Below are 72,089 nucleotides of genomic sequence, written 5' to 3'. Positions count from 1 at the left end.
TCGACCCCTGGATTTTTTAACATCGACGGTTGGACGACTACAAACGTAAGTTCGAAGAAATCGACCGTCGGCTTGTCCAGCTTCAGGCGGATGGTCAGAAGTCTTCAAACGACGTCCACTTTCAGACTACCCAATCTCTCTCCCGATTTATCCTCGACGAACCGATCTCTAGTCGGTTCAAGATACCTCATGTGGAGCCTTACGACGGCTCCACCGACCCAGTGGACCATCTGGAGAGCTACAAGACTCTCATGACAATTCAAGGGGTAACCGATACCCTCCTCTGCATCGGCTTCCCCGCCACACTTCGTAAAGCTATGAGGGCTTGGTACTCCAGCCTCCACTCAGGGGGTATCCACTCCTTTGCACAGCTCGAGCATTCTTTCGTGGTCCATTTCATCACCAGCCGGAAGCCGCCACGAACCTCGGACAGTCTTTTCTCCCTCAAGCAGGGAGAAAATGAGACACTCCGACACTTTGTGACCTGATTCAATGCGGCCACACTTGAGGTCTTGGACCTCAACGAAGACATGGTTATCTCGGCCATGAAAAGGAGATTAAGGGGGTCCCGATTCGCATATTCCTTGGACAAGACCCTCCCCCGGACGTACGCCGAATTACTGGGGCACGCGTACAAATACATGCACACAGACGAAGGAGCTTCCGATCGACGTCTGACCGAGGGCACGGGCCAGAAGGAGAAGCGAAAGAAAAATCGGGCTTCTACTAAACCCAGCAGGCCCCCCACTAATAGATAGATCTCGCCCCGACGGTGGAGTCCGAGATCGCCCCGACGGTGGAGTCCGAGACCGATGCATCACAGGTATGACTCCTACACCCCTCTCTCCACTCCTCGAATGCAGATCCTGATGGAGATCGAAAGAGCGGAATATTTGCGACGGCCTCCACCTCTGAAGGCAAAGGGCCTCGACCAGAGAAAATACTGCCGATTCCATCGGGGCCACGATCACAATACCGAGCAATGCATCCAACTCAAGGATGAAATAGAGGCCCTCATACGATGAGGATATCTTGAAAAGTATCGAAGGGACCTACCGGCTCAGCCCCTTCCCGACCGACAACCCCAACCGACTGAAGAGGCAGCGAATAATCAGCCTACTGCTAAAGTCATCAACATGATCTCCAGACGACTGGACCGAGGAACGACTGTTGAAGGGGAGTCGATGAAGAGGCCGTGCCAGGATGATGTAATCATCTTTACAGATGAAGATGCTCGGAGAATCCAAACTCCCCATGATGACGCTGTTGTTGTCTCGACAACAATAGCGAACTATGATGTAAAAAAGATTCTTATTGATAATGGAATCTCGACTAACATTTTATTTTACTCGACCTTCTTCTGAATGCGACTGTCGACCGACCGACTCAGGAGAGTCTCTACGCTCTTAGTGGGTTTCGTCGGGGAGGCCGTCGCAATGAAAGGAGAAATTACTCTTCCCATGACAGTTGGGGCCGAACCACGACAAAGCACCATCTACATGACCTTCACGATCGTTCAAGTACCTTCGATCTACAACACCATACTTGGAAGACCCGGACTAAACGTCCTCAGAGCGATAGTCTCGACATATCACTTGCTGGTCCGGTTCTCGACTAAAAATAGAGCTGGAAAATATATGAGGATCAACAGCTCGCTCGACGATCCTTCTAAATCTCTACTCAAAATAATAAATCGAAGGACTCCCTGTCCGTCGACAAGCTGGACCAACGGGAAGAGGAGGAACAGGGTGAACCGGCTGAACAGCTGATTTCCATCCCGATGACAAAGAATCCTAAACAGGTCATCTGGCTCGGGTCGCAGTTGTCCGACCCAGAGCGACAGCAGCTGATGGAGCTATTGAAAGCCAATGCTGACATATTCGCTTGGTCGGCTGTGGATATGTTCGGCATACCTTCGAAAATAATGACTCACCGACTCAACATTGCCCCTAGCATGAGACCGATGAGACAGAAGAAACGATCTTTCGCCCCCGAGAGACAGAAGGCCATCGACGAGGAAGTAGACAAGCTACTCGAGGTGGGCTTCATCAGAGAAACCACATATCTCGACTGGCTCGCCAATATCATCATAGTGAAGAAAGCCAACGAAAAGTGAAGGATCTGCATCGACTACACTGACCTGAATCGAGCCTGCCCGAAGGACAGCTTTTCGCTATCAAAGATCGACCAACTGATGGATGCGATGTCCAATCATCGACTGCTCAGCTTCTTGGATGCCTTCGCTGAATATAACTAGATCCGGATGGTGCTTGAGGATGAAGAGCATACGGCCTTCATGACCGCCAAGGGCCTTTATTGCTATAGAGTGATGCCCTTCGGTCTGAAGAATGCCAGAGCTACCTACCAACGCCTCGTCAATAAGGTCTTCAAAGCTCAAATCGGATGCAATATGGAGGTGTACATGGACGACATGTTGGTAAAGAGCGCTCAGGCTTCAGATCATATCCCAGACTTGGAAGAAACCTTCCGCACTCTTCGGTGACATTGGATGAAGCTAAATCCGATCAAGTGCGCGTTCGGGTAACTTCGGAGAAGTTCCTCGGGTTCCTCATTTCTCAACGCAGAATTGAGGCCAACTCCGAGAAGATAAAGGTGATTATCGACATGCCGCATCCGCACACCAAAAAGAAAATGCAGCAGCTCAATGGAAGGATCATTGCACTCAGCCGATTCATTTCTCGATCGGCTGAGAGATGCCTCCCGTTCTTCAAAACCTTGAGGCAGACAAAGGACTTCTCTTGGCCGAATGAGTGCCGGCAAGCCTTCAAAGATTTGAAGAAGTACCTGACTTCTCCACTCCTGCTTGTAAAGTCAGAGGTCGGAGAAATATTGTACCTTTACTTGGCTACCACCCCAGAGGTGGTTAGTTCGGTGCTTGTCCGAAAGAATGAGAGCCAAACTCACCAACCCATATATTATACCAGCAAAGTGCTCCACGAAGTTGAAACTCGGTACTCAAGGGCAGAGAAGATGATATTTGCCTTGGTTATATCCGCGCAACGACTCCGTCCGTATTTTCAAGCACACGCCATCGTGGTCCTCACCGACCAGCCCCTGAGGGCGATCCTGTATCGCCCCGACACATCAAGATGACTGACAAAATGGACGATGAAGCTGAGCGAGTTCGACATCTAGTACCGACCGCAATCTGCTTTGACAGCACAGATCCTGGCCGACTTCATCGCAGAATGCCCGACAACCGACCAAATGTCGGAAGATGGGAGCTCCAAAGAAGCTGTGACCTCTGAATATAACCTCAGGTCAACCTGGGTGTTACACATAGATGGAGCTTCCAATGCTTAAGGGAGCGGGGTCGGGTTCCTGCTCACCAACTCAGAGAGAGTAGTTATCGAGTACGCCCTCTGATTCAACTTTAAAGCCTCCAATAATCAAGCCGAGTATGAAGTGCTTCTCGCTGGCTTGAGAGTGGTGAAGGAGCTCGGATCGACAGCCTCAGAGTCTTCTTCGACTTCGAGCTGATTATAGGGCAAGTTAGAGGTGAATTTGAAGTGCGAGATCCGACCATGGCAAAATATTTTCAGAAGGCGAAGGATCTCGTGACACACCTCAAGTATTTCGAGATCTCCCACATTCTCAAAATGAAAAATGCTCGGGCCGATGCACTCTCCAGGCTCGCGATGTCCGCCCACGGTGCTTTGGGCCGGACACTCGTGGAGAGTCTCGAGCAACCAAGCATCGATAGGGCTGAGGAGGTGCTACAACTGACAACCGAGCCAAGCTGGATGGACCCGATCGTTCAGTATCTGACTGACGGAACCAGCCCCGAAGATCCCGCAGAAGCCAAGCGACTCCGTGGATGGCCTCCCAATATGTAATGATGGACGGACGACTTTACAAAAGATCGTTCTCCCTTCCCTTGCTAAGGTGCCTGGGACCGACGGACGTGAACTACACACTCAGAGAGGTGCATGAAGGGATCTGTGGAAGTCACCTGGGGGGCAAATCTTTGGCCTACAAAGTCCTACGACAAGGTTACTACTGGTCCACTATGAAGAAAGATGCAACTGATTTGGTACGGAGGTGTGAGCCGTGCTAAAAGTATGCCAACATACAATACCGGCCCGCCAACCAACTAACTTTCATTGTCGCCCCGTGGCTCTTCGTCCAATGGAGAATTGATATACTCGATCCTTTTCCTCCGACGTCTGGCCAAAGAAAGTTCATAGTCGTCGTGATCGACTACTTCACCAAGTTGGTGGAGGCCGAACCCCTGGTGCAAATCACTGAGCGTAAGATGGAAAACTTTATGCAGAAGTCTATCATCTTCATATTCGGACTGCCACACACTATCATCACCGACAATGGGCGACAGTTCGACAACCATGACTTCAGAGAGTTCTGTGCGAGATTTCATATTACGCACAAGCTGACCTCGGTCGGACATCCACAGTCCAACGGAAAAGTTGAAGTAACCAACCAGACCATTCTGCATGGGTTGAAGACTCGACTGAACGAAGCCAGAGGCCTTTGGGTCGAGGAGTTGCACTCAGTCTTGTGGGCGTATCGAACGACACCTCATGTCCCAATCGAGAATCTCCTTTCGGTTTGACCTATGGGATGGAGGCAATGATCCCACTCGAAATCGAACTGTCATCGACTAAAGTTGAGCAATACTGTGAACCGGGCAACTCCGAGTGTCAGAGAGCTGACTTGGACCTCCTACCCGAGCTCCGACGTGAGGCTCAACTCCGCATGGCTTGCTACCGACAAAGAGTATCCTGATACTATAATGCTAAAGTTAAGCCGAAGTCTTTCAGACCAGGAGACCTGATTTTAAGGAAGACAGAAGTCTCAAAGCCTCAGGATCAAGAAAAACTGTCCCGAACTGGGAAGGACCCTACAAGATAGCAGACACCTGTAGACTGGATGCCTATCGACTTGAGACCCTGGAAGGGACGGCCATCCTCCGGACTTGGAATGCCGACAACCTGAAATTGTATTATCAGTGAACTCTGTATGCCTTTGCTCGAAATACAACTCAATTTCAAAATCCCAAAGTCCACAAAATTTGGCTCTCTGTCGTGGATCGCCTTCACCAGAAGTACGAGCCTCGACGCCCTGACTTGGGCCCAACATCTCGTTTGGAACCTATGGCTTGATCGCCGAGTCTACGGCTCGATCGCCAAATCTACAGCTCGATCGTCGAACCTATGGCTCGATCACAGACGACACATCGGACTCTTATGAGAATCGTTCTGTCCACTCTAATGGAAGGCTAGCGCTGGTGATGAAACCTCTCTAAATCGAAGCCGCGCTCCTTCCACAGTCGACTCTCAATCAACGCGGTTGGCTAACTTGCTGACTTAGCTTCGGCTAAAAAAGACAAAATGCCAAGATGACCACAGTCGCACTCGCGACATACCGACTCGGTCATAATCGATCGAAGGATATTCGGCTTGCCACCGTCTATCATACATCATGACGTATACGCCCGACCTAGGGCTGGATGATGGATATTGACTTGTCATGTTATCCTAACCGAATACGTCGGACACCACTCGACTATCAGATCCGACTCGATCATGATCGATCGAAGGATATTCGACTTGTCATCGTCTATCATACATCGTGACGTATACGTCCGACCTAGGATTGGACGATGGATATTCGACTTGTCATCATTATCTTAACCGAATACGTCGAACACCACTCGACTATCAGATTCTACGAAATGATCGTGTCAACGAGCTACGTTTGGAGATTGGTCGACACTCGGTCCGACGTGCACGCTCGATCAAGGTTCGGGCAATGGACGCTTGACCTACAGTCGGGACGGCTCTTGACCATCGAATCCTGCGCTATCTGTATGACAGTCGGGACGCCGACCTGCGATCGGGGCTTGCTTTGCCCTTAGCATGGCGCATGCCACTGACTACCTTGATCGACTACGCTGGACCCTACCGAACGTCCTAACGAGGTATGTCGGGGCTATGACCTATGCTCTCGAAGATGGCTCGGTAAGACATACACTTTGAACCACATGCGAAAAAAAATTTGAAAAGTCTTTGATTTCATTTAGTTGAAATTAGACTTACAAAATTGGGCCGAAGTCCGATTACAAGTATCAAAGGCAAAACAAAAAAATAACAGAATACAAAAATAATAGAGCAGACACTCCGACTATTCATCGGAATCGACTTCCTGCATCGAGAATAATTCGGGAGCAATCGATGTACCCACTCGGGTCGGAGTGGGACCAGAGGTTGGAGCCACCTCACTTTTGGCAGCTCATTCCTTCGGCCCAGGTCGACGCTGCTCAGGTCGAGCTCCGGGTGTAGACTCTGAATCATATCTCGGGCATCCTCGTACCCCACTCAATAGGAGGCGAAGCCGCTCTCGAGAAGCTCCTCCCGGTACTCGTCCGAGCCGTGGATGTCCTCCACTGCCCGACTCAGTGCCTCTTTAGCCGACTCCACCTCGGATTTCGCTATGTCAGCGTCGGCTTGGGTGGAGGACAGATTCTCCTCGGCCTTAGCCAGATTCTTCAGGCTAACTCGAAGTTGTTCGCGCTCGGCCTCGAGCTCTCTGATGCAGCCATCCCGCTCACGCTGTAGCCAGTGAACAGAACGGGTCTTGCGCTGGACCTGCTCGCGGGCCGACTGAAGTTCGACTTTCGAGTGGCTAGGCCGTTGGTGAGTCAGAAAATCTTCTCCTCAAGCCTAGCCTCGCGGTCGACCGACAGCTTCAGCTAGTCCACCAGCATCACCTTTCCAGCTTCGACGGTTTTGGCCCTATCCTTCCAGGTCGTTCGGACGTCTTCGAACCTCTAATACTCGGTCTCCAACTCGGACATGTTGTAGATCAGCTGCGAGTAGAAGACCGGTCATCAAAAAAATAAGATGATAAAAATAATAATGGAAAGGAAAGAAAAAAGAAGAAAAACTTACTTAGATTATGGTCGGGTAGAAGGAAGAGAGCATCTCGATCACCGGCCGACTCCTCAAGAGCTCCCGATCGGTCGGGAGAATGGTTGCCTGACACAACCTCCTGGCCAAATTATGGTTGGCCAGGGCCGACGCTCCTTCGAGAACCCGAATGTCGGACGACGTGATGCAATCCACCGACCTTGTGTCGTCTGCCGGTGCCATCAGGGCCTTCCCTTGATCAATCGCCCAGGCCCGAAGGTCAGAGAAGGATGAAAAACTTGAACTCGACTGAGTTCCTCCCGAGCGTGCGACGGGAGCCGCCGCAGGTCGTTCGGGCTCACGTGTTTCGACCCAAACCTCTTCCACAGTCGGGGGCACAACACTTCTTCGGCTGCCCCTTTGCCGCCCCTTCCTCGGACTGCACCTCGGGTGGCACCGTCGGCACCGACAGGGAGATGACCGGTTCAAAGCCCGACACCCGTTCGGTGTCAGCCTATGCAGCCGCCCTCGCAACGGCGGTCGGGATGATGTTTGGGGCCTCTTGGAGGGCCGTAAAGGTCCGGCCCCGAGCGTCGGTCTCTTCCTCGCTGCATGCTGCCGAATGTCGGCATCTGTCAGTCTTACTCTCGACGGCATGCTTGTAATTTCAATAAAAAATTAGCACAAGTCCGAAGATGGATGAAAAAACCAAAGGACGATCGACAGACCGAACTGTACCTAAGTAGGGAATCGAACTCAGGCCGGCATCGTACAGAGCTTGCTCGGTGACGAGCTCTCTCTGCTTCGGCACTGACACATCCTTCAGTCGGTGAAAGTCCTCTCGGTCTCCAGCCTCCACCTAACTGTTTTTCGTTCGGTTGAGTTCGAGGGTCGCCCCACCGAGAAGGAAACCCCCAGGTAGCGAAGAAGAAGCAAAGAAAAATTGTTCTTCCACCCGTGAATCGACGATGGAAGATGGTAATGAACGAAAGGCCCTTCTGGAGATTGAAGAACCACCACCCTCGACTTTCGGGTGGGGTCGGAGGACAAAGAATGCCCGGAAGAGAGAGATGCGGGAAAAGATCGACAAGAGCCGACACAACAAAGCAAAGCTGATTATTAACTGGACTAAGTTTGGTGCCAGTTACGCCAAGCAAAGCCCCGAATAATTTAAGACATTTCGGACGAACTCCGAAATTGAGAAGTGAAGACCTGCTCGAAGGTCCTCGACATAAAAGACCACCTAGTCTGGAGGCAGGTTGTTAACCCGACCTCAGCCCTAGGGGCGAAAAGTCCGAATTGCTCTGGGATACCATATTGCTCCCTAAGCCGTTCGACGTTTGGCTCCGAAAGTGAAGAAGCCTCCACCTCCGGGGTCGACCGAAAATCATCGGTCGGATTCCTCGACTGACTTCCTTGATGAGAGTTCTAGCTATAATGCTAGCCCCAAGAAAAGAGAACAAAAAGAAAATGCCAAGGAAGTAAGGACGCAAGGAGACAAGAATGAAAAAACTTCGAGAAGAGCTTCCAAAAGAGGACGAAAATAACTACCTGAAACTGGAAGACAACTCGACAGGGCCTCAGTGCCAGAAACAGAGCAGTAAAAAGTGAAGTTTTGGATGTAAGTGGCCGCATATATATAAGGCCCTTCAACGGTCGAGATGAAAGCGCGCCGAATGAGAGTTTCCCGGATGTCGACATGTGGCGATGCCTGAGCCCTTCCTCGTCCGATGGTTTGACGTACCTACCCCAGATCGAGCCACGTCGCCTCCATCCGCATGAACGATTTCGGCCCAATAGCCCCCTAACGCGTGGCGAAAAAACTGCGTCTCGAAATTAATTAACCGACGGCAGTTTGCGTTCCCAATGAGACGGCAGTTTGCGTTCCCAATGAGACATCTGATATCGGATCGTCCATTGGTATGGTCGCCAGAGTCGGAACATGACGTGTGGAAAACCACTCCTTTCGCCCGAGGCCATCATCCACGTGTTAACGCGGGCCAACGCGACATCGGACCAGGAGTGGGGGCAACTGTTGGGATATACTGACTGACCCCTGTACGCCGACTTATCCTCGGAGTCGGCCGATCGTGCGGTTGAGGACTTCCGGGCCTCCGACCGGTACAAGGAGGAGATGCTCCGAGTCGGGCTTCGCCTCCTACCGGGTCGGGTTCGAGGACGGTCGGGATGCCGTCCATGCCTTGTACCCGGAGGTGGACGTCAGCCGAGTCGTCCCGCTACTCGCCGAAGAGGAGGGAACCGAAGAGGAGGCCGACCATCTGTCGGGAGCGTCATCCCAGCGGAGGAAGCCATCCCGGAGCAGGAGCCGACCGAAGGTCCCTTGCCGACTGAAGGACATCCTTCTTGTTGCTCCTAGATTGATTTTGATGATTACAAAGCAGATTGAAGGGATACAAATATTTTAAATTGAAAAAGGCTTTATGCTCTTCAAGGGCAAAATCGTAATTTTGCTAAAATCCTGATTTGATAATATCATTTGGTAGAACAAAAGATTTGTGATCCAATGGTGAAAATTTCATTGTGTTGGACTAATATTTTTGAAGTTATGAAGGTTTGAAGTGCATGAGTCGACTCATGAGTCAACTCATGGCACTATGAGCTGAATGGCACGAAAAAATTCCCATGGCACGCTGGATTTTTGGCTTGGCACGACCTGTGAGTCGACTCATGAGTCGACCCACAAGGCATGAGTCGACTCATGAGTCGACCCCTGCTGATTTGAGCCGAAAAATTCAGAAATCAGATCTTCTGGTCTGTTGCAACAGAAGTCGACTCATGAGTCGACTCCTTGAAGCATGAGTCGACTCATGAGTCGACCCCTGCGACGGAAATGTCAGCAACGGCTATTTTTTTGCCCGTTTTAATTGCCATTTATGCTTCCTAAAAATCCTCTAACGGCTCTTTATCTGCCTAAATTGTTTTCTCTTGCTTCTAATGCTACAAAATGCTTTAAATGATGAAAGAAATTGCAGATTAAATAGCGGATCAAACGTGAAATCAAATGAGAAGAGAAAAGAGAGGAAAAGAGAAGAACAGAAGAGAGGATCCGAAATTTGCAAGAAAAAGCCTGAGATCAACGAAATATCCATAAGAAAAAGAGAGAGGATCCACAATATTACCAGAGAGATTGTGAAGAGAGAAAAGAAGATCTTTCAAGGAGAGAATTCTTCACGCCTATCGTTTCAACCTTGATCTAGAGATCGTTCAAAGCTTTCAAGAGATCTTCAATCAACAATCAACCTCTTCTCAAGCATTCAACCGTTCATTCATCTTGAGAAAATCTGAAAAAGGGGTTCTTCATTTGAGTAAAGCTTTTATTGTTATATTTGCTCATTTAAGAGCTGTTATTGTATTCATCTGTGCTCTAAATATTCTTACTCTTTGTGAGTTTTTGCTCTTGTTTTTGGAGGATTTCCAAAACAAGGAAAGGTTGATCCGAACCTGAAATCGGAGTGTTTTGGGTTGCTTTACCCGGGAAACAAGTGTTCTAGCTTGGGATAGCTAGGGTCGGAGTTTCGACGTCCTGTATTCTAGCTTGGGATAGCTAGTGTCGGAGTTTCCGACGTTTTGTATTCGGGTTGAATACAAAGGATAGTGGATTAAAATTCCAAGTGGGATCTTGGGGAGTGGACGTAGGTGCAAGGTTAGCACCGAACCACTATAAATCCTTGTTTTGGTGTGTGCTTTATCGCTTTATCTTATTTCTTTATTATATCCTTGCAATACTGCTTTAGTTAATTAATAATTGATTTAAAGCCATTGTTTTGTTCTTCATAAGTTATCTGTTGGGCTTAAAATTTTAGAAACCCAATTCACCCCCCCTCTTGGGTTGCATAGCTGGGCAACACTTCTGCCGTTGACCCAGCGCCGCTCACGGTCGAGACGCCGATCCTTCCCGATCCTCCGTCGGTCGAAGAGATTACCAGGACGAATGATCGGTCCAGCCGACCGTCTTCCTTTTGTTTCTTCTTGAAAATACATGTAATCGGGCTTCGGCCCGACTTTGTAATTTCTTTTGATCAATGAATGAAATTGTCTTTCTTTGCTTCTTGTTTGTAATGTTTCTTATCGCTGTAATGTCGAACCCTAGTACCAACTTAGAGAAGTCGCCAACTCGGGTAGTCGGTAGGACTCCGACAATTGCATAGCCCTGAAAAGCGGATGGGTCCCGACTTTAGGTCGGCTTCGGGTAAGTGGAGTTGCCAGTCGGGTCCATCTGTTGAGTCGGGAGCCGGCCGAACCTGCCAAGGTTCGGCAGCCGGACCTCCGTAGATGCACTTAGTCGATCATCGTCCGGCGCAGTGTCGGGGGCACGATAGTAAGTCGGGTCCCATGCTCTTGCGTCGGGTTTCATGTCCTTTGACAGACGGTGGCAAGCCGAGTGTCGTTCAGCCGGCCGTAGGTCGGTCGGCGAGTAGTGGGTGCGACTAAGGTCGCGTCATGTGATAGACGGTGGTAAGCGAATATCCTCGACCGGCCGTAGCCTGGTCGGAAAGTCGCGGCAATAGCCGCGTGGGCTTTTAGCCTTTCTTCGATCGGGGCCCGATCGGCCAGTCGGCCGATGGATTCTGCCCGAAAATTCGACCGTAGAAGGAGTATGAACTCCCGTCATCGTAGATGCATCGGTCCGTGTAAGGGGCCGATGTGTCGTCGGTGCCAGGTCCGCGTCGATGCGTCGGGGCTGAGCGCCGATCAGTAGTCGAAGAGTTAGAACTCCGATTTTTCAAACTGAACTTGTATTCCGACGATTGAATTACAGAATTCACTGGTAATACAGCTTCAAGTTGTCGGCGTTCCAAGTCCGGGGAATGGCTTCCCCTCAAGGGTCTCCAGCCGGTAGGCCCTCGGCCCGAAGGTGTCAGCAACCTTGTAGGGTCCTTCCCAGTTGGGAGCCAACTTCCCTTGGTCCAAGGGCTTCGACACTTCGCCTTCCTCAAGACTAGGTCGCCAGGCCTGAAGAGCTTTGGTCTGACCTTAGCGTTGTAGTACCGGGCGACCCTCTGTCGATATGAGGCCATTCGGATTTGAGCCTGATTCGCAGTTCGGGGAGAAGGTCTAGGTCGGCCCTCTGGCTTTCGAAGTTGTCCGGCTCGTGGTACTGCTCGACCCTTGAAGACGGCAGGCCAATCTCGAGCGGGATCATAGCCTCTGTCCCGTAGGCCAAACTGAACGGCGACTCTCCGGTCGGGACACGGGGGGTCGTTCGTAAGCCCATAGGACGGAGCCCAGCTCGTCGACCCAGAGATCTTTGGCTTCGTTCAGTCGGGTCTTGAGTCCATAGAGCAGGGTTCGGTTCGTCACCTCAACCTCACCGTTGGACTGTGGGTGCCCGACTGAAGTTAGTCGACGACGGATGTGGAACCTGGCGCAGAAGTCCTTGAAGTCTTGGTTGTCGAATTGCCGTCCGTTGTCGGTGATGATGGTGCGCGGCAATCCGAACCTGAAGATGATGGACTTTTGGATGAAGTCCTCCATCTTCCGCTCGGTGATCTGCGCCAAGGGCTCGGCCTCGACCCACTTCGTGAAGTAGTCGATGGCGACAACGATGAACTTCCTCTGGCCTGACGCCGGTGGGAAGGGGCCGAGAATATCGACTCTCCACTGAGCGAAGGGCCATGGAGCGACAATGGGAGTGATTTGGCTGGCCGGTTGGTGCTGAATATTGGCATACTTCTGGCATGGCTCGCACCTTCGGACCAACTCTGCCGCATCCTTCCTCATGGTCGGCCAGTAGTAGCCCTGTCGTAAGACCTTGAAGGCTAAGGACTTGCCCCCCAAGTGATTCCACAAATTCCTTCGTGAACCTCTCGGAGGGCGTAGTCAGCGTCGGTCGGTCCCAAGCACCTGAGCAGAGGGAGGGAGAACGATCTCTTGTAGAGTCGGCCGTCCATGATCACATATTGCGATGCCGACCATCGGAGTCGCTTGGCCTCCGCGGGATCTTCGGGGCTGGTCCCGTCGGACAGGTACCGGACGATCGGGTCCATCCAACTTGGTTCAGACGTTAGCTGCTGTACTTCTTCGACCCGATCGATGCTCGGCTGTTGGAGGTTTTCGACAAACGTCCGACCCAAAGAATCATAGGCCGACGTTGCCAATCTGGAGAGAGCATCGGCGCGGGCGTTCTCCGTCCTGGGGATGTGGGAGATCTCGAAATGCTCGAGGCGGGCCACGAGATCCTTTACCTTCTGAAGATACTTGATCATGGTCGGATCTCACGCCTCGAAGTCGCCCTTGACCTGCCCCACGATCAGCTGAGAGTCGGAGAATGCCCGGAGGCTGTCGACGCCCAGTTCCTTCGCCATCCTCAAGCCCGCGAGGAGTGCCTCGTATTCGGCTTGATTGTTGGAGGCCTTGAAGTCGAACCGGAGGGCGTATTCGGTGACTACCCCATCCGAATTCGTGAGCAGGAGCCCGGCCCCGCTTCCCTGAGCGTTGGAGGCTCCGTCGATGTGAAGTACCCAGGTGGAGATCGGGTCTGGCTCAGAGACCGAATCTCGTCCCGGGCCTTCAGCTCCCGACCTTCGGTCGGTCGTCGGGCACTCAGCGATGAAGTCGGCCAAGACCTGAGCCTTCAAGGCAGGCCTCGTCGGTACTGAATGTTGAACTCGCTAAGCTTCATCGCCCACTTAGCGAGTCGTCCGGATGTGTCGGGTCGGCGCAGTACGGCCCTCAGGGGCTGGTTGGTGAGTACCACGATGGCGTGGGCCTGGAAGTATGGTCGGAGCCGTTGCGCGGAGACGGTCAGGGTGAAAACCATCTTTTCCGTCTCCGAGTATCTGGCTTCGGCGCCGTGGAGCACTTTGCTGGTGTAGTAGATGGGCTGATGGGTTCGGCACTCATTTTCCCGAACGAGCACCGAACTGATCGCCTCAGAAGATGTGGCCAAGTAGAGATACAAGGTCTCCCCGACCTGCGGCTTTACGAGCAGCGGCGGGGAAGCCAGGTACCTTTTCAGGTCTTCAAAGGCCTGTTCGCACTCATCCGACCAAGAGAAACCGTTCGCCTGGCGCAGGGTCTTGAAGAACGGGAGGCACCTTTCAGCTGATCGGGAAATGAATCGGCTAAGAGCGACGATTCTTCCGTTCAGCTGTTGGACCTCCTTCTTGGTGTTCGGATGACGCATGTCGAGGATCGCCTTTATCTTCTCAGAGTTGGCCTCGATCCCTCTCTGAGAAACGAGGAATCCGAGGAACTTTTCCGAGGTCACACCGAAGGCGCATTTGGTCGGGTTGAGCTTCATTCGGTGTCGTTGAAGGGTGCGGAAGGTCTCCTCGAGATCCTGAACATGGTCCGGGATCTGCGTGCTCTTTACCAGCATGTCGTCCACGTACACCTCCATGTTACGCCCGATCTGGTCTTTGAAGACCTTATTGACGAGTCGCTGGTAGGTGGCGCCGGCATTCTTCAATCCAAAGGGCATCACCCGATAACAGTAGAGGCCCTTGGGGGTCACGAACGCGGTGTGCTCCTCGTCTTCAGGCGTCATCCGGATCTGATTGTACCCGACGAAGGCGTCCATGAAGCTGAGCAGTCGAAATCCGGACGTCGCGTCCACCAGCTGGTCGATCTTCGGGAGTGGAAAGCTATCCTTCGGGCATGCTCGGTTGAGGTCGGTATAGTCGATGCAGATCCTCCATTTTTCGTTGGCTTTCTTGACCATGACGACATTGGCGAGCCAATCGAGATACGTGGATTCCCGAATGAAGCCTGCTTCGAGCAGCTTGTCCACTTCTTCGTCAATGGCCTTCTGCCTTTCTGGGGTGAAGGACCTTTTCTTCTGCCTCACCGGCTTCATTGTCGGGTCGATGTTGAGTCGGTGAGTAATTGTTTCTGGAGGGATGCCCGACATATCTGCTGCCGACCATGCGAATATGTCGGCGTTGGCCGTCAGCAGCTCCGCCAGTCGGTGGCGTTCGGTGTCGGGCAATTGAGACCCGATCCAAACTTTTCTGTCGGGATTTTCTCCTATCGGGATCGCCTCGAGCTGCTCGGCCGACGAACCCCGCTCTTCCTCCTCCCGTTGATCCAGTTTGTCGATTGTCAGGGGATCCTTTGTCTCGTCGCTTTGGACGGAGATTTGGAAGCATCGTCGGGCGAGCTGTTGATCTCCGCGCATCTCCCCGACTCCATTTTTGGTCGGGAATCGAACAAAGAGATGGTACGTCGAGACGATCGCCCTGAGGGCGTTCAATCCGGGTCGCCCGAGTATGGCGTTGTAGGCCGAAGGAACTTGGACGACCGCGAAAATGAGGGAGACTGTGCTTTGCCGTGGTTCGGTACCGACCGTCACGGGCAGGGTGATTTCTCCTTCTATCGTGACGGTGTCTCCGGCAAAGCCGATCAAGGGCGTGGAGACCCTACTAAGTCGATCAGTCGGTAGTCGCATTCGGGAGAAGGTCGAGTAAAACAAAACATTTGTCGAACTTCCATTATCAACAAAAATTTGTTTTACATCATAATTGGCTATTGTCGCCGACACAACAACAGCGTCGTCGTGGGGAGCCTGGATGCCCCGAACGTCGTCTTCTGAGAAGGTAATCACGTCGTCCGGGCGCGGCTTTTTCGTCGGCTCCCCCCCTGTAGACGTCCCCGATCCCAGTCGCTTGGAGATCATGTTGATGACTCCAGCCGTCGGCTGGTTAGTCGGTGCCTCTTCAGTCGGCTGGGGGCGTCGATCGGCAGCCGGTCGGGTCGGCGGACCCTTTCGAAATTTGCCGAGATACCCCCGGCGGATGAGATTTTCGATCTCATCCTTCAACTGGATGCATCGCTCGGTGTCGTGGCCGTGGCTCCGATGGAACCGGCAGTACTTCCGATGGTCGAGGCCCTTTGCCTTCAGAGGCGGAGGCCGTCGCAGGTATTCTTCCCCTTCGATCTCCATCAAGATCTGCGCACGGGGAGCGGAGAGAGGAGTGTAGGAGTCATACCTGGGACGCACCGGCCTCGGAGTCTGTCGGCGGGATGATTTTTGGATCTGTCGGGGTGGAGAAAGCCGACTATTGGCCGGGGGCCTGCTTGGTTCGGCGGGCTCCCGACCTTTTCTTCGCTTCTCCTTCGGACCCCTGGGCTCGACCAAGCGTCGGTCGGACGCTCCTTCGTCCGCGCGCATATACTTGTAGGCGCGCTCCAGTAGCTCGGCGTATGTTCGGGGGAGGGTCTTGTCCAGAGAATAAGTAAATCGGGACGACCTCAGGCCCCGCTTCATGGCTGAAACCGCCATGTCTTCGTTGAGGTCCCGGACCTCGAGCGTGGCTGCGTTGAATCGCACCACGAAGTGTCGGAGCGTCTCGTTTTCCCCCTGCTTGAGGGAGAAAAGGCTATCCGACGTTCGCGGCGGCTTTCGGCTGGTGCTGAAATGGGCCACGAACGAGTGCTCGAGCTGCGCGAAGGAATGGATACTGCTCGATCGAAGACCGGAGTACCAAGCCCTGACAGCCTTGCGAAGTGTGGCGGGGAAGCCGATGCAAAAAAGAGCGTCGGTTGCCCCTTGAATCGTCATGAGAGCTTTATAGCTCTCGAGGTGGTCGACTGGGTCGGTGGAGCCGTCATATGGCTCCACGTTCGGCATTTTGAACCGACTGGGAATCGGCTCATCGAGGACCAGTCGAGAGAGAGGCTGGGCGGTCTGGAAGTCGACGTCGTTCGAAGACTTCTGGCCGTCCATCTGCAGTTGGGCGAGTCGGCGGTCGATCTCCTCGAACCGTCGCTCGTAGTCGTCCGCTCGTCGATGCTGGGAGACCCCAGGGGTGGAGCCTCCGGAGGATTCTGAAAGAGAGGCCGACGGTGTGCGCGGCCGCTTTTCCTTCCTCGCCCGTTCCAACGGGGAAGGAGAGGGCCGCTGGGACCGTCGGTCGTCGCGCCGTGGTCGCCCCTCCTCCTCTCCGTGGGAGCGCTGTTGGGAGCGCCCGCATGGAGGCGACAGGGGTCGGCGCGGCCGTCGGCGGCTGCTCCTGGAAGGCATAGGTCGGGCCGCCGGTTGTTGCTGGAGGCTTTTGACTGCGTCGGTCAGTACGGTCATCTGCCGTACGATGGCCGCAATCTGGGCCTCCGTGGTCACTGCAGGGCGCGGAGAGCTAGGCTCTGCCGCCGGTGGGGGCGGGGAGGCTTCTTCCCGGCGGGAAGAGCGCCTGGCCGACCCAGTGACTCTCGATCGTTGAGCTCTTGTCTTTGTCATGCTGGACCCCTTCCTGGCGCGCCAATCTGTTGCGGCCAATCGCCTCGTCGCCCGATCGCCGGGAAGCGTGCACCTGCAAAAGGAAGTCCGCACTGACCGGAGGCGGCTCCGGCGGGGACCCTCCGACGGTCAAGTCAGAGAGGTGACTGGGCAACAGTGAAATGCAGACAGAGAGCTCTGAGAAAGAGAGAGGGAGAGAGAGAGAGGAGCGAGCCTGCGTATGTGGGAAAGACGGGCGGATCGACCCCTTGCACTGTTGCCTTCCCCGGTATATATAGTGGAGTACGGTATGACGCCATCATTAATGACGCGGACAAGTGAGGAACTGTCAACTCACTGTAGACTGTCAGAGCCGCCGTGAAAATGTCATGTCGCCGTGTAGCCGTCTAATCGCCAGGGTTGACCCGGCCCCGGGCGGGACAATGCCCCTAGGTAATTGTGCCGCATGTCCGTGTCAGGGCTGACAACGTCTGGCGACCGTACGGTGGTTGGTGGAGTCGGCCGACCCCAGGTCGGTGGCCAGCAGAGTGGCGTCGGACTCCTCCGTCGGTCGGCGAGCTCTATGTGGGTCGGCTACCAGACCCCTGGGTTTAGTCGGTCGGGAACGGACCGTGGAATGGCCGTAGTTAGCCGCTGATGACGTCCGTCGGCCTGTCGCCCGACCTACGATCGGCCTGTCAGAGTCGTCCGTCGGGCCGTTGGTTAGTCGGTCGGGCTGCCAGCCGGTCGGGCCCTCCGATAGTCGGTCGGTCGGTCGGGGCCGCCAGCCGGTCGGACCCTCCGATAGTCGTTCGGTCGGTCGGTGGGTATCCCCCAACATTACCAATAACCTACTTGTTATTCTAAACATATCAATCCAGATTTCAGTAATTCTTCTATAACATTATCTGTCTGTATTAAATATAATAATAATTATTATTGATAATTTATTTAAATTATAAATAATTTAAATTATTTGATAATTTAATATTGTCAGATGTACCAAGCACAACCTTAGTGACATTCGGGAATGTCATAGTACGGTTAATTGGCCATTAACCGTCGCTTGGGTATCACGCAGGAAGAAACACCGCCTCTAGGAAATACGTTATACAGCCGGCATCGGACGGTCATGATCGCCTAACTGTTATGGTGATGAACGTGACTGACGACGATGAATGGCAGCCAGCTGGCAATCGTAACTCAGCATCGCTCCCGCCTGGGGGCTGGGATCCCATTTTAACGTAGAGCGCTACAAAGGCCAGTTTAGTCGTATCGTTTTCAAGAAGAGCTCCAGCCGCGCAAACGATCTCAGGGTTTCGAACTTGGCGGGCTGTCTTCCAGCACAAGATCGTTTTCTTTACCCCAAAACTCTAAACCCTTCCCATCCCTAATCTCCTCCCTCTCGTCTTCTCGATGCTAAAACCCCATCGGCAACTCCATCAGATCCTCACGATGCGAGCTCTTTGCAGTCTCCTCCACCACAAGAATCTCCTGAGTCTTTCAACGGCCAAATCCCTCTCAAATTCTGGGTTCCTCTTCCCGAATCCCAAGGAAAAGTCGAGTTCTTTTCACCGATCAATCTACTCGGTTCGGAGATTCGTCCACGATGGGAATCGAAGCTGGGAGGAAGAATATACGGTTTCGTCCAGCTTTGGAGACCCCGGAGAAAGCCCTAGAGCCTGGACGTCATACGATCCCTTCACCGATCAGCTTGAATCTAGGGGAGATGGAGCCAGCGATCAAGAAGAGGAATCGACAGCAAGATTTAGGGCAGGCAAGTCGGCCAAGAAGACATTTTCTGCAAAGGAGAGGTATTCGGAAGGGGTTTCGAATGAGCGGGAGGATGGACCCGGGGTCAGGACGTTCTTTGATCCCCTGGAGGAACAGCTTGTAACAAGGGTGGCGGAAGAGGATGATAGTCCAGAAGAGAAGAGATCCAAGACCGAGAAGGTGGTGCAGAAGAGAGTCTTGAAGAAAGAAAAGAAGTCGGAAGAGGATTCGAGCGAGGGGGATGAGAGGAATAGGGTTTCTTTGGGCTCCAGTTCACAGTCCTGGTCATCTATTGTGAGAAGGAGAATGGGGAAGGCCAAGGCCTCTTGGCTTTGTGATAACTGTGGAGCTAAATATGGGCAGTGGTGGGGGACCTGCCCCTCTTGCCAGACCATGGGCTCGGTGAAGAATTTCTTGGAGCCCGAACTCAATAGGTCCAGGGGGACTGAAGTTTCTGAAGCAGCAGTAAGGTCCTGGCTTCTGCAGCAGCCGAGCCAGTTGACTCCTAAGAGCTTGGCTGATGTCAATGCTGGGAGGAACGAATCAGAGTGGCGAATCCCCCTGTGAGTGTTTCTTGGTCTCTCTCTCTCTCTCTCTCTATCCATCTATCTATCTCTCTATCTCTCCATTATCTTGTGTATAAAATACGTCTACTGTGCTGCAACTCTCCGGATGTGTTAATGATAGATTTTTGCAGAAGGAAAGCAATCTTATAGCTTACCATAAAGAGAATATAAGAATATTTTAGTTTACTAATTTCATGTTAGATGATTAATTGAATGGTGTTGAACTGCTTCTCTCTGCAAACAAAATCCTTCTCCTATTATACCATAAACAAGTCTGCTTGAAAGGTTTTACGCTTAAAATACCCTGAGGCCTAAATTCTTTTCCCTTGGTCATTATGACTTGGTTAGTCTGTGAGTGCCATGATTTATAGTATATCCAGGACTTCTAAGTATCTTTGTATTATAAAAGGATCATCCTGATAGTTCTTGGTAAATGCATTCAATAATTTCATACGGCCTTCAATTTTTCAAAAACCTCTCTGGCATACACTTCAATCTGTTGCAACTGATAAGGTTTTGACAATTTGAACTTTCTAGGTGTAGAATACCTTTAATAACCACGTTTCAGTTATAATTTATAACAATGGTCATTGTACCTATATATCATTTCATAAAGCATAAAGAAGTTCTTAACATTCTTCCATTTATATTTTCTATAGAAATTTAAATATGAATATTTTCTAGTTTAGTCATATATGGAGAATTTTGTCTGGAGCAGCTGTTTATGAATGCCACCCTTTTTTGGTGAGGTGCGGGTATTAAAAGTCCTCTCTGCAATTTCTTTAATCAATTAATTCCGGATAGTATAAAACATTTCTCTTGCCCTAAAAGCTTTGATGAAACTTATACTTCCTCTTACTTCTCGTAAAACAAGTAATACAGACAACTGGTTGCAAAAAGTATGAAAAAATACTATGATGTTTTCTAAATCTTAAATAAACATGTTTGTGCTTGCATGTGTTGTTTAGATCTGGACACTTTGGGATGGAGGTTGCTAGGGTTCTTGGTGGTGGCATTGTACCAGGTAATTTAGATTTCTAATCACAATAGTGTCTTTGTATTATTCTTACCCTCCTGAGCAGGTCGTGCTTGACCCTTGCTTTTTAGTGCATCTTTGTTCTTGAGAAAGGAAAACATGCTCATAAAATAGACAATAATTACCTGAGTTGCATTTCTATTCAGAATTCTTTTTTCCTTTCGTAAACTATATCTTATGAATCTTCTTTGATATTGTTTGTTCTTGGTCATGTGTTGTATCCATATATTTATTTAATCAATTTATTTTTCAATCACAAATTTATTTGCTACAATGTAGGATTAAATTCTTGAATTCCTGTTAACTTCATATGGAGTTGGTCTCATCTCATTTACCAATGTGATATTCTGCATTCTCATGTGCTTCAGCTAGGAGTATAATGCTGAGTGGATATCTAAGTCAAGCAATTATATGATTCTCTCTACAAGATTTTATGTAATATAAAGCAAGATGACTAATTGCTATGATTTTGAACTATGGTTTGCCGTACCATCCATTATGGGGCATACAGTACTATATTGATACCGAATTGGTACGTTGTCTCATACCATGTCGACACTCAATATACTGTCTCATACCGCACCAAATTACGTATCGGCACTATAATACAATGGTATCGGTACGGGGGTTGGTATCAAGATGGCGAACCTTGTTCTGAACTGTTTGACATGATAAATCTAATAGTTTTGGATAAGCTTTCCTCCCGCCATCTCCTCTCCCTCCCCGACCATCCACCCTCCCTCCCTCCCTGCCGCTTTGCACCCCAAAAATGATAGAAAAGGAGACCCCCAAATTGTCACACTAAGTGAACTTCCTTTTCAAGTGTGATCACCTAATTGGATGTTAGAATTTATAATGAGAATTAGATTTACTTAAGAATCATTTATTCTCCCGATAATGAATGCATGCTGGTGGTATCTTTCTACTTTGTTGGACCCCCCATGATTGTAGATTAAGAAGGATATGCCCGTGTTATCTTTAGGCTACATTGTTAAAAAGGTTTAAATGGCTTTTTTGCGGAACTTAGGAGTGATAAATTGGTACCGAGGAAGTTTAGCAGGTGTCAATGTTAGTCCAATTCAACATAAATCTCGACTTCTGCCTAATACATATGCATACAAGCATATGCATGTGGTTGCTTAATAACTAAAATTGTGACCTTGTAGGCATAAGACTAATTGGGGCAGAGCGTTATTACATGTCTTTTTACGAAGCATTTATTTTAAGGGGCTATATCATGCAAGCTTTGCCAAATCATTCCTCACAACTTTTCTATGTTGTCTTGGATCCTCTCAGCACTTTCCAAACCCTGATACAGAAACTTCAGCTCTTCCATGTGTAGGAGCATCATTGACCTTCACTGCACATAGTGATTGCATCATATAGTGTTGGTTCCCCACAACTTTATCTTCAATTGGAGCAACTTTTGTGCTTTCTTTATTGTTCTCCTTTCGGACCTAACCCTTCCTAGACTTACCACTTGTCCACTGCAACATCCTTCTCCCCCATTCGCATATACGGTATAGCATCTTTATTGGTTCCACATTACTTTATCTTCAATTGGATCATATCTTGTGCTTCATCTAGCATTCTCCTTTCTCATGTAATCCTTCCTAGATTTACCTCTTGTCCACAACAACATGCTTATCTCACATTTGCACATCTGGAATGCTTTCAATTTATGCTGTTTGTTTTGTTTTTGAGTTTCTTTGTTGCCTTGTTCTTTTGCTTCTTGTGAACTTGTGCTTTCTCGTTGACAATTTATTTTGGATGGCTTTCTTGTATCTACCTTTATTGTAGACCTACTCTGCGTTCTTAGTTAAACTTTCATATACTGAAACCATTCCCATGACAAGGAGCCAAACTCTTTTTATAGATGTTGAAATGAGCAATGAGGAGATAAAATGGATGATAAGGGGATGCCTGTAGTGGCATTTCCTGCCGTACTATTCTTCTGATGGTGAGACTGAGCAAGTCCTCAATGTATTTTAAGGTGGGTGGCCTAAACATAACTGCACTTATGGTCAGATAATGATGATTGATGCCGGTGACTATTATGTTTGAATATGAAATTTGACAGTAAGGCTGGATATGATGTGAGTAATATCATCCAGCCGTGGCCATTCGCATCCATAATTTAAATTAATAATTGGGATTTTGAGATCAATATGTGGGAATTTAGGAAGAATAGAGCTGGAAAGGGGCTAAGCTTGCTTTATTATGGAGGACTATTAGAAGACAAAATGGTTGATTGTTTTGTTGTGGCAGCTAAAGCTAGATACATATAGTAAAGAGTGAGAATGGGAGATACCTTTCAAGGGGGAGACAGGAGGGATGGACAGAGAGAGGCTTGAGGTTCTAACTGTAAACAGAAATGAGACAGATGCAACAAATATTATATCTGCATGTATATTTGACATTGTTTCTTGAAACATTTATAGGTCCTAATGGATCTGATATTAACTCAAATGAAGATTTGACATTTACAGATCATGTCAGTTTTCTTGTAATATCAACTTTGTGCCTCATGTCACTTTTAAGACACCAATTATTCTGTATGACATAATGCAACAATCATTATGCTGACAACCTAGCTCACTCTTGTAATCCTTGACCTACTTCTTGGAAGAAGTCAATTTTCCAAAAGATCTGTTCAACTTAAAATATTAATATACATTCTATTTGCAGACATATGCAAGCCTCGCTAAATGGGAGAACAAAATTTATTTGGATTGATTATTTGCTATGTCGAAACCTCTTTGTAGAATAATTTTTTTTGCCTGTGTTTATTCGATTTTCTCTACCTTTTAGATGATTGAGTTATAACATACAGTATAAATTGTATGAAACTTCATTAGAAGATTCCTGTATAAATTAAAATTTACGTAGAATGGATTGACTATTGCAGCTGTCAAATTTTATTAATATGAGTGGTTTAGTCGTGCACTTGGCTTGTAGGTTCCTTGGTTTTAGTTGGTGGGGACCCTGGTGTTGGCAAAAGTACATTATTATTACAGGTACAAGCTTGTTTCCTAACTTGTATAGGTAATTCTGAATACAATAAAGTTATGTATATCGGAATGGATGTTCTACTGTACATGTATTTCTTGAATATTTTGTCCATCTATAAATTGTTCAGTTTTGACTTGGAAATTTGTCTTTCAATATGAAGATTGCTGCTATTGTAGCTCAAGGATGCATTTTTAAGGGGCCTGCTCCAGTTGTATACGTCTCTGGTGAGGAGGTTGGTTTTGATTATGCTATTCATGGTTTCACTTGTGTGCATGCTCTTGTTAACATGGTGTCATTTTATCATACCATATGATGCTTCCTTTTGCATCATAATCATTTAGGTGGATCTTTTGTGTTTTATGTGCTTACACACAGTTTGTTGTACATGCTATCCATTCTTCATAATTTGATGAACATATTACTTATTCAACATCATCGCCATGTACATATATATATATATATGCTATTGCCCTCATGTTTGTTCATCATGTTGGCTTCTTTCCAACTGTTGTTCTCTATGTAGCATGGGAATAATTTATTGTTGTACATGCTTTTCTTTCTTCAAAGGACCCTCGGTACACCCTATCCTTTGCATCTGTTTCATCCTTTGTGTTTCTCTTGCATTTCCTTTAGATGCTGGTGGAGTCTGTTCAAAATAATTCATGTCTGCTTATATTACATTTAATTTTGATTTGTCAAAGAACTAGATTTTTTTTTTTTTTTTTTTTTTTAAGTCTTGGTTCAGCCTTTGTTGCTATTTGGATAATTTAGGGCATATTTGGGAAATCCAGCAGGATTGGGCTGGATTCCTGTTGGATCATGGATGCACAGTCTATTTAAACAAGGCCCATGTCAACCCAATCCTTGTCCAGCTAAATCCTGTGGGAGCAAAATAAAAACCTCTGGTAGGTCTCTTTTTTTTTTTTTTTTGGATCCTGCAGTCTGGCAGGCCCATACATGGGATTTAGGCCTAGACTAGGATGGGCCTTTAGAGAAAAAAAGGGTTGGTCAGGTTAATAGGCCCGGTTCCTATAGGAATTCCAGCCCAATCCTGCTGGATTTCCCAAACTGCCCCTTAAAATTCCGAACTTCCATTGGTAAAAGTTCATTTTTGTTTATTTCATATTGTGTTACCTTATCTTACCATGACATCCCTGACCTTTCCTTGTCTATGTTATTTATGTATTTTCTTGTATGCTAGTAACCTGACAAATGAATATACATTTCATATTTGGTCAACTTTCTCATGAAGTTAACTGGGCATGATTATAAACCTAGCAGGCACAGTTACATATTTATCTTTCTGCATCTAGAACCTGCCTAAATGAGTCCTCTGTTCTACCTCAGACATGTTGTTGTATGGCGTCATATGTGGGGTCATTCATCTAGCTCTGATTTATTATTTAGTTTCTATTATTGCTCTGGCTGTCTTTTATTCTTCTGCTAATAGCTTGCGCAAGCAATCTCCTTACAGAATTGATGGTTCTTATCTTTGAAGCTAGCATTGCTTTATCTCCTGTGCTTATTTTGAGTCTTTGACTTGCTTATCTTGATGCAAGAACCTCTCTTGTTCCTTCCAGGTGGTGGCTCTTGTTGCTGATTGTTTGGCATTATTTTATGCACCATGTTTTTAAATATGTCAATTCTACATGGATATTGCTTTCAAGAACATTTGGTTTACAAGCTCCTTTAAATCTTACATTCTTCAGGAGTAGATTGTGGGGCTCGTTAATTTGTCCAATATCTTCTTTCTTGAGGCACAGTTCTTCTAGCTTTCTTATCATCATTTCCACAAATAAAATAGTATCGTTGAGCATACGCTGTCATATTGAAAGCAATCAGTCTGTATTCCTACCTGCACTTCTGATTTGGGTTGAGATAATTCTAAAAGCACTATATCTGACTCAGTGCTCTTTAATTCATTGCCTGTACTGACTCAATGCTCTTTAACTCATTGCCTGTATTTCTGCTTCTGATGGCTCAATATTAGTTCCACTTTCTGACAAAATTGTTATTCCTTATATTTTGCTCTCCACTGATTTATTGTCATCTTTCTAACTTTTCATCTTCTGGATTATGAATGCATCCTTTTCTTTTATCCACTTAGGGAGAATAAATTTCAACTCGTTCATTGGATACAATTTTATGCATAAAAAAATATCAAGACAGGTGCATGCAGCTAGTAATTTTTTGAGCATGTTGTGCTTAATTCTCTTCTTTTCAGCTCATTGATTCTTCCTAGTTCCATTAATGAGAGTCTTCTTCTGAACTCTGTCTATGTTCATAAAGTTGATGCCTTCTCTGCATGCTCTTTCCCTGGTTCTTCTGTTTTTTCCTAAACTTCCTGCTATACATGCTTATATCATGCAGCATTATAGTGCCATTCCGATGAACATATGACTGGTGGCTTTTGGTCTTGTCATCCATACCCTAATCGATGACCCCACATCTAGTTGCTAATTCTGAGCAGTACTATCCTCTCCATGGTCATCATTAAAAAGATCCACCTGCTTATATTCTTTTCTTACTTCCAGTAAAATTCACCTTGGTACTTCCTTGTGGCTACCCATTCTTATCATAAGCTGCAAACGTACAGACAGGCTGCTACTATTTGTCAGCAATAGGAAACTAGCTTAGCTGCTTGTTGGTTTTTAGTGAATGTTGATGATTTCTTTATCCAATCCCATTTGTACAATTCTGTCCTTATTCTAGTGGTTTTTATAAGATTTATATGTTTTTGTGGAGTGTCATTAAAGAGTGTCTTGAAGTTTGAATTGTTGAACTTGCCTCTATTCATGTTCTTGGTCTTATCTATGAGCAAAAAGTTGCTCCTGTTACTAGAAAAAATTTTTCTTCTATTTACTGCTGTCAATTTTATTAGTATCAACAACTATACTAACATGGGATGAATAAATTTTTCCTGATTCATGGACATCTAGTTTGGTTCGATTCATAACCTCCTGTGTTTCTTTATTCGCCTCAGATCTTCCATCTTCTACAGGTCATCTGTTGCCCTTAAAAGTCCTCTCTTGCATAATTTTAGGAGTTTGGTCAGGTGATTGCTTTTTTTTTTTTTTTAATTTTTTTTTTGGGCATAGTTTTTGTTACTATTGGTAATTATACCATTGCTGTCCATGCTTTCTTGTGTGGTGGAGCCTGCCAAACCCCACTTTCCTTGGTGGTTAGGAGGTCTTTCTTGCTATAAATCTGGCAAGAGTTAGAGGTCTGGTACCACCCTCTTCCTCTTAAAAGTTCTCTTGGGTAGTGAAACCATTTCTTTTAAGGTTGGATAGCATGTTATCACTGAAAGTGATCCTGACCATATTCTGTTTGGCAGGACATACTTGTAGTGCCAGTTATAACTCAGATTTGGACTGCTAATTTCACAGGCTCTTGAACTGCTTATATGCCTTTTGAAATTCATTTGAGTCTTGCATTAATGATGCTAAGCTTCTTAACAATTTCACTTGGAATTTTTCAGTTTCTTCCAATTTGGTTTATTGCTTTGTCTCCTTGTCAGGACTTGATATGGTCAGCTAGCTTGTCTCTTCATAGCTGATCTTTAGTATATTTGCTCTGTTTATGGGAGCATGACTCATGCTCACTTTTTATTCTATTTCAAGCTGTATGGTCGGGTGATTTCTTGTTCCCATATCTTCACCTGATGTTGAGTCTTTCTCAGTGATTATCTATCTTTTGGAAGTCTAAGAAGTAGGACATCATACCATATTACTGCTGATACAGAATGCACAATGATTGGTACATTCACTTTCACTTTTTAGGTTTCTTGCCTGCCTATTGACATAAACCACTACTATTGCATCACTTGCACCCAAAAGAGTGACAAGAATACTTTCCATCTTGTCAGTAATCCAATCTTTCATCAGGAGTACCAAGCATGTGTGGCAATTAGTTGTCCTACTCCTGCCATCATTACATTTTCGGGGCGCACTTCACTTTGTTGATTTTTTGAAATTTCACACCATTTAACCTTTTCTTCTTTGTGGAAATGTTCATTATGATGATGAGCCATGAGTTTTAGAAAAGGCAGAAGAGTGGGGGAGATAATTAGAGCATACATTTACATGTGTAGGACACAAAATATTTTTAGAAGTGGTGATCTCATACTATGATCATAAATCTGTTAAGCTGTTGCTTTTATTGGTGAAAGATTTGGCTTTCATAACTCTTGTTTGCTGTATGGTAATTGCTGCTTGTATATGGACATGACCATACCAAAGACAGATGAGGTTCAGTATCTTCATCATGCCTGTATGATTGTTTCACTTTACTAGCCTTATTTGCTGTTGTATGAACATACCTTGTCTTCCCATGGTGTCACAGAGTATTGAACAAATTGGGAACAGGGCTTACCGCATGGGAATCACAACAGAAGACCTCTACTTGTACTCGAGTACAGATATTGAGGTGCTTGCTTTTACATAGTTTGGTATCTATGTTTCCTTTATAAGTGCTACAGAAATTTAGTCATGTTGGATTATGGAGAAGATAACTATCTGTTGTTGTATTTTTTCTCAGTTGCTAATGTTATATCAATATTATTGTGCATCTAAAATGAATTTTGGAGATTGAAAATGTGGAAGTTTAATATGAGTAGAAGAACCAAGAAAGTTGTTCTCCAAGAGCATATACATGTGATATGCCTACTTTGACCTTTGGCCTTTCTAATAGTACAATAGCCGCATTGAAGGCAAGTGGAACTTTGGACTCCATAACTGCTATACAATATCTGTTGGTCATGTAACAATGTTTACTTTAGCAACTTTGAGCCAAAAAGAAAAAGGAAATTTAGTTAAAGGTACTTCCTGAACTGGTATATTGGTTAGAATATGAGAAGCAGAAAGCAATATCACAACTTAGTTGAATAGGTTGGCAGCACATTGATGACAAGTTAGTGCTGCAGCTGGTACGTAACCTTCTGTATGTTTCATGAATCAGTGTTAAGTAATCATGCAGATTCATTGGGTTTTCTACAATCTTTTGACTTTCAGTACTGTTGAAAGAAGAGTGCAATTTGACATTCTTGTGTTGCCTCAGAATTTCTTTGAAAACAATTAACAGTCAAACTTTCCGTTATCCTGCTTCTGTATCTAGTGTTTCGACAAATGTGCTTCAATATGGTTAAACAAAGAAATGGCTTCTTTGGATGCATTAAAGTTGATATTATTTTCAGCCATTCCCTTTGATACACACACACCCCTATGTGCATGCTTATCAACATATCTGTTAACATGTTCATTTTGTATCTTTTTTGCTTGTGTATCATTCTGTCGATGGTATCTAGTTGACCTGCATTTGGCGCTGAGTGCACTTCCTATTATTTTTGCTAGCTTAGTGGCAATCTTGCTGCCTGTTTGGAATGCAAGTTTTAGTCTATAACTCTTCCAGATTATGTATAATATTGTAAGACCACTTGTTTGCATAATAAGACTGTTTTTTAATGGCTGAGGAATTTTGCATTTTGTAATATTTTGGAAGTGTCAGATACAACTTTCTCTAAATTTTGGATAAATTTGTTCTTTGCAGGACATCTTGCATAAAATCCAAAAACTCTCTCCTCAAGCTCTTATCGTGGATTCTATTCAAACTGTTTACTTGAGCGGAATTGCTGGAAGTGCTGGAAATGTTATGCAGGTCTTTTCTTTCTTTCTTTTTTTTTAAAAAACTTTGAATTTTGAATCTTCTAGAGCTTCCTTGACCAGATCTTATATTGGATCTGCAAAGGAATACCAACTAGAATCAAACATTTTAGATCAATGTGAAGTGTATTCAGCACAGACTTTATTTGTTGCCATAATGCCCCATATCTTTGGACTTGTTTTACTTCGCATCCTATGTAATACAAAGCTGAGGTGCCAATTTTGACCAAACCAAATAATCTTTATAATCATTAATTCTGCCTGAAGAAAGGATTGAAGCCTTGGTATTGATACCTGGCCCGGTTTGTTTCCTGATAGGTGTAGTACCGTGATGGATCTAGGTGAATAAGTGGAAAAAATTTGACAAAAAAAATCATCCTAGGAAGCACCACCATCCCAAGTGTTGGGATGCCACTATCCCTGTCTGTTTTGGCCAGTAATGGGGACAATTAGGATGTCCGGATTCTTGAGCGAACTGGTGTCTTGGGGGTGTCCTTGGTACTGTTTACTCATCGTGATGGTATGGTACTGGTGTGTCGTGTTGGGTCGCAAAAGGACATGAATCCCCTTGGCGTAAATGGTCGGTACTACTTGGTTCAATTTATGTAGAACCTTCAACCTCCTAAATATATTTCCTGAATATAGTACTATTAATTATCTTGACCTCATTGTCGTGTACACATCTGTATAAAACATAATCTAGGGGATAATTCAAATAGTTGGTATGACTTGTTTTGAAACCTTTATACTCTTGAATGTATATAAATTTAGTATTCGTACTCATTTTGATCTTGTTGTCAAACACTGCACAACAATCATGCAAAATGGACTGCAACCTAGTCAGCAGTTAATTAATAATCAGTGCATGAAATGGTCTTTCTTTTGATATCACTCAGGTTTTATACTTTGTTGCATGCCCTTGAGAAATGTTTATTTGTATTTCCAAGCTATCAAAATCAAATCTAGATGTCTATCTGTTTACACTTTTCTTATCTTGAGCTTAGATGTTGAATATCCAATCACATCTTCATCTTCCATATACCTGAGATCTTGTCAGAATATTGTTAGCTAAATCTAGCTTTTCAGTTTTCACTGTATCCTCTGCACGTACCATTCAATCTAGGCATGATGGATTTTCTCCACGGGAAGATTTCTTTGCTATAATTGTACACTCTCAAGTCTCAACTCTAAAATACGTGCATGCACTTTCAATTCCTATTGTTGCAATGTCACTTTGAAACCTCACCATTTTGAGTTTTCGTTTGTTGTTGCTGGGTTATCCTCCATTTCCTATAATGCCACCACTTTGTTGAGGAGTTTAGGATGTCATAAAAGAAACATATATGCAATCAAGAATAATGAACTTGCTGGTTTGTAGATATTTTTTATACTAAATTGAGTGTAAACAAATGTGGGCTTGTGCACATGTTATACTATATCAAAAACTTTGAAATTATTGGTTCCAAATTTACATTTCTATTTTCAAAGTAAAGCTTGTTTCCACTTCATTGTCAACATACAGATATTTGTCAACAGCAGATATAATGCAGTAGATTGATTATTCTACATCACTGAGACAATTTTTGCTATACCTTAAAAGTTGTTCTAATGTGACTTACCCATACTGTAGATTAGCATGTATATCATATGTGCCAGGATACCTTATAACACCATGTGGAAAATTGTATAATGCTGAGGGGCTAATTTTGTTGCTTTGTTAGTGTCACGATATTGGAAGTATGCTTCTAATGATACAGAAATGCATTACTAGCTGGATTGGTTTAAAAATTAGTAGAATCAACCCATTTTTCTCATAATATTTTAGTTTTTGGACTAGCAAGCTAAAAACATAAATAAATGGTTACACATGTCATTCTAGTGCAGCATATTTGGAATGTGGCCAGTTTGGTTTCATCATTTAATGATTTTTGTTAATGTAAAATCATTTAGTGATTTCTGTTAATGTAAATAAATATGACAGAGATACACTTAGTCACCACACATAATTTCATGCGTCTGGATTTGCTTCTAAGCATTTATTTTTACCTGAAGATGATACCAAACCCAAAGTGTGAACATTCTGGTGTGGCTCTTTCGGCCCTCTGAACCAGTTTGAATATATTAGATGGTAAAAAGAAATATAGAGGGAAGAAGGAACAGACAGTCGGCTGATTTAGGGCCATGGTTTCTGCACTGGCCAACTCCATGCCCCATCTCTCTCTGTAGCATTGTATTTTGAAATGTGTATAATGGGGGCCCCTTTGGGGTCGGGTGTAAAGTAAAAGTCACATAACAGGTCATGTTTACACCACAAGGGTCATTTATTTTTGGAGGCATTTAAATATCAACTTTCATAAAAATAATTAAAAGATGCTTTCCATAACAAGCTATTTAATTGCTGTGCATGAAGAACCTCCTGCTGCTCTGTCTCTCTCCTCTACATCCTTTTTTTTTCTCTGCCTGAAAGAGATATCGCTGGGCATGTTTGTTGCAAGCAAGAGATGTGTTGTGCTTGTTTTCTTTATTATATTCAGCCGCCTAAGCAACTTGCTTTTACCAACCTAGAAAGTTTAGATAATGAGTTCAATGTTCTACTATATCCAATTAATCTAACAACAAGATTGTGGTAGTTTTGGATGTGTCAAAACATATTCAACTTTGTGGCAAGCTTTGCCATACTGGTCTGTATCATACCATACCGACGCTTGATATGTCTTATTGCTCATATAGTACCGCATATTAGCATTGCAATAGAATGGTCTCGGTACGGGATTTGGTACTAAGATGCTGAACTTTGCTTTGTAGCCCTTTATGCAAGATTTTTGGAACCGATATGGGGAACCCATATCGATTTTTGACTAGTTCGGTATGGTATTGATTCCATACCGTACTGACACTCGATATGGTGTTGCATGCTAGTTCCATACTATCATATTTTTTTTTTTCATTTTTTCAGTTTCTTTTCAATCCAATTATTTTTTTAATTTTTGAATGATTTTAGATCCAAATTAGTGTTTATGTTATATAATATTTCTATCACTTCGAAATAAAATAAAAGAAATCGAAAACAATACATTAAATATATTTAAAGTACAAAGTACAATATACTAATCTCAAGATCTATTGATTTAGTTTCTCGTCGAATGTCGATGATGCTTGTAGATATCTGAATTGTTCACATAATCAGGAGAAACATCAATCCATTTATCTAACCAAGCGGCATTATAGTTTTAAATATTCATCCCATAAGGCATCTGCTTTATATTATAGGACATCTCAGATCTCTTGCTAAGCTTTGACTCTAAGAAGTATCTTCGGATTGATGGTACGATTGTGGAGGGGTTTATTCAAATATATCGATAGCAAAATCTGATTTGTAAGATGTTTCAGACTGCATAGGATAGTAGCTACTTGGATGCACTATACCCATATCCATATGGATGATAGGCTGTCTGCAGGTAATAAAATTCATAATACAAGAATAAATCTGATACATCCATAGATTTTACTTCACATGCAAGGTTATCTGTAGCTGCATCGTGTGCTTAAAATTTCTAGGAGCCCACGCGTATATGAAATCGTATTCTCGTGAGCTCTATTAGCTTGTGCATCGTGGTTTCTATCCTATGTGGCATGCGTATACTGGTACCCACTGGTGAATCAAAGATCATCTTGCACTGCATTTCAGGAACGATGGTCTGTCCTTTCCCTCCTTGACCACCAAATTCATGACTATTAGAACTGTCATCACTCTCCTTCATCTCTGAATCTGAGTGAGGTAACTCATCCACTCTTTCTATTAGGACTGTAATCATCTTTTCTTTTTCTATCTTTTCATTGAATAGTTGTCTGGCCTCTCCTCATGCCCCTCTATGATTGATTTTGTTGTGCTTGAAAGAATGGATGTCTTCTTTCTGATTGAGATAACCGATCTCGTCTAAATATTTTTCGCTCAAATATCTGGGAGGATGTCTCGGATACGGAGTCACATGATAAATGACTTTGTCCGCAGGCTATGGCTGATCAGTTGGAATCTTACGTGGAATATTTCTCTACCCATTGTCTCAGATCTTTCCTGACCTCGTGAGCTACCAAATTAGCGGGTTGTGGAAGAGATTCTGGCTCAGATCTTTTCTGCCTGCCAAGTACTATGGCATAGCCAGGCACGGCCTGCCAAGTACTGTAGCGGGCTGTGCTAAGGCACGGCCCAATACTAGGGGTTGGGTTGGGCTGGGCTGGGGGTTTGGTGGCTCGCAGCCCAGGCCTGGCACGGCCCTTCAGGGCCTGGGTTGGCACGGCCCGTCGTACCGGGCACGACGCGGCATGGCACGTGCCTAGGCCCGGCACGGCCTGCGTGCCAGCCCACAAGGCATGGCCTGCATGCCAGCCCATATGGACCATGGCACGGCCCATTTGGCACAGGGTGTTTTTAAAGTTTTTATTTTAAAAAATAATTTTTATAAAATAAAACAGGTTGGGGACTTGGGGGATAAATAAAAAAAGGAGATATTGAAATTTTTTTTGTAAAAGTAACAACCACCTTGTAATGGTGGAGGATTTGACATGGACCCCTACTAATTTATTAATATAAATTAAAATTGTACAAAAGAGGAAGGGGGCTAGGCCTGATCTCCAGAACACAATGAGGAGAGAGAAGAAAATAGAGGTGACTCACCTCAACAAATAAAAAGTAAAAATATATAATTTTAAAAAATTAAGAATTAAAAACAAATCTTAGTGATTGTTTGTGCCGTTTGTGTCGTCCTCATCATCAGGTTCAGTATCATATCATCCTCTATCCTGAAGTCTCGCCTTCGCATCCAGTCAATTTTTGAAGCAGAACAGCATCTCAACTGTCTTATCCGTCATCTCAATTCTTGAATTGCTAAATTATAATTGCTACTTGCTAAATATTGAATGGAAGAAAGCATAATTGCTAGAAGAGAGAATAAATAGGAGTAGAGAGATTAGAGAGGGAGAGGATTGGTTTGATGAATTGGTGTGGTGAGAATGAAGGAGGGTCTTATTTATAGAAATCTCAAAACATTCATTTTCCTAAAATACCTTTCAAGCTAGCCATTTTTTGGTTGTTGGAGGGGTCAAAATGGTCATTTTCCAAATATAACCGTTATGATTCAAAAAAAAAAAAAAAAGATTTTGCTGTCATGGGCCGGGTCTGGCTTGCAACAGTCTTAAACGGACCGTGTCAGGCATGGCTCGTTTGGTCCGTGGCCCGATGGGCTTGGATCGAGCCGTGCTAGGTATGGTGCAGTGCCCAAGTCTAATTCTGGCTCATCAAGCTCCAGCTTATGTTGATGGTCTGTAAGCCTTCCGATCATCGAATCCTCATCATCAATAGCATAATCATTTATTTTGGGACTGTGTACTTCAGCTGTACTTTTTTTCTGGATGCATTTTAGTCTTAACATCAGATTGTAGTAAACATATAAAATTTGATTATGTTAAAAAAATAATTTTGAAACTTTAGAAAATACATCTGAATAATGTATTTCATAGTTCTAATTTTTCATAATTTTTTTCTATTGAAAAATAATTTTAAATCTCATAAGTTTAGAAAATATATTATGTGCTTCAAATAATACTTCTTAATTAGCTAAAATATGCTACTAATTTTATATTTTTTTAAAATTAATTACATATTTTTATTATTTATTTAATTTAAAAAAATATTTTTTTAATTATAAAAATTATAAAAAATTATTTAAGCTCAGATTCAAATAGAAACATATCATAGATGCTATATATAATTTTTTAAGCCCATGAACATGCATTAAATGCTATTTATTTTTTAATTTTATTCAAAATTACGCTTAGGCTACTATAGGCATTATGCATTAAAATCTTCACAAACGGACATCAATTTTATGTTGAAAGTAGCTTGAATCGTCCTAAATAATATTTCGATCTTATAGTTATTTTTTGAATTTTATTTTTAAATAAATTTTTATTCCAAAAATATATTTTTAGTTATAAAAATATGTAGTTAACAAAAATTAATGATTTTAGCATTATCATATAGATTATTTAAAGATCTACAACATACAATAAAATTATATTAAAATAAAAAATTTGGCATGATTTTTTTCTTATTTTCCTATTTATTATCAATTTTTGATCAAAAAATGTAAAAAAAATAAACGAGAGAAAGAAACTTAGATTACCTTGAATCTGGTTGAAATCTCTTGATTTTTCAATAAAATTGCAAAAAAATTGAGCTTTGGTTCGCATGCGAACCGACCCGAAGTAGTCCGCATCCACAGCAAGCTGTGCGGTTCAGTGTGGTACTACATTGATTCGAGAGGTTCAATGTGGTATAGGTTGGATTTCACCCATTTATCAATTTATAGGTCCTGTTGGTGCAAAAATCCGCCTGCGTCGGAGAAGCTGGAGTCGAGGGAGTCGCGGTCGCCGCTAGGACCTGCAAAAAAGTCTAAACTGGAGGTGGGGTTGCTCCGGCAAGACCCTCCGACGCTCAAGTCAGTTCTCCGCCTCAACAAGAATGGAGTGCTCGAACGAAAATTTTAGCAGATTTCTAGGTAAGAAATGAGAGCTTAGAGAATAACGTATCTGGGGTCCTCCTTTTATAGGTGGAGGGAGCAACAGACTGATAGCGATGTTTGTAACCATCTGACAGTGGGCTGCCCATGGTCAGGAGGAGTTTGTTGCGAGTAGTAGTGGAGTGGAATCGTGGCTATCACCGGGACATGCCACGTGGAGTCTGTCGCGGGGAGTGGAGCGGCGTCCGTTGTCGTGACTTGCTAGAGGATGGAGGAATCGCGCGGTATCCGTCGCAGGAAGTGGAGCAGGATCGTAGCCATTATTGTGGTCTGCCAGGGAGTGATGGAGCCGCGCGGAATCTGTCGTAGGAAGTGGAGCAGAGTCGTGGCCGTTATTGTGGCCCGCCAGGGAGTGATGGAGCCGCGCGGAATCCGTCGCAGGAAGTGGAGCAGAGTCGTGGCCGTTGCTGTGGCCTGCTAGAGGGTCCAGGCCTGTCGGTCGAAGTCCGGCTAGAGTGTCTGGCGGAGAGAGGTGGCTAGTTACCCGTCTGAGAGGAGCTCGGACTCCTACGGGAGTCGGACTTCTTCCACGACTCCAATTGCAGGTAGACTTCGTCCGGACTCCTAAGGGAGCCGGACTTTGCCCCTGACTTTGATTGCAGGTAGACTCTGCCCGGACTCCGGGAGTCGGATCTCGTCCCCAACTCCGGCTGTAGGAAAGATTCCATCCGGACTCCTACGGGAGTCGGACCTTATGGAGTTCTTCCGGAGTCAGAGAACAGGGAATGGCACCCGGCGCAAAAATCGGGCGAAGCCCAGCCCCAGATGTGGGTTCGTCTAAGTGTGGGGGTCCTGGGGGCTGAGGCGGACGAATTCCCGGAACCGCTAGAGACGGAGGTGCCGGAAGATATTTCAAATGAGGACCCTAAAAATCTTGGAGAAATCAGGCGGAACAAGAGGCGAAAGGTTTGCGGGGAACCAAACCAAGGGAGGGCGACAGGAGAAAGATGGAGGAAAAGGGGCACCCGAATGGAAGAAGGGGAACAAAGTTTCGGGACTAACCTAAGTCGCTCCGAAGGTTGCAGAAGGTGCGAGAACAGGGATGACTCGAAGGACGCCTAGGGCCAAGGTAGACGCCAAGGAGGGTCAGGGCTCTCGAAGAAAAGGCGGACACCGATAGAACTTTCAGGCGGAATAGGCCCCTAAAGGCGGAAGGGCGGGTTTAAATAGACCTTGGGATCCGGCACCATAATGATCGCGAATCCCCCCAGCCGACCCGCGCTCGCCACGTGTCCCACTCGCCGCGGCAGGCGGCTAAAAGCGGCTGACAGCTGACAGAGCCATTACTGCACCGTACCTGGACCAACGTACCAACGGGAATTTCGAAAGATCCCTTCGAATCGCCCCGATTCGAAAAGACTCCAGCACGCGCGCATTTAATGCCAAAATATCTGGGGGCGATCGTGCACAGGATTCAAGGGGACAACTTCGGCTGCGAAAATTTTTCTGTACTTCATTCGAAATTCGAACTCGAAAGTAGGGGGACTGGTGTTGGGTATAAAATACCCCCAGCCGAAGTTCGTGACAGGAGTGATCCTCCGGAGATCCAATCGATTTTCGACCTCCGACGACATCTCTCCAAACCTCTCAGGCGGTCGAGCCCCCGCAACACTCCCAAGTTTTGCTGGCGGATAAGCCCCCACCAGCGTCGATCGGATTCTTCGCGACGGACGGACTCCATCCAAATTTTCACGATGATCGACCATCTTCTAGACTCTGCCCGGACTCCTACGGGAGCCGGACCTCGTTCCGACTCCGGCTGCAGGCAGACTTCGTCCGGACTTCTACGGGAGCCGGACTCCGCCCACGACTCCAATTGCAGGTAGACTTCGTCCGGACTCCTAAGGGAGCCGGACTTCGCCCCTGACTTTGATTGCAGGTAGACTCTGCTCGGACTCCTACGGGAGCCGGACCTCGTCCCCAACTCCGGCTGCAGGAAGACTCTGCCCGGACTCCTATGGGAGTCGGATCTCGTCCCCGACTTCAGCTGCAGGCAGACTTCGTCCGGACTCCTACGGGAGCCGGACTCCGCCCACGACTCCAATTGCAGGTAGACTTCGTCCGGACTCCTAAGGGCCGGACTTCCCCCTGACTTTGATTGCAGGTAGATTCTGTCCGGACTCCTACGGGATCCGGACCTCGTCCCCAACTCCGGCTACAGGAAGACTCTGCCCGGACTCCTACGGGAGTCGGACCTCGTCTCTGACTCCGGCTGCAGGCAGACTTCGTCCGGACTCCTACGGGAGCCGGATTCCGCCCACGACTCCAATTGCAGGTAGACTTCGTCCGGACTCCTAAGGGAGCCGGACTTCGCCCCTGACTTTGATTGCAGGTAGACTTCGTCCGGGCTCCTACGGGAGCCAGATCTCATCTCCGACTCAGCTGCGGAAAGACTCCGCCGGACTCCTACGGGAGCCGGATCTCGTCCCCGACTCCGGCTGCAGGCAGACTTCGTCCGGACTCCTACGGGAGCCGGACTCCGCCCACGACTCCAATTGCAGGTAGACTGCGTCCGGACTCCTAAGGGAGCCGGACTTCGCCCCTGACTTTGATTGCAGGTAGACTTCGCCCGGGCTCCTACGGGAGCCAGATCTCGTCTTCGACTCCAGTTGCGGAAAGACTCCGCCCGGACTCCTACGGGAGCCGGACCTCGTCTCCGACTCCGGCTGCAGGCAGACTTCGTCCGGACTCCTACGGAAGCCGGACTCCGCCCACGACTCCAATTGCAGGTAGACTTCATCCGGACTCCTAAGGGAGCCGGACTTCGCCCCTGACTTTGATTGCAGGTAGACTTCGTCCGAGCTCCTACGGGAGCCAGATCTCGTCTCCGACTCCAGCTGCGGAAAGACTCCGCCCGGACTCCTACGGGAGCCGGACCTCGTCCCCGACTCCGGCTGCAGGCAGACTTCGTCCGGACTCCTACGGGAGTCGGACTCCGCCCACGACTCCAATTGCAGGTAGACTTCGTCCGGACTCCTAAGGGAGCCAGACTTCGTCCCTGACTTTGATTGCAGGTAGACTTCGCCCGGGCTCCTACGGGAGCCAGATCTTCTCTCCGACTCCAGCTGCGGAAAGACTCCGTCCGGACTCCTATGGGAGCCGGACCTCGTCCCCGACTTCGGCTGCAGGCAGACTTCGTCCGGACTCCTATGGGAGTCGGACTCCGTCCACGACTTCAATTGCAGGTAGACTTCGTCCGGACTCCTAAGGGAGCCGGACTTCACCCCTGACTTTGATTGCAGGTAGACTTCGCCCGGGCTCCTACGGGAGCCAGATCTCGTCTTCGGCTCCAGCTGCGGAAAGACTCCGTCCGGACTCCTACAGGAGCCGGACCTCGTCCCCGACTCCGGCTGCAGGCAGACTTCGTTCGGACTCCTACGGGAGCCGGATTCCGCCCACGACTCCAATTGCAGGTAGACTTCGTCCGGACTCCTAAGGGAGCCGGACTTCGCCCCTGACTTTGATTGCAGGTAGACTTCGCCCGGGCTCCTACGGGAGCCAGATCTCATCTCCGACTCCAGCTGCGGAAAGACTCCACCCGGACTCCTACGGGAGCCGGACCTCGTCCCCGACTCCGGCTGCAGGCAGACTTCGTCCGGACTCCTACGGGAGCCGGACTCCGCCCATGACTCCAATTGCAGGTAGGTTTCGTCCGGACTCCTAAGGGAGCCGGACTTCGCCCCTGACTTTGATTGCAGGTAGACTTCGCTCGGGCTCCTACGGGAGTCAGATCTCGTCTCCGACTCCAGCTGCGGAAAGACTCCGCCCGGACTCCTATGGGAGCCGGACCTCGTCCCCGACTCCGGCTGCAGGCAGACTTCGTCCGGACTCCTACGGGAGCCGAACTCCACCCACGACTCCAATTGCAGGTAGACTTCGTCCGGACTCCTGAGGGAGCCGGACTTCGCCCCTGACTTTGATTGCAGGTAGACTTCGCTCGGGCTCCTACGGGAGCCAGATCTCGTCTCCGACTCCGGCTGCGGAAAGACTCCGCCCGGATCCTACGGGAGCCGGATCTCGTCCTCGACTCCGGCTGCAGGCAGACTTCGTCCGGACTCCTACGGGAGCCGGACTCCGCCCACGACTCCAATTGCAGGTAGACTTCGTCCGGACTCCTAAGGGAGCCGGACTTCGCCCCTGACTTTGATTGCAGGTAGACTTCGCCTGATCTCCTACGGGAGCCAGATCTCGTCTCCGACTTCAGCTGCGGAAAGACTCCGTCCGGACTCCCACGGGAGCCGGACCTCGTCCCCGACTTCGACTGAAGGAAGACTTTGTCCGGACTCCTACGAGAGCCGGATTCCGAGCTCCTCAGACGGGTAACTAGGCACCTCTCTTCGCCAGACACTCCAGTCGGACTTCGGCCGATAGGCCTGGACCCTCTAGCAGGCCACAGCAATGGCCACGACTCTGCTCCACTTCCTGCGACGGATTCCGCGTGGCTCCATCACTCTCTGGCGGGCCGCAGTAACGGCCACGACTCTGCTCCACTTCCTACGACGGATTCCGCGCGGCTCCATCACTCCCTGGCAGACCATAATAATGGCCACGATCCTGCTCCACTTCTGCGACGGATACCGCGCGATTCCTCCATTCTCTGGCAAGTTGCGACAACGGACGCCGCTCCACTCCCTGCGACAGACTCCACGTGGCATGTCCCGGTGATAGCCACGATTCCACTCCACTACTCTTCGCAACAAACTCCTGACCATGGGCAGCCCACTGTCAGACGGTTACAAATATCGCTATCAGTTTGTTGCTCCCTCCGCTATAAAAGTGGGACTCCAGATACGTTATTCTCTAAGCTCTCATTTCTTACCTAGAAATTCTGCTAAAATTTTCGTTCGAGCACTCCATTCTTGTTGAGGCAGAGAACTGACTTGAGCGTCGGAGGGTCTTGTCGGAGCAACCCACCTCCGGTTTAGACTTCTTTTGCAGGTCCCGACGGCGACCGCGACTCCCTCGACTCCAACTTCTCCGACGCAGGCGGATTTTTGCACCAACAGGTTCAAATCGGATCGTTTCCACCCTGGTGCGATTCGGTATGGGGTGTACTAAGTGGTTCGACCGGTACGAAATTCCATCCTTTGGGTCTTAGATAGTGTTGTAGATGAATTGAGCTGTTCATGAATAGCTTGGGCTTTGCTCATTAATGGGCTCAAGCAAGCTTGTTTTATTGCTGAGCTCAAACATTTTTGAAGTTCAACTCATAGATGAGCTGATCTAAGCTTAGCTTAAGAACTCCGGGCTTGCAACGATAAATATAAGCTTGAGGTTGACTTGTTAGGAAGCCCATTCAAGCTCATTTAGTTAACGAATGAGCTAAGCTCAGACATCTACTATCAGTCAAGCTTGGCTTGTGCTTGAATATGCCTTTCATATTACTAGCTAAGCCTCAGCAAGTTGTTATTGTTTGCACACATATTCTTAAATATTTGCTTTTCACGAATATTTCTTACATTCGGCTTCAAATTATCATTTTATAACACAGCTTATTCCCTTTTTTTTCCTAAAAAAACATTACTGTGAAATGTTTTAGGCCAAAAGCTGGGCCTCAATATGCACCAAAACTTTGCCCAAGAAAATAAAAATTGCACCAAGACCAAAGCTTAGGACCTTTCTGGCGTTGGGAGCTTGCCTCTTCTATGGTCTTTAAAGTTGTGTTTGACTAAATTGAACTTATGTAGAAGACATGAGTTCTATTCTAAAAGTTAATCTTGAGGTCTGTTACCTAAATGATCGAGATACTCTGGGAAACATGGATTCTTCAAATCACATGTGGTGTCTGTGCATCCTTGTTGGATAAAGGTACTCATTAGATACGTATTTGGTACATTTTCAATACTTGTGTTAAGCATCCTATTTTTCAAAATAATTAAAAAAAATTCTGGATACTTCTTAGATACACTTTAGTTACTTCCCAATACCTCCCAAAATAAAGGGGAGGGTCAACTTTGTAATCTATTGATATTAAAATATAAAATATGGATTATGATCCATTGAACAATGACTAATGGTATGCCTGTAAAAGTTACATGCTACTGAATAAAGTATGGCCAATTTTATTTTGATAGCTTGCTATATTTTATGGATGTTGTATGTATATATATATATATTCAGTATTTGTGTATGTATGTTTGCATATATGTATAAAATACATACATACGTTTATGTATATGTGGACACACATATACAGATTCATATACATACACAGATATATACATGCATATAGGAACACATATGCATGTGTACATACTTGACATATTTAATCCATATTATATCCTACTTTTCAAGATTTGCCATATATTGTGTCATATCCGTATCCCATAATCATATCTGTGCTTCATAGGAGATACTTGAGTAGTATCTTTTTGTTCAACCTACTAAAACTAACTAGGAATGAATAATAAATTGAATGGAACAATTAACACCCACCACTATGAACCCTAATTGTTCATCTTTTTTGAACTGTAAGGTGCACTATGAAGATAGCATATGTAGCATGGGTAGTGGTGAATGCTGAAGAGAGATTCTATACTGCACCTTGATTGCCTTTGTTAAAATGAGCTTTAAATATGGTTTGGTAGGCACATTCTTCTGTTTTTCTTAAAGTTGTATCTAAAGAGTTCGAATTGTGACTTTGATTATGTTCAACTTTTTAATGTCTTATTCTTAAGCTCTATAAGTTGTTTTAAATGCGTGAATTTGTAATGGCTAACTGCTCAAATCTCATTGGGACCTTTTTCTTCTTCTTCTTTTTTTTTTTTTTTGTTTGCGTGTGTGCGTCCTTGGGGGGGGGGGGGGGGGGTTTACCCTCCTTTTTCCTTGAAGATAAAAAATGGCTAACTTATTCATTTTTTGACCAATCAATGAGTAGCAAAAAGTAAGACACTTATTCTGAATAAATGGGTGTTGGTTAACAGTAAGATCATTGGTTTTCATACTCAAAAGTGGTTCTGCAGTTCTCTTGTAAGATGCACTATCATTTTTGACTCTCTATGGTTCTGGCTAACCTCTTTGGCTTATGTTCCTGTTGATGTGCCATAGGTTAAGGAATGCACCTCAGCCTTGTTACGATTTGCTAAGCAGACAAATATTCCTGTTCTCCTGGTAAGTTAACTTTCTGTTTAATGTACTATTTGATTATGACCTCCCTAATTATGCCTAAACCTGAAGTTTGACAGTTCTAGATACAATTGTATAATTAGGCTAATCAAAAGCTCATAACAAAGGTTTGCCGTATTTGTTGGCACCGTACTGTACCTGACATTTAGCATGTTGGTATTGAATCAGTATATAGTCTCGTACCATGTCGACACTCGGTACCGTCTTGTATTGTTCTGCGTATCAAGACTTGTAATAGGACGGTACTGATCGGGGTTTGGTACCGCGATGGCGAGCCTTACTCATGACTCATACTTTTTTCCTTCTAGTCAGTCATCCATACCCTTGCCTTGTCTGATGTTAGTTGGGAATGAAGAGGTACTCATTCTATGTGCAATTTAGTTTAAAAATACTACCATTTGATACAATATTGACCCACATGCCTCCATAAAAATTCATTTGAACGGTGTTGATAATGGTGTGTTGGTTCTTACTATCATTTGATACAATATTGACCCACATGCCTCCATAAAAATTCACATAAGCAGTGTTGATAATGGTGTATTGGTTCTTAGGAACAATATTCTCTGCATATGTTGTGTTGGTGAATGAAGTGTTATCATAGTTTGCCATTGCAATGTAATAGTAATGAGAAATCTAGCTATTGGACCATCTTGAAAATATGAAGCCTAAGAAGGTTTAGTAAAGTGTATGGTAAATTGGATGTCATTTGATTTAATGTCCGACTTCCAAGGATGAAACATGTTACTTTTAATGATAATGAAAGTTGTTATATTTTCTATTTGAAACATCCTGAATATACCTTTGATCTCCTCTTGTTAATTGAATCAATGAACACAAAGGTTTTAAGTTAAAGTCATATGTGGCCATGTATGCACATGTCGGTAAGTGGTAAGCTGGCTTGTGAATTGCAAATTTAAATAACTCTGAAGTTGGTAATCTTTTAGGCTTGCTTTACACAGTCTAGTAGTCTAATTGTATCACCGGGTGTCATACCAATTAATGCTCATGGCTGACATGTACTTGAGCCAATGCATGTTAAAAGCTGAGCCAAGGCAAATGAATCAGACATTGTGTGTGGACCTAAGTTCTAGAATGCTGCTACAGGTTAGAAAGTAATACTAGAGATCTAACTAAATAATACTGGCACCAATAAAATCTAGACAGATTTGGAAGGGCCTGACATCAAGATTAGTCAGAAATCTTATCCGATCAAGAGGGATATTATGGGGAATATTCTTTATTCCTGCAATCAATTTCCAGATTTGCACCAAATCAGTTCTTAGCATATTATGGGAAAATTCTTTTCTTCCTTATTTGCAAAACTCTTTTACCTTTTCAGTGAGAAATGAATATAGGCATATTTGTTGGTAGGTTTAAGGGGTTCTCCAACTATAAGTAGCGGTGCCTAGCCATTGTAAAGGGCATCCTGGGTTAAATCAAAATTCTAGTTTTCTTCTCCATTTTTCAATGAAATTGAGAGTTCTTTATTGTTGCTTCTTCCTCCTATTTTGCTACTTCATTGTGGTGTAAATCTTCTTCCTCAAGGAGAAAAATCACTATGTGCACTATTTTTAGTATCAAAGTAGGTTCAATTTGCCTGTAGTGTTCCACATCAATTTTAAAGCCATGGTTTGCCAATGTGCCTGCAATGCCCCAGGCTGAAGATCGATTCAAGAGACATGAAGATCCCATGGTTGCAAGAATGGATGGTAGTACTGTAGGTGGAGCGTGATTGTGCAGTTGATCGTTGCCTTAGAGGATTAGACTGGGAGGATGATATGACATCAAATGCATCATCTGAGTACCTCATCTACCCTTTTTGCCGTCATATTCTAAATCAAGAGTTGGTTCATCATCCCTCACTTGAAGAGTCTTGTAGGATTGTGTAGGCTTTTTGGCACCAAAGCCAAGCTTCCTGAGTGTCACAAGAGGCTCAATCCATAAGACTTTCTCAATTGGATCATCACCATTGAGAGGTTTTTTGAAGCTATGGATGTCCCCAACAACAAGAAGGTGAAGAGTGCGACTTGAAATTACAAGGCTATGCATCTATATGGTGGGAGAATATCAGACGTTCTTGAGCATTAAAAATTGAAGACTATTAATTGACCAAAGATAGAGAAGCATCTACATCCCCACTTCCTTTTTGTAGATCACTCTCTCTCTTTCTATCAATCTTATATGAATCTTAGGGTGAAAGGAGCATCAATGATTACACGGAGGACTTTATCAAATCTGCTTTGGCATGCACGCATGAAGGTGAAGGAACTTATGTAGCCCATATCTCAAATGGCTTATGGGTTTTGATATATGATGTGATTGTTTGTCACATCATGTGGCATGTGAATGACACCTATCAAAAGATGTTGTATACAGAGAAGCTGAGATGAACCCAAAATGGCAAGAAGGGGATCCATCGATGCACATGTCATAATTCATGCCACCCCTTCCTCCTTTAAGGATATAGCAATTGGTCGGTCTAGCATTGTAAGGAGATCACCAGCCACCCAACCAACAAATCGTGGTCTTTGGGTGAGGTGATTCCTCATGAACTATACCACGTGACATGCATACTTCTGTAGTCTTGCTACACTTGTGGAGATCCATGGCATCACACTTTTGAGTGTCTCTGCTGATGATGAAGGGGATGGCGAGTATGATGATCATGATGTCAATCAACAAGGGTTGGTGAACCCATATACAATGATGAACCAAATGGTGTACCCACCATCGTGCTTGAAGCATATTGAGGCCAAAGCCTTATCGTGTGGCAAATGATGTATGCAAATAAAGCTGAAGAAGAGGATTGGCTTCGAACCAACACTTTTCACACTTGTTGCACCACTGGTCGTTGTGTCTTCAATGCATCATTGATAGCGGGGTTGTGCAAAAATATTGGATCTCAAGAGGTTATTGACAAGCTCAATCTAAAGGTAGAGAAACATCCTCGGCCATACAAAATTGTCTAGTTACCACAAAAAAAAAAAAAAAACAATTAGGTGACCATCTCCAAATACTGTCTTATCAATTTCCATATTGGTGACTAATATTGACAGGGTATTGTGTGACGTAACACCAATGGATGCTTGCAATATATTATTGGGTCACCCTTGGTTGAGGAGTGATCCATATGGAAGATACAGTACATACTCTTTCCATGAAGATGGAGAAAAGATTGTGCTCCGACCCATGAAGGAGTCTCCTTACTATCAAAGGCTTCCTCATTAAAGGAGGAACCCTTAAAGAGCTTAGGTTGCATCTACATTGTTATCCACAACAAAGAGGCTAGTGTTACTCCAATGCTTGATACATGAAGCCACTCCTTGGGAAGTTTGATGATATGCTGCCTAAAAAGCTCTTCAGAGCTTTGCCCCCTAAGCATGACATCTAGCATGAAATGGACCTCTTACCTGGTGCCAACTTGGCAAATCTTCCACACTATCACATGGTGCTAGAGGAGCATGAGGAGCTACAAAGGCAAGTTAATGAGCTGTTGTGAAAAAGCTTGATCAAGGAGAGCCTAAGTTCCTGTGTCGTGCCTGACCTGCTCGCTTAAAAGAAGGATGAAACCTAGAGAATGTGCATGGACCACCATGCCATCAGATCATGGTAAAATTCTGATTTTCCATCCATAGGTTGGATGATATGTTGGACCAGCTTATAGAAGTCCACATCTTTTCTTAGATTGACCTCCGTTGGGGCTATCACGAAATCTGAATCTGACTAGGAAATGAGTGTAAAACCACATTTATTGAAATGCAATAGGTATAGAACTTTCAATTTTGCAAAAATTCAAAAGTTAATGAAAGTTTAGGTAAATGAACAAAAAATTCATATAAAGTCTAGAGAAGGGCATCAATGAAAATCGTCAACATTATTTGGGTAGAATTTAAGTCGTAATTTATTCATAAGCTGTTGTGCGGGAATAAAATGAGAAAACAGAATTATATCTAAAGCCGATGCATTAGGTGGTTGGGTTGTAGTATCGCCAAAACTTGGAAATTTATGTGTTTCATATAATATGTGCTTATCTTTAAGTGACAGAATCTAAAAACTTTGGTTACATGAACAACTTTGAATTTATTGACCCTCATACAATAAAAAATTTGTTCACTTTCTATTTTCATGAAGAACACTGAAAACAAACTATTCCTTTTAGAACGATTGCAAGAATTTTTTTTTTTTCAAGGTTATGAATATCGTGATAGAGATACGAAAATCAGAACTAGCGATCTCACGAAGGTCCTCTGGACTATACAGAGTAAGCAAAGCGTAGCCTCTATTGGTAAGGTATGCCACAGACTCAGCTTACGACTCCAGAAAGACCTATCAACCCCTATCGCCTCTAACAATAGATTTTTATATGTATTAGGGGTGGAGGACCAGATAGGCTTAAAACAAAAGCCTATTCTAAGCGGTATCGATTTGTAAGCAGTAACATAAGCTCCGAGCATCTTATGTAAGAGATTACTTGATAATCTATATCTTGAAGAAACAATCAATTTGCAAGTGTTGGAAGCTTCTAGGTCTAATTGATGGAGAGAGGTATATCAAATTTTATGAATTATTCCATTAGTTCTCTTTATAAAACTACAGATAATGCAAAAACTTCTAGGTCTAATTGATGGATTGATGGAAATATTAACTACGTGAAAGGGTAGAGTTTGTTCCTAACAGCCGCATGAGTGTGACAAATGCATTTGTCAATTTGCTTCTGAGCAAGTACAATACTTTTTTAAACTTAGGTGATCCTCATGGAATGAGTGCACTTGTCCAAAGAAGTTTTTGTCTGCAAATTGTGTGATATACGTTTAGCTGCAGATGCAGATGGCAATATCATAATTACCTATTTATAACTCCATGCAGTATACATGTGATGATTTTACATACTTGCGTGATATTGGTATTAGATACATGTAAGTGTTCCATGATTGTTAAATCTATGGAACTGTATATCCTTTCATTGGGTCTTTCAATCCATCAGTTTTATAAATATTGTCCGTCTTCTTCACCTCATTTGTGTTGATCATGTCTATCATCTTCAATTGTATTAGATTGGACACGTTACAAAATCAGGAGATATCGCTGGACCTCGTATTTTGGAGCATATTGTGGATGCTGTTTTATATATGGAGGTTTGTCTCTTATTTCTTTAAACAGGTTTATCATGTATATTTGCAATATTTGGCGAATGGGGATTTGTAAAGCTGACCTCAAGTAGTTGGGAAAAAGCTAGATGACTCTGATTATGATTATGATCATTTATACTTGCAATAAGAACTGCATAAACATGACTTGCTTTTTGGAGCTTTTGAAGATTTTAAGTGCTATATTCAGATAAGCAATTGCAATAGATATGAGATGCTTGTGATGCATCATTTCCATTTTTTATAGTGATGCCGCATGCATATTTGGCAAAGGAAAAAAAAAAAGGCAGCATCATGAAACTAACAGCATCCTATTGTCACACAATGTTGACATCTGTAAGGATATAATAGCCATAGGTATATCTCATGACTTCAGCTGCACTGGTGATTTAAACAGCAACTATTCCTATTAAACTTGACTTATCAATAGTAGAGATCTGCATGTGAGATGCAACGCACATACAAAATTTTCATATTATTTTTTTTCATTGAGGCTTGGGAATGTGGGAGTTTTTTTTTTTTTTTTTACAAATGAGTGAGTGGTGGGGTCGGGGCTTGTGCTTTAATCTTTAGTTTTTTATGAGCAAGAGAACTGCATTGGAAATGGAGGAAACAGAGTTCTTTTGTTCTGTAAAAAATTCAGTGTTGTGGTGGGGCCAGGATGGGAAAGGAAATAGATGCATGTGCCCACTTGGTAGAGACCCCTTTTGCTTGCTAGAAAAAGAATTCCACAGACACCACAGAAGAAGTTTGAGGTAAAAAAAAATGATGGGTCTCGGGGGGGAAGAGTGAAAAGCATGCGAGCTCCCAGAAACACAAATGCAGTTTTACTTGGGATGTGCTGTCAAGAAGTGCCCTAATAAATTTTCAGAAAAGAAGTGAAACGTTGAGGCTGGCCACATCATGCATCCTCACGACTTTCCCAGTGTATAGTAGAAGTAGATTTGGAGGGCACACTCTACTCTATATTGAATTTCGAAGTGCCTGCTTATATCCACTAAGGTCATCAGCAACTGTTATATCTGCTTTTTGTCATCTAAATGCTGCGTATATAAAAAGGAATCGGTGCTAATGAATAACAATGTACCATAACTGTTTCATGCTTTGTTTGGTTGTTGGAAATGTTTGGCCTGTTGCTAGCAAATAAGCAATAAATTCAGGTCCATGAGAGTTTTTCTATTTTTTCCTTTCTATTCTTCAATTTGATAACAGGTTTATATAGAACTCCATTCTTCATTTTTTTTTTTGGTCTTAAATTTCTAGATAATTATAGTCACTAAATAATTGCCATATTCCGAATTGTGCTTGATACTGAGCTCATGTTATTCCCCAATCATGAAAGTCTACCATCACCTGCTCAACTGCTAATCTCACTTCCACTCTTACTGCAACCCCTAACCATTTCTTAACTATAGTATAGTCTTTGAACTCAAATGTCCTCGGAGATATATCTATTGGGTTTTCTTCATGTCAGAGTTGATGTCAGGAGGCACGCACCAACCTTGTCACTTTATTTGTTTCACACTATGAGCATATCATGTGAATTAAATACAAAGAGCATACCACATGAGAGTAAAAAAGAAGTCCAAGCAATCAAGAACTTTTTGTTTTAAATTTTGCCTTTATGAATTTAAAGCAACTACTTTCAGTTAAACTATGTTGCCTGCATTAACTATTTTTATTAGCAAAATATTGTGGTTAAAATGATCAGTTTCAACTAAATACTACTGTGATTTTTTTTTGGTTGTTTTCTAACTGTATGAGTAATAAATAGCGGAATGAAAATTTCCAGAAGCCTGTGGTTCCATTCATGGCAGTACAGCATGAAATTCTACTTTACATGCATTCTCTCAAAGCAAATTCTGTGCTTTCTAAATGTAAAATTTAACCACTTCTTCTTGATTTAGAGGAAGATGTGCCCATGGTTCCATTCTTGACATTTTAACATGAAATTCTATTTGGTGTGCATTCTGTTAAAGTGAATTCTACACTCTCTGAATGTGAAATTTAGGGTTGCTAGGTAATCCCACTTATTTCAGAATAAAGGGAGATATGCATTACAATTGCCAGTACTTGGAAGGATCTGTAGCACACGTATATATAGATTGTGGAAAAGCTTTTGATGTCTTTTTTTTTTTTAAAAAAAAATATTTTGCTTAAATGAATTTTAATAGTCCCTTGTCTTTTGAGATTACAGACTAATTGTTGCAAACTATTCTCTTTTCAGGGGGAGAGGTACTCATCCTATCGGTTGTTGCGATCTGTGAAGAACCGCTTTGGTTCAACAGATGAGGTATCATATGCTATTTCTTGTTCCCTTGTGATGTACTTTTTAAGTCTGTATTCTCATGTACCATGCTTGATTTAGTCTTCTTTCCTTCAAGGAATGCAAATAAGTTTAAGGACAAAATGGATGAGAAATCCAAAATATAAAATTTATTGGAGTGGTGTTAAGAGCAAGGCATACAGTACCATACTGAATTGCGTGGTATGTTTTTGTACACTACCCAGCATGAATTGGTCCTTATGGGTTCAGTGCCTTAATTCTTAAAACAGAAAGGGCCTGATGCCCTATTCTCTCCATTTTTCAAGGTAAGACAGGAGGAAGAGAGTAGAGAAGAATGAGATGCTGAGAATAGAAGGTTGAGCAGGAGGTTCAATCTAGAAATTTTCTTCTTCCTTTTTTTTTGTTACATCCAATTAGGCAGAAACTGAAAAACATACAGAGAAATCATTCCAATTTTTGTATCTTTGCAGCCTTTGAGATGTATCATAGATGTTTGTCAGATGTGTATAGCTTTTTTTTATCTTTTGATATTTATTTTATTTTTATTAAAAATGTCTTTTTGCATAAAAATAATAGAAAAATAAAGATGTTAGCTTTCAAAGATTCATATTATGTTGAGGATCTTGAATTTTATCTGTTATTCATTTGACAACAAATTAATTAATTTTCAGCATATTAGTTGCTTCTCAAATATAGTCCAACTTTGAAATAATTCTTAGATTAATTAGGCTGTTAGTGCTTAATATAGGTTGATTGGTACCTCCTATTAGAGGCTATATTAGCTAAAAGTAAAAATTAATTTTTGATATTTTGATATTTTGATGTAGGTGTACCTTTGAAAACATGACACTTATGGATCTTGTGTATTATTTAACAAGTTGATAATTCCATTGAGTCGCCAATTTCTGTTTTAAATCAAAAGCAGATGCAGTCTTTTGCTGGGCCAAATGGACGATATATACCATTAGGTTATCTCAAATCTTCAAAGTTTCTAGCAGATATCCTAGAGATTTGAAACCCTTTGTCTGTATAGCTTACATTATGCCAAGTCAGGAATTTGCTTATGTTTTGTATAACCTTATCTAGCCTACAGGACTCAAGCCATCTGATCACTTATGTAATTTAAGAAAAAAACATCCATGATTTTCTTTTTTCTGTTTGAGTTTTCTAGCTAAGCCTTTCACATGAGGCTATATTATTATCTTGTTTTGATTATAGACTTGTTTTCTAACAATTGCAAATACTTTAGCCAACCATTTAAGCAGCAACAGTTATTTAAGAACTCATACTGAATTTTTCTGCAAATCAGCTTGGGGTGTTTGAAATGTCTGAGTCTGGTCTGCAAGTTGTCTCAAATCCCAGTGAAATGTTCTTAAGCGAGCATAACTTTGATTCTGAGATCTTAGCTGGCCTTGCAGTTGCCGTGATTGTAGATGGTTCTCGGGCTTTTCTTGTTGAAATTCAGGTATGTCTTTTTATTACCATGATTTTCTCTGGAAAAAACTGAAATTTTGTATCCCATGATTGTGTCTTTTATAGGATATTTCTTTTTAGTTTAGTATTTTAGCAATATTCTAAAAGATCTAAAAATAGCGTATCTCATCTGTGTAGGGGTTTTGTTTTGTATATGTAACCTTACCTGTCCAAGTGCTTCTTGTTTAAATGAACTTTTTGCCTTGTGATGAATTCATCGGTTTTGCACCATTATTTAGTTCTATCTTTGATAGATGAGGTAGATTTTATCATTGGTTGTGACTTTAGCAGTCAACCATCCCATAACTTGATTTACATTATGTGCTGTTAGTTATAAAGGTTACTTCAATTATGAAGGATTTTATTGCACTTTTAGGTCTGGTAAGCTAATTTGTCTTGTCATGACAACAAATCCATCCTTCTGTGAGAGCCACTCTATCTAGTGAACTGGAAATTGGATAATAGCAATAATTCATTGCCATCTACATTAAGATATTTGTTCAATTTTTTTATCCTAAATCTGTTTCTTTTTCAGCATATGGTATATTCTTTTGTTATATGTATTCTGTATATACTCTTTCACAAGTTAATGTGTATGCATGTCATATTTATATATTTGGGAGAATTATAAAACATGTATAGGGAACTCCTTATGACAGTCAATTGGTGGGAATGGGTCAAATCCCATTCGATCTTAGGCGAGTCCCCTATATCTCAAAAGAGTGAACAAAATTCCAATTAGGTGAATCATGGGAATTTCAATGCCCATGGTACCCTCTTCTTCCCATTATTGTCCTATTTGCAAATATCCCTCTCTGCCTAGCCCATTGGAATTCCATGAGCAGAGAGAATCCATGCTCTCTCTCCATCACAACTCTATCAGTGGCAAGGCCATGGGTGTGGTTAAGATGATATCATGAAAGGTGCCAAGGTTGATGAGAAGGCTGTATGGAAGATGTCTGTCATCACGGGAGAGAAGTGCTAGCCATTGAACTTCCGTGGCCAGATTTTGTATAACTATGGGGAATTAGGTACCTATGTTTCCTCCGAAGGCAGCACATGCAGGGAGGTGGTGATCGAGGTGTGGATTATGTTGCAAAGGCTTGAGATAAGTTTTGGTTATGTGCTTTTTGGTTTTGTATGACAGGGTGGATGGAGGAGAGTATAGAAGAGGGCGAGTAAGTTCTTCTCCATCCAAATCTAACAACAATTTTAATGTTTTCTTGGTTTTTGTAAATGAAATTTACTTGGTGTTTCAAATATCAACGGACTGAAATCCTCCATGATTCTAATTTTAGGAAATTCCTGCAATCAAAATCTTAGTGGTTGTGCAATTTGAATATGATCAGAAATGCTGGTACACAGGACTGGTACAATTGGGCAAATGACTGGTGAGCTTAATACCCAGGACTGGCAACTCTGTGGCATGAGATTAGTAATAGTGATTCCCAATACCGTTATTTTTGGAATGTTAAACTGGTTAATTTGGCAATGCTGAATTGTGACTTCAGGGCTGAGGATTGATAAACTTGGCGCCCTTGACTGGAAAAACCAGAACAAAAGGACTAATAAGTTTGGCCGTTGCTAACCAAAAAAGTTGGTTCCGAGGACTGGTAGCATTGGGCAAAGTGACTAGTAAGCTCGTACTACCTACTACCTAGGTCTTGTTACTTTGGAGCATGAACTAGTAATGATTGTTCCAAGACTGTTATCTTTGGGACATTAAACTGGTAATTATGTACCCTTGACTGGTAAAATTAGACCAAAGAGTGGTAAGCCTCATATCCAAGACTAGAAACTTTGGCCTTATTTTAGGAGTAAGGCTATTTTTGGAAGAAGCGTATTTATTGTGTTCACTCTTGAAATACAGGGGAGTTTGCTTATGCTAGAATGGGATCTGATCTATTCCAGCCTATTGACTGTATTAGGACTCTCCTTATTCATATTTTAGTAATTCTCCCTTATAACTTTACATTCTCTATAGTATGTTGTACTTGTATAGTTTTATGTTGTCTTATCACATTTAGATCTATTTGTATCTAATAATAAACCTTGAAATTCTTGGGGAGCCTCTCATAGGATTAAATCCCTTGTATTTGTCTTCCAATTGTGTGAGCTAAAAACATTTAATTTTTCACGAAAAATATACTTTGGATATCAATGGGCAACTTGATGGTTCATTTTTTCTTGGATACTTGTTTTATATATCCTACTTCTAAAATAGAAGAGGCTCTGAATATCTCTTGGATTTATCTCTGGGTCAAGGGCGTGGGAAATCCTTCTTTTTTAATTTAATGAATGCTGTAGAAGATAGGATCTAGAGAGAGGACCCTTGTTAGAAACACTAGGAAGAGGGGGGAGAGAGAGATAGGTAAAGATAAAAATGATTGTATGTATTTCATGTTACAAGAGGCTCTATATGTAGAACAATAAATATCTAGGTACAATGAATCTATTGATGTCCTAATGATATATTTCCTAAATAGGATTTGATATATTTTCTATTTAGGATTATACAGGGAATATTCACAATGATTTATATGTTAACATAATATGCTATCTAATTTAACACTCCCTCTCAAGCTGGAGCGTAAATATTATGGAGCCCCAGCTTGTTACAAATATAATTCATCCTCGGTCCTCTCAATGACTTCGTAAACATATTAACTAGCTGATCGTTAGAGCTCACAAAAGTCATAGAAATAATATCAAAGTGTAGCTTTTTTCGAATAAAATGACAATGTATCTCAATGTGATTTGTATGCTCATGATACACAGGATTCGAGATAATATGAAGAGCAGTCTGGTTATCACAGAACAATTTCATAGGCTCAAACTGAATAACCCCAAGCTCCCCAAACAGAGACTTTAATTATACTAGCTCACATGTGGTTAAAACCATAGTACGATATTCCGCCTCAGCATTTGAATGAGCAACAACTCTGCTTCTTGCTCTTCCATGAGATTAGATTACCAACAAAAAAGATACAACACGCAGAGGTAGATCATCTATCTGAGGGAGATCCTGCCCAATCTACATCTGTATATCCAACTACCTGGCTATGACCACGATCCTGATAAGATAACCCTTTGCCTGATGTACTCTTTAGATATCTAAGAATGCGAATAATAGCCTCTCAATGATAAACAGTTAGAGAGTCGAGAAACTAGCTGACGACACTAACAGTAAAATATATATCTGGCCTGGTGACTGTAAGATAATTTAGTTTTCTGACTAATCTCCGATATCTTCTAGGATCTGACAAAGGCTCCCCGACTATGAACAAGTCGTACATTAGGGTCCATGGGAGTATCAACAGTACGAGATCTTAACATATCTGTCTTCTCCAATATGGCAAAGATATATTTTCTCTGATTCATAACTATATCCTGACGAGACCGAGCAATCTCAATACTAAGAAAGTATCGTAACTCTCTCAGATTTTTGGTCTGAAATTGCTGATGTAAATAACTCTTCAGAGCAGTAATGCCATTATTATCATCACCAGTAATAACAATGTTATCTACATAGACAATCAAAAGAATGCGTTTGTCGGACTCCAAATACCTATAGAAAATCGAATGATTAGAAGTACTTCTGAGAAGGCCATATAATGACTTCTTCAGCCGATATACATACTCCTTCTGAGCAACATACCTAGGAGGTTGCTCCATATAAATCTCTTCATGAAGATCACCATGCAGAAATGCATTCTTAATATCCAGCTGATGAAGAAGTCAGTGAAAGATAGTAGCTAAACTCAGGGGAAGACGAACAGATGTGAGTTTAGCCACAGGTGAGAATGTGTTAAGATAATTTTGGCCAAAAATCTGAGTGAAATCCTTTGTAACCAGTCGAGCCTTCAATCTGTCAACCTGTCTATCAGGAGAATACTTAACAGTATAAACCCAGCGACAACCAACAATGGACTTACCTGGAGGAAGTGGAACAAGATTCCAAGCATCCAAAGCATGCAGTGTAGACATCTCATCATCCATCGCCTACTTCCAGTAAGAATGAGCAAGTGCCTCTGTAATAGTACGAGGAATAGAGACCGAAGCAAGTGAGAAAATAAAGGCAGAATATCTGGGAGACAAAGATAACTAACAAAACGATCAATGGATGTTTTGTTCGAGTTCCTTTGCGCAGAGCAATAGGAACATCCAGGTCAGAAGGAGCTGGTGTAGTAGGACTGTCTGACAGAGAAGGGATTGGTGCTAGTGTTGAATCCGTGGGCTCAGCAGAAAGGATTTCAGGTGGTGCACGATGCTGATATGTCTGAAAATTCGATCGATCAAATCTAGATGGAGATAGAGGAGGAATGGGCACAGGTGATGAGGATGTGTCACCAATGGGAAGAAATACAGGCAGCCCAATAGATACAGACTTTTCATGAGGGATAATAGACTTAGATCCAGAAGAAATATAAAGAATGGACTCAAAGAACGTGACGTTAGATGATATAAAGACACAATGAAGAGCAGGAGAGTAGCATCTATGTCCTTTTTGGGATCGAAAATATCCAAGAAAGATATTTTATGGATCTCGAGGATAACTTATCATGAATAGGATCAGATGATGGACAAAATAGGTGCACCCAAAGACTTTAGGAGGTAAGACATATAGGGAGTCCCTAGAAAATAAAATTGAAAAGAAAATTTGATCATGCAACATGGATGAGAGCATATGATTTATGAGATAACATGCAGTAAGGATAGCGACATCCCAAAAATGAACAGGTACATGCATATGTATGAGAAGTGTCCGTGCTGTGTCAACAACATGACGATTCTTGCGCTCTGCTATCTCATTTTGTTGAGGCATATAAGCGCAAGATGTCTGATGAAGAATCCCATGAGCAGTCATAAAGTTTTGAAAATTAGTAGATAAGTACTCACGGGCATTATCACTTCGAAGAATTTTAATGGATGTATGAAATTGATTTTTAATTTCAGCATAAAACATAGTAAAAACTGGAAATAGTTCAAGACGATTACGTAATGAATGCACTCAAGTCATGCGAGAATAATCATCAATAAAAGTGATAAAATAGTTAAATTTTATAGAAGAAATAATTTTGCTAGATCTCCAAATATTAGAATGAACATGACTAAAGGGTGTTGAAGCATGCTTATTTGACCGACTAAGAAAAGGACTACGATTCTGCTTTCCTAACTGACACGACTCACAATTTAACTCACGGACATTAGATACACTAGACACCATCTTTTGAAGATTTTGGAGATGAGGATGACCTAACCGGCTATGAATTTGAAGAGGCGTAGCAGCAACTGTACACACTGGTGGTCCAGATAGCCGATACAAACCGTGGGACTCAAAACTAGAACCAATCGTTCTCCCTGTCTTCAAGTCCTGCACCACCACAGAATCAGAAGAAAAGGTAACTGAGCAATGCAATTGTTTAGTTAATTGGCTAATGGATATTAAATTAACAGGAAAATCAGGAATCTATAGAACAGAAAACAAGGGCAAATTGGGACGAAGGGAAATAGTTCCCCTCTCCCTGAGTTTGGTTTGGAAAGTTCAGCTCTGATATCATGTAGAAGATAGGATCTAGAGAGAGAACCCTTGTTAGAAACACTAGGAAGAGGGGGGAGAGAGAGATAGATAAAGGTAAAAATGATTGTATATATTTCATGTTACAAGAGGCCTATATATAAAGCAATAAAGGTCTAGGTATAATGAACCTATTGATCTCTTAATGATATATTTCATAAATAGGATTTGATATATTTCCTGTTTAGGATTATACAGGGAATATTCACAATGATTTATATGTTAACATAATATGCTATCTAATTTAACAAATATCAATGTTTTAAGTAAATCTTAAATTTTGTGATGTTGATATTTTTAATGCACCAACCTCAAAATGTATAAATTATCTCAAAATAGGCACCATAATTACTGTTTTTGGTGAATAACAAGTCAAGAACACACATATTCTTCCCAGACTCTGATGGCCAGAGTAACCTGCATGTGCTGAATAAATCTTCCCCCCTGAATAAAGTTCCATTAGAGATTTGCCATGGAGAGGGTGCTGCCAAGGTTTTTGACTTCAATACTTTCCGTTAAATCACTTTCTCTAGTTGCAAGCTTTATCAAGCATTACAAAAGACCATGTATTTAAACTGCTAAAAGAAAAAAATATATATATATGAGACAGCATTTGGCTCCTGTCTTCTCTTTCTGGTAAGAATCCTGACCTTATTTTGTAACGTTACTGCCTTCCATCATGCAGAATAAACTTTATAGAAACTCAAATAATATGCTGTTATTTTTTTTGTATGAAATTCCAAGAAAACCCTGAATGATAGGTGAATTTATTTCAGCATATCAGATGATAATTTGAAAAACCGAAAAAATTGTATGTTCAAGAAAATGCTAAAAAGAACAACGTTTGCAGACTCATGATTTCAAGTCTTCTGTAATCTGGATACATCAAAACCTGGTTTCATTGCCTGAGATTGGCAAGTGGTGTCAGCATTTAGTCTGTATGTGAGAAGTGTTTTAGCAATGTTTTAATAATTTGCTATACACTAAGTGTCAGTGTTTGATTAATTGCTGCACAGTTATTGCTGCACTGACATCTGAAGCTTCTTCCAATATTTGTTTGTTGAACATCTCTTTGCAGGCGTTATGTGTATCTGGCTCATCGGTCACAAGGCATGTTAATGGGTTACAAGAAAACAGAGCTGGCATGATAATTTCTGTAAGTAACTAGATTATGGATGTTTTGAAAGCACGTATGGTCCTCTGATTGTGTTCCATCTTGCTGCTATAGCTGATAATTTCTAGATTAATCAAACATTAGAACACTCTAGCTGAAGCTGAAAAAATGACATGGATGGCTGGTGTGAGATTTAGGGCAATTCCTCCCAAGGTTTGTCAACAAGAGGCTGACTAGCGGTCTTCACATCATAATGAACGGTGTTATTACCTATACAGCTGCAAATGGATTAAGATGTTTTGAACATATTAACTGGCCCCTTTCACTGGTATGTGGATCTACTAGTCTACCTTATGTTGAAATTTATCTTATAAAGGTTGTTTTGCTTAAGAAAACAGTGACTGCTGGTCCAATTATTGATGGGAGTTGAGAGTGTTGTGCTTGACAATGATAATGACAGGAAGTTTTTTATTAGCAATAGCTAATGTGAAAGTGACGATGGAGATCCCATTAGAGATCTGCTCAGTGGAGGTCCTTGTACAACAATTATGAAGGCCACTACCAGGGTTCTTGGGCAGTGAAGGTGGATCTGGTGGCCACAATCAGGGGGTGTGGGGAAAGAGAGAGGTTTCAAGTAACACAGATTTTCTTGGTAGTGGTGAAGTAAGAAGAGGAAATTCTTGATGATAGCAATAGCACGAAAGGAAGTTCTAGTGATTGCAACATATCTCAATGGAAGCTGTGAAGAGTGCCAAATATGATATTTTGGTCATCTTGTGAGATGATATTTAGAGGGTGAGCTTGAGGGCGATGGTAAGGTTGCTCCACTATGACTGGAAGGCCATGTGGATTTGAAATATGGAAACAACCTCTTTGCAAGTGAGGATAAGACTGCATACATTTGACCCTTCTCCGAACCCGCAATGGCAAAAGTCTCTCACGAGATGGGTATTTAGCATTTAGCATTGTTAATAATCTTCTAGGGCTGTTAATGTGTCTTCATTCATAAATGATTGTGCGAATGGGCTTATGATTTGTGGTTTGTGGGGGGGGGGCGGGGTTGGTTCATTAAGTAATAATAATCACAGGGCTTGTTTATGAAATAGGCTTCTGATGTAAGAAAAATTCTGACTAAACAAGGTATGCCGAAACTTTCTATATATAGAGGGGTCGTCACTCCTTTGGCATGCAGCCTTCACCCTAACCATCAATCTCTGTGAGGTTGTCTACTAATTTTGCAATTTTTTAAATAATGTGTCACTGAATGGCTGGAGTCTATTAGATATAATACAATGTTCTAGGACATTATTTTTTGTATAAAGCTTCATATTATTGCTGATTACAAGAGATATTAATAAAGCATAATACTGAGTGTTGTTTCATTCAACTTCTGTGTGTAAGATCACAATTTTACAATCCATTGTCACTGTGTACTTGGTAGCTGACTCTTGAAACTTTTTATTTTGAAGGTCCTTATGAAGCAGGCAGGTCTAAAGCTGCAAGATAATGTAAGAATATTCTCTTTTCTACTTTTTCAATCCTCTGTTACTCTTGCTGCATTCCGAAGTACCTTAGTAAAGAAATATGGGCTGCATGGGTTGAACATGTATCATGCCGGCACTTGGAACATTATTATAAAGTCATCATAAGATCACCTCCGAACTCATTTACACAAGTGTTGCAACCTCTTTTTGTCAGCATCCTCATAGCTTCTGTGGAAACTTATGTTGCTTTTTACTTCTCCACTATTTATCTTGAATGCTGCTCCTGACTTTGTATTTCTAGAAATCTTTATTAGCTATTATGGACATTGTGCATCAGCACTGTTGTGTGTGGAAGTGGGGTACAACTGTCTAAATGAATTTAGAAGCTCGAGTTTATTTAAAAATGGTGGTACAAACTACAAAATACTTACAATTTTATAAACCATTTAGACTAATAATACCTTAATAAATATTTAGTTTCAGGAAATCACATCAAACAAATATTATATATTTAAGCTTATCTTGGTGTGCTGATTTTGTGATTCTTCACATTTTGACTGTTTAATATTACTGACAGCTCTCTCTTTCTCTCTCTCTCTCTCTCTCTCTCCACCATTGACCTTGACAGAATCAGTTGCAAAAAAAAAAAAAAAAAAGAAAAAAAAAATTTGCATGAAGTTTTGTATTGCTCATAAACCTATTTGCTTGTCTCTAGTTTTTGTTGTATCTTTCTGTAGATGCCTGAAGAAATTATATAGCATCCATATTGATGTCACAATTTGAAAAAATCTTGTAATGAGATTTTGCTTATTGTCCACAGGCCATCTTTATAAATGTTGTTAGCGGATTTAAGTTGACAGAGACTGCAGGAGATCTTGCAGTAGCAGCTGCAATTTGCAGCAGGTATATCCACATCCTTCTCATTCAAAGTTTGATTTACACTTTTTTGATTAAAGGGACATATTGGGCAGCTGTCAAGTAGCATTCTCAGAAAATTCTGGTTTGATGACAGTGAAAGAGGTTTTGGCTTCTTAGCTATAATGTATTTAAGATATATCTTCTAAGGTTCCTGAACAATATGCTGGGTTAGTGAAGCAATTATTGAGTTGGACCTGCTGTCTCCAACCTCATTTGTATGGTAGTGTACTGCAATTTGTCCAAAGGTGATTTGTGCTGTCTGAGATTTCAAGAAATATGGCCTGTAATCCCTTTTATGTCTTTTTCCACCTCATTTACTCAATTAAATTGAAGGCTTGTGCCATGTTTTCATATGGAGAGGGTACCTGAGCCCTCACACCTGTTATTGGATTTCGTAAGCCCAAGATAAACATAATTGATTAATCCTTCTTGTTATGCACTTACTGAGTATTAAAGTCAAGCCTGTCATTTTCGATGTCCATGAGCTATCATAATTGTTTGTTGCTTCCAAGCTCTTGGTGCAAGGCTAAATGCTCCAAATTCAGTATGTCATATAGAAGACTAATGGATCCATGAGAGGAATGTGAGATTATATGGTAATTCTATTACTCTTATGGGATGAATTGTATATGTTGCTGAAATCAAATGACTCCAGAAATTTATTTGAACATAGTTGCAAATATGTTGACTATAACTAACTTGTGCATTGTAGAATTGTGGTTCGCCACTTATGACCAACATCGCATCGTCATTCATGGAAAGAGCCTCTCAAGTCCTCCTAGCTGTCCATTGTTGATTTCTGTTTTCTCTTAGAGATTGATCCAAGTATCCTTGTCATTTACTGCTGGGTATGCAAGTATCTTGGCTTGAGTAGGCTGAGTTCCATTCGACCTAGCTGAATGCCTTGACCTGTCTTTCATTTATAGGCATAACACTTCAACAGACTAAACCTATATTAGACATCATTGGGAAAAAATATTCAGTTGAGTTCGAACTCAGTTGGCTAGTTTGGATGCATTTTAGTGTTTTTCTTTTTTTTTTTTAAAAAAAAAAATCCACATCTGATCTAAGTTTCTCCGACAATTATTGACCTCGTTTGTTGCATAACCTAGTAACTCCGAAATCTTATATTGCCTAAGTTATCTAGAACCAAAGTTTTCCATACCGTGCCGAATCGGCCGGTACACTCCGTATCGTATCGGACCGGCGGAAACTGACACGATTCGGCCGGTAAATTCGGTACACGGGCGGTACGGAAGAAAAAAAGAAAAAAAGTGAGAAAGAGAGAGAGATGAGAGGGAGGGAGGTGGGAGCCGTCGGAGGCCGGCTGCGGCTGTCGGAGGGCTTCCGAGCCCCGTATCGCTGATAGGGCTTTTAAGAGAGAGAAAGAGAGAGAAAGTGCTCGGAGGGGGGCAAGGGACCTATGGACGGACGGCGCTTCGTCGCGAGGGCCCCGGTGGCCGGCGAGCTGACGCCGACGGCTTGAGGGCGGTCGAGCGGGCGGAGCCGGGCTTCGCCCCCTTTTTCTTTTTCAAATAGACGACCGTCTGTTTCGATTTTTTATTTTATTTTTTGTTTTAAATTTATGAAGCCGGCAACCTAGTTGCCGACTTAAGGGATTAAAAAAAAAAAAAAAAATCGTGAAGCCGGCAAACTATTTGCCGGCTTCACTTAAAACTAGATTTTTTAAAAAAATTTGCGAAACAGGGGCGACGCTCCTGTTTCATGCCCGTGGTGCCGCGCGCGTGGACTGCGCCCTCCGACGATCACGGCGGCCAGTCGGAGGCCGTCCGGCGGCCCCGCTGGCTCCTTCCCCTCCCTCTTTTCTTTCTTTCTCTTTCTCTCTCTCTATTTCTCTCTCTTTCTCTCTTTTTTTCTTCCGAATCGGTCCGCTTGCCTTCGTCAGTTCGGTACGGTACGAAACCGTACCGAACCATGCCGTTGGCCGGCCGATACGGCTGGCGATACCGGTTCAGCATATCTTGTCTAGAACATTTATTCACCTTAATTTGTGATCATTGATTAACCTCATTTTGTGTTACCTTTGGTGGTTGCATTTCTTGCACGTGATAGAAGCCTCTTTAAAATTTGTTGGCTTATGAGTTTAAATTGACATTGACATGTCTACCCACCTATATTGAGGAACAAAATACAATACATGGAACCTAAAATGGACTTGTTAGACTGATGCATGCACTCCAACTGACAAATCATGTTCCTTGTTTTCTATTGGTTTCAGCCTGATAGAGTTGGTAAGTTTTTTAACAATTTTTATCTACCAGGCCTTGTAAATCTAGCACATCTTTGCTTGTGAATTGTCATGCATTTCTTAGTAATATTTTTCCCCAAGGCGAACACAATTTTTATACTTAGATTTACCACATATATTTCAATGCAAGTTAAAAGTACTATCTGTCATTTTTCAGCTTCATGGAATTTCCCATTCCTCATGACATTGCATTCATCGGAGAGATTGGCCTTGGTGGTGAGCTTCGCTCGGTACGTATACCTTCCTGTGGTGGTTGGCATGGTTACTCAAAATTTATGCTTATATATTAGAACAAAATAAATCGGAAGAATATGTTGCATCAACATAGTCTTCCTTGACCATTGACTAGTAAAGTGTATGACAGTGCTACATTTGCTGGTTGTAGATGCAGCTGATTTAGGAGAAATATTGTTTGATAATCAGCAGATAATTCAATTTTGCATTCTCATTCTTTGGTGAAGTCACGAATGGCATTTGATGTGAAACCTATATAACATCAAGAAGCCCTGTGCTTTAAAAGAAAATAAAAAATAAAAAACTAGAGAAATATTCTGCACCTATTTTAAGAACTTTTGTATAAAGTATTAAACTCGCCTTGATATCGCATCAAAATTAACATCTGTCACCAGAATAATGAAATCAAACTCCATAGTCTCTAATGAAACTGATATTGTTTGCTTGACATTCAGTAGTCTAGACATATTCTGCAACTTGTATCAGAAGTACATCGATAATCTGGTGTTATAGAGAAAAAGAGCGGCACTAATGTGATTTATTTAGCATTTCTTTTAATTATGTGTTTCTTTCTGAAGGTACCAAGAATGGATAAGAGAGTAATAGCTGTTGCTAAATTGGGTTACAAGAAGTGCATCATACCCAAGGCAGCAGAAAAGTTGCTTTCTGCACTTGATCTGGACATCTTAATCTTAGGTTGCAGGAATTTGAAAGAGGTAATCAATGTGGTATTTCAAGCAAACTGATGGTCTTGAATCCTTTGATCTTCTCACATCTGTTCATGCTGGATCAATATAGCAAAAATGACGCTGATGAAGCCCTTCATGGTTCATTTGTGTTATGAATTTTCAACGAAAATATGTAGCAATGAATGATCTTGTGACTCTGTCTAAAATACTAACATTACAGTGTCCGCAGCATTCTGTCACATTTAATGAAATTTTGGCAATTTCGTTTTTGAGAGTGACAGGTGGTTCCTAAAGCAAACTTGAATAGCAAATTTATCATCTATTTCCTGGGCATCGATGGGGAGCTTATTTCTAGCAAGAATTTCTCGACTTCCTGGACATCTACTTGAGAATGATGGTTCTATTTTGCTTCTTCAGTCAAGCATAATAAATTCATCTGGACTGATTTTTCGATCAAATCTCCAATCAATGTTGTCAAATCGAGATTCGACTCATGAACTCATGTTTTAATTCGAATCGTGATTGAATCGTAAGATTCAGTAACAAAAAGCACAATCAAAATGTATATTAATCTATTAATCAATAAATATTTAAAAAGATGTCCAAAAAATATAGATAAATTTAAAATGTTATGTTTAAAATATATATTAAAAAGTAAACATAAAGTATTACTAATTTATTATTTATTCAAAATATTAAATAAAATTTTTAGTCATTATAATCATCTTCGAGGTTAATATTTCATTGCCGCTGTCATCATCATCTTTAAGCATAGTCATCTTTTGATTCTATTTTTCTTCCTCATTTTCTTCATTACCTTCATCTTCTTTTATCACTTCAATATTTTTCTCAACAATTTTTTCTTTTCTTTTACCTTTACTATCAACATTTTTAAGTTTCTTGATCCTACAAAAATATTTTAAGAAGCAACAAAGTCAAATAAAAAAATAATATAATTATTTAATAAATTAAAAATAAAAAAATAGAAAATAATTTGCATACATCTCTTCTTTTTTCTGTTATTAGGTTCCTTATCAACATCAAAACATTCATTTACATCCAACAAGACACGTCATCCGGTAAGCATGGCTCTTCTTGCTTAGTTATCCACTGATCATCTAATTCTATATCTGATAAGTATATCGGATCATATATCTCTTTCTTTTCTTGTCTTTTTTTTTTGTCTCATCTCAAGTTGAATATTGTACTTACAAATACTAAGGCGTTCAATCTTTGTTGCTCCAAACAGTTTTTTTTTTATAGAATGAATATGTCCAAATGTGCTCCAATTTTTTTCACATCCAGTGGCACTACAAGTAAGACTTAGTACTCGAATTGCTAGCCTTTGAAGTTTTTTGCACTGTTCTTCAAAACTCTCCATCATAGAGCGAGATAAATTAAATTTAAATTAGATAAATAAAAATAAATTTATAAAATTAAAATTATAATTATTGATTGTTTTTTATTTCTTGTTGATACCGTTATGTCCATCTCAAATAAACCTTCGGCCTTCTTAAATTTTTTAAGTTGTGAATTAATGATGACTCTTGTCTCAACATCTGGATACATCTTCTCAATTATCTTGAACAATCCAATTTTTACTTCAGCATCGGCATTAAAATTAGGATCATATTGAAACCTAAAGGTCAAGAATCAAAAAATAAATTTAAATTTAAAATAATAAAATTTATTAATAAAATAATATAAATTAAAAAAAATGTGCCTTACTTGGGATTAAGATAATATGCTACCGCATGGAATGGTCTATGGAGTTACAAATCCCAACGAATATCAATTATCTTCCAAATCAGATCATACCTCTTCTTAACATTATTGAAATTTTTACTAATTTATTTCTTTACTCTTTCTATTGCTTCATAAATATAACTCATAGTCGGTTTTGCATCTCCATCAACAAGTCTCAACATTTTTACCAAAGAAAAGACACACTTCAAACAATATTTTGTAGCTTTCCAAAATTTGTTATCACTCAATATAATTTTTTGAAATTTTTTAGCCTCAAATTTGCATGCATAAGTACTTCTTACCCATTCCTCTGAAGCAAATATAGCCCTCAAAGCAATCTTCCTATCTAGTATGCTTCTTAAAGTGAGATAGGATGTTGCAAATCTAGTAACCGCCGGTCTTGTTAATTCCTTGTTTTTAGAATATTTTTAAACAAACTAAGAACCCAAGTATGACAGTAAATATAAACTATAATTTGCCATGTCTTGCCAAGTGTATTAAAAAAATTGAAATGTTTCCAATATCACTAAGTATTAAATCTAAACAATTGGTTGCACATGGAAATAAAAAAAGATGCTTTCTCTTTTCTTCTAAGAGTCTACCGACGTCAACATAAGCAGAGGCAGTATTTGTCACCACTTGAACTACATTTTCCTCTCCAATTTCCTCTACTAAGCTATCAAGCAATTCAAACAATTTATTTGAATCTTTACTAACATCAGAGGTATCCAATAATTTGAGGAACACCATCCCACTTAGACTATTCACAAGAAAATTAGTACTAAATCATTTTTTTTATCAATCTAACCATCGAACATGATTGAATATCTCATTTTTTTTTCACTCATCTTTATATTTTATCAAACATTCATTAACACTTTCTACCTCTTTCTTCAAGACAGTAACTCTAGCTTCATGATAAGAAGGGAGTTTCAATCCTCTCCCATACTCCCCAATAGATTTCATTATTTGAGTAAATAAAGAGCTTTTGATCAAATTGACTGCCAATGCATGTCCATATAGAAATCTACAAATATCTCTAACCACTGGTTCTCTTTTTTTTATCATTTCATTCATTGTCCATTGTTTACATACATTTTCCTTCCTTTTATCATAAATAAATCCACAGTTTCCTTCCTTATTTTTGCATTTAGCTCATCTACTTCAAAGTATCCAATATCATCACTCAATTTTTTTGTATTTATTTCTCCCCTAACAAATTTTAAAAAAATTTTGAATTTCTTCAGGAACTTGAGTACAAGGAGAAATATTGTTATATATATCCGCAAGATGATTTTTCATTCTATTCACTCCTCCCCAAAAACTCTTGTTACAATAATTGCATACAAGATGTAATTGATTTCCATTGCCTCCTTTGCCATCATTAAATTTTTTACAATGATTCCAAGTAGGATCCATGACTTTAAATTTTTTTCTTGGTGCCATTATTCAATAAAATAATAATACACAATTCCACTATAAAGTATGTAAGTTAATCCCTGTTAAAAAAATAAAAATTGTTAAAAAAATTATAAAAAAAATTAATCTTCCTGTTATTTATATTATCTTTATTTATTTATTTTTTTGGATGAGGATTTAAGTGGAAAAGTACTTATCTAAAGAAGGTGAGAACATCATTTTAAGTGACTATTACTTGTTGGTGGCAACGAAACCAGAGCGGGACCTCTCCAGTTCCCCTCTCACCTCTTGGTTTCGAAGCTTCGAGAAGTCCAACTTAAAAAAAAAAAAGGAAGAGGGACCATAGCCCAGAGAGAGCTTCGATCTGATCGGAGAAAAAAAAAGGGTTCGCAGGCGGTATTGGGGAAGAGAAATAGAGAGTTTCGGGTGGCTTTGAGGAAGAGAAACAGAGGGCTTCGGACGGCTTCGGGGAAGAAAAACAGGAAAAAAATAGAGGGATAGGGAAGTAGGCTTCGGTCCGATATTAAAAAAAAAGAGCTTTGGGATTTCGGGGGAGAAACAGAGAGATCGGAGAAGAAGAAGGCTTCAGTTTGATCAAAAAAAAAAAAAAAAAGCTTCCGGAAAGAAAAACAGAGAGATTGAGGAAGAGAAATAAAGAAAGCAACTGGAAAGAGGAATTACCGGACCTATGGCAAACTTGCGGCGATGCTTCGAAGGCTTCGAGACTTCCTCTTCCCTACGCAACCTCATCCTCTTCTCGTCGTGGTTTTCGAAGGCTTAAAGCAGTCAGAGAAGACAGAGAAACAGTCGAATAGAAATTCAAAGATGAGAAATCTCTTTGATTTGCTTGTGCGAATCAATTTTAAAAATAAATTTTGTCAAAATCTAATATCTATTTTGATTTTTTGGCTCTTAATTTTCAAAAACGGAATTCACCGTCGGAGCTTATTTTTTTTGACTCAACGGTATCGAATGATCTTCGAGTCGCACGATTCAGTTGATGGACTCGTGATTCAGATACAATTTTTTTTTTTTTTTGATTCACCATTCTGATTCAACTCGATCATATTATGAATCATCGTGAATCGTATCAATCAACTCATGACTCGTACTATTCTAACGACAGAGCCTCCAACTCATAGGGTAGCTGCAAAACGACTCCGGGATATGTTTGTAGTTAAAATAATGATGGTCGGATCCAGCTGACGAGGTAAAGGTAATTCCAAATTGTTGCTGGATGGAGTGCCAAAAAAAGCAGTGACATAAACAGAAAGTTTCTTCATAGAACAGTGCCAGATAGATCAAATCAGGTATAAACCTACATCAGTCTTATTTTCTTACCAGAAATTTTTTTTCCACTCTCTTTTTCCTGGTGTATGTTGTTCCGAAAGACAATCTGTTCTGACATTTAACTACAAACAAAAAATGGCAACCTTGCTACAATATGCACTGTAAACCTATGAGATTTCTGGCATTTTGTCATTTGGTGTTTTTGCATTTTAAAAGGACTCTGGCATATTGGTGTGAATTAAGGGCTTGTTTTGGTGTTGGGAGGTTTTATGGTCTGATAGGATCTGCTTTTTGAAACTCTGGTGGAAGAGAGTCTGCTTAGGGGGATACTAGCATTTTGCACGCACATGCAAGGGTAGGCATTTTTTATAGCTTTTTATTTTAAAAATCCATGGATCTCTTGTATTTTTGAAGCTCATTTATAATAATAATAAAAAAAGGATAAGTAAGACTTCTAATTAAATAAGGTAAGTTAGAAACTTTTATTTCGTAGAATTTTAGAAAAGATAAATTTTTTCGAGATGGGATCGGGGAAGAACAGTTCTATTAGTTTGAAATTCATGAGGTGGCATGCTCAATTTTTTTTATAATTAAATAAGGTAAGTTTCAAACTTCTAATTAGATAAGTTAGAAACTTCTATTTCGTAGAATTTCAGAAAAGATATATTTGTTCGAGATGGGAACAGGGAAGAAGAGTTATATTAGTTTGAAATTCATGATGTGGCATGCTCAATTTTTTTATATATTTTGGTGAGAGTAGAAAAAATTTTTTTCCTCCTCTCCTTCCATCCATTTGATAGATATAGGTCCAGGCAAGAGCCCAGGGCAACAAGTGCACAAGTAATCTCTAAATTTTAAGGATAAAGTTATGCACCTTTGAAAAGGGTTTAATTATCCTTCAAAGATGTGGATTGCTGCTGTCCTTGTGGACGTCATTTTCGCCCTCGAGTCGTCGCGGCTAGGACGGAAAGGTATCGAAGGATCTGAGCATGGAGGGGACAAAGACGGGCGCACTAGCAGAGGTTGGAGACGACGCGTTGGGAGGCGCGGTGGACGAGCACTAGATGTGAAGGCGAGCTTTGGTGGGATCAGATGCGAGGACGATCGAGTGAAGTCCTTGGCCCCACTCGAGGACCCTGGTCTGGCCTTGTTGTCGCCATACTCAGCAGCGGGGCCAGGCGATTGAATTTGCTATCAGCCTCCTCCCCCATCAGGGAAATTCCAGGTCCAAGGAAAAGAAAAGTAGATATTTCAGGAGTGGGCACCTCGGTGACAAAGAAAAGTAGATCACGGAATGCAGACTTTAGGGTTTCACTCCCCCATCATCCATCATAGCCCTAAAGCTAGCTGGCTGATATTTATCAAATCAATAAATATAATATATCTAAGTTAATTGATATATTTCTTCCTTGAAAGAAATGCGTGGGAGTTATCTCCAACCAACTACGTAGGCATGGGATTCGAACCAGATCATCGTATACACCACCTGCACCAGTTGGCACCTGACACCATGGTCATCATGCAATATTAAAACCATTTGTTGCGGCCAATCCCCTCGTCGCCTGATCGCCGGGAATGAGCGTCTGCAAAAAAAGTCCGCACTAACCGAAAGTGACTCTGGCGAAGATCCTCCGACGATCAAGTCAGAGAGGAGACTAGGCAACAGTAGAAAGGGATCAAAGAGCTCAAGAGGAGAGGATGAGAACGAGAACTAGAGAGGGAGAGTTCGAGGGTTTCGAAAAGACCTCCTCAATACTGTTGTCTTTCCCGATTTATAGCAAGAGGTGGCATGGTCCCGCCGTCGGTGATGTAGACAACTGGAAAATTGTTAAATCGTCAGAGATTGTCACGTCGTTGACGAGCTGACAGGTTCTAGAAATTAATTTGCATCTTTGGCAGGACAGCACCCCAGATTTTCTGACAGGACAACGCTCCCTGACGGTTGCACGATATTTTCTTGATAGGACTGCAACTCATGCCGCTCATTCGATATGGACAGAATTCGAATCAGATCATCGTATACACCACCTGCACCAGTTGGTGCCTGACACCATGGTCACCATGCAATATTAAAACCATTCATCCCTGTAAAATAAACATCATTCTTAACACCGAGACCACCAGCTATTTTCCGGTTACTTGAAAAGCTCTTCCTCTTAGCATCATTCTAACACTGTACGGTATCATATCCCATCCGTATAGCCGCATTATCGCCAGCGTATCATCATCCACAAAACTGCCGTCAGTTACAGTTGGGATAGAACGGATGGATGCCCGTAGAGGTGACATCATTGAACTTGACTAACAATAATAATAGTAAAAATAGGGTACCAACCCTTACATGCTTGTCCTCAGCGATTAATTACGGCCGAACTCTTTCATTCAGAGTTGGCACAGACCTTAAGACCAATAAATAAAAAGGCTCCCGCCAAATACATATCTGGCCCGTTTAACATAGGTAGCACCATTAACGCAATCTGCAGAATAGAACGGATGACAACTGATTTTACATAACACTTTTGTCATGCTCAACCTCACCTAGTGCCGTTATCCGCCAGGCCATTGTCAACAACATGATGACCATCCTTGCAATTTTCCCCATCCAACAACTGCGTTACCGGTTCTCCTTCCGTTTTTGCATCCTCAACATCCTTATGGCTCAAAAAACTTGGTTGATTAGTTGAAGAGAGTAGCCTTGCCCACATTCTATCAGTTATCACCACCTTGTTCCGTGTTTCTGTGATCCTCTGCAACACAGACAAGATGTTTTGGTAAATCTTAGTCACCATGAAACTTAATTCACCACTGTGACTGAAGAAATTAGTGCTTAACAAGCTCTACCCATCACTCACGACTTTCACATATTTAATGGAATGCTCGTTGGAGGATGCTATAGGCATCCACCAAGTCTCCCCTCTCACAGGGCAAGAGATTGCCAAGGGGAAGATTCGAGGGAAATCTATATCTATTCCAAGTTTGGGCTTATTTGAGTTTTGATGCATTTGGAATAATTAAAAATTCCGGTTGCACTTCAATTCAAAGTTAAAAAGGTCCAATGTTAACTAAGAAGTGATGAAGAAACAAGGGTCATAAAGCAATTATGCTAGCATGATTACTGCTACATTTTACTTTGAGGAAAGGTTAGTGTGATCACTATATACACATATGAAGGGTTTTTATTCTTTGTGAATAATGAAACTTCCTTGTATATATATCAATTCCATTAAATGGGAAAAATTAGCTAATCAACATGAATTCTTCATAATGGCAATCCCAAGTGATGACCTGTCTACCATTAATCTCCATAAATGAGTGTGCATCTTAAGTGAATGCCAATGTAGTCGATAGAAAGTCTGTGGGTACTACAGATACAGTGAGAAACCAAGACCTCGTTAGAGGATTCTGTATGTCAATTGTTGAACCTTCATGGCTTGGATGATGGATAAACCTTTCCATGCATGAATGAGGTTGGGTAAGAAGGTGCTACTTACATGGAACGGTATGTAAGCATGTCTGCCGTTAACAGGGCCAACAGTAAAACCAGTGTATCCTGCCATTGCACCATGGATGACACTATGTGCTAACAACGTGCAGTAAACATTGTCAGAGGCATTGCCTGGAATT

At 42.4% G+C, this 72,089-nt stretch overlaps 2 protein-coding genes across 2 annotated transcripts in view; one reads left to right on the top strand and one right to left on the bottom strand.

Annotated features, from left to right (window-relative positions):
- The first annotated feature begins 18,342 nt into the window (after positions 1 to 18,342).
- Positions 18,343 to 64,288, top strand: LOC105040500 (uncharacterized). Its single transcript, XM_073254685.1, has 15 exons — positions 18,343 to 19,400; positions 20,372 to 20,427; positions 23,398 to 23,456; positions 23,612 to 23,683; positions 27,796 to 27,879; positions 28,999 to 29,106; positions 42,737 to 42,799; positions 47,872 to 47,952; positions 50,192 to 50,257; positions 51,561 to 51,716; positions 58,381 to 58,458; positions 59,886 to 59,924; positions 60,721 to 60,803; positions 63,245 to 63,317; positions 63,900 to 64,288. Exons 1-15 carry the CDS (start codon positions 18,481 to 18,483, stop codon positions 64,065 to 64,067), a joined length of 2,106 nt encoding a protein of 701 aa, XP_073110786.1. The 5' UTR covers positions 18,343 to 18,480; the 3' UTR covers positions 64,068 to 64,288.
- A 6,460-nt stretch (positions 64,289 to 70,748) lies between these two features.
- LOC105040501 (ATP-dependent 6-phosphofructokinase 3) overlaps positions 70,749 to 72,089 on the bottom strand; it is a 7,093-nt gene continuing 5,752 nt past the window's right edge. Inside the window, exons 13-14 of the mRNA XM_010917050.3 lie at positions 71,957 to 72,089; positions 70,749 to 71,212 (exon numbers count right to left, since the gene is read on the bottom strand). The exon at positions 71,957 to 72,089 is cut by the window's right edge and continues 22 nt beyond it. Coding sequence (XP_010915352.1) covers positions 71,000 to 71,212; positions 71,957 to 72,089 — 346 coding nt within the window. The 3' untranslated portion in view covers positions 70,749 to 70,999. The remainder of the gene's footprint in view (positions 71,213 to 71,956) is intronic.

This window comes from Elaeis guineensis, chromosome 3 (assembly GCF_000442705.2).
Source record: "Elaeis guineensis isolate ETL-2024a chromosome 3, EG11, whole genome shotgun sequence".
NCBI classification, from domain to species: Eukaryota; Viridiplantae; Streptophyta; class Magnoliopsida; order Arecales; family Arecaceae; genus Elaeis; species Elaeis guineensis.
Note: the sequence above shows the minus strand (reverse complement) of the source record. Positions and strands in the feature narration are given on the sequence as shown.

Excerpts from the sequence above, each read along its gene's own strand:
- LOC105040500 (XM_073254685.1), top strand. The coding sequence starts at position 18,481 with ATGCTAAAACCCCATCGGCAACTCCATCAGATCCTCACGATGCGAGCT. Across the intron at positions 42,800-47,871 it reads CAAATATTCCTGTTCTCCTG|ATTGGACACGTTACAAAATC; the intron begins GTAAGTTAACTT and ends CAATTGTATTAG. Across the intron at positions 50,258-51,560 it reads GCTTTGGTTCAACAGATGAG|CTTGGGGTGTTTGAAATGTC; the intron begins GTATCATATGCT and ends TCTGCAAATCAG.